Genomic DNA, 53,436 nt, shown 5'->3' with positions numbered 1-53,436 from the left:
CCCCTTCCTCCTCGAGAGATAGCGTGAAAGGTTTACCTTCCCCTTTCTCCTCGAGAGAACTTGGATCTCAACAGTTCGTGAGTTCAGGTTGTGACGAAAAGAGCTCAAGCGTGAGGAACAACATCATCTCACATCTGTCTCATTAAAGAGGTAAATGATAAAAGCATGATGATCCATATACATTCAAATCACAATGGTCTCATACGCTTCCGCAGATCAGATGCAATTGCTCCTACAATTTTGAGCTCACTAAAGATAACTTTATCTCTAGTACCTGGAGAAATACTTTTCCCCATAAATATTTCCGGTTCCATAATTCCGGTGAATAAGATTGGTTCCCATAAAAAAACAAAAAAGACAAAGGACGAGTTAAGAGTAGCGCTGCACATTTGATCACTTTAAGGAACAGGTCGAATAATTGGTAACAAAACCCTAACTGTAATTAAATGGAGACGCACGGCGGAGGAACCCTCCGTTCCCGCAGCTCTCAGTCCCCTTCACCTTCCCACTCCGCTTCCGCCTCCGCCACCTCTTCCATCCACAAGCGCAAGCTCGCGTCTGATGACCACGCGCCTCCCTTTCCCCCTTCTTCCTTCTCCGCCGACACGCGCGACGGCGCCCTCACCTCCAATGACGACCTCGAGAGCATCTCCGCCCGCGGCGCCGACTCCGACTCCGATGACGACTCCGAGGACGCCGTCGTGGACGACGACGAGGACGACTACGACAACGACAACGATTCCTCCATGCGTACCTTCACCGCTGCAAGGCTCAGCAACCCTCCCTCCGCTGCACGCAACACCAAGCTCAAGACCGATAATTCCAACGTTAAGATCGAGAATTCCGATGGCGCCAAAGACGCTGCACCCGCCGGGACTGGTGCTGCCGGCGCCGCCGCCACCGGCGGGTCCGTCCCCGGCATCGTGGTTAAGGAGGACGCAACTAAGATATTTACTGATAATTTACAAACTAGTGGTGCTTACAGCGCTAGGGAAGAGAGTCTCAGGAAAGAGGTACCAACCCCTTTAGCCTCATTCATGAATTTCATAAAGAAAAAATATGAATAATTATTTGTAAATTATGTTCGAAAATTGTTTTAAAACTCACAATGTAACATAATAGTTTTCACATTTGGCTTTTCCCTTTTTCTTGTCTCTTGGTTTAAATTTTAATAAATAAATAATTACGAACTATTTTGAGGTGATTGGTGTTCATGGTTCATGGTTGTGACGACGATGTGGTCATCTGAAAATTTTTCAGGAGGAAGCAGGAAGGCTCAAATTCGTATGCTATTCGAATGATGGCATTGATGAACATATGATTTGGTATATATTCCTCTCTTGTCTTTGACATTTACGTGGCCCTGCCTGCATTACTCATCTCCTTGTTAGCATTTCCGCAAATAAAGTATTTATACTTCATTTAGGCTTTATACTTCATTTAGGGAGGGGGATATGATTAGTCTGATTAGAAATGATTAGTCTGATTAGATATGATTAGTCTGTAATTATTCTGATTGTATTAGGTCTGGGCCTTTCCTATAAGCCCATTAGAGTCTCTATATATTGTAACTCTCTGAATTAGATCAATATACAACATATTATTTTATATTCAAGTTGGTACCAGAGCTCTTTCGTTCTGGGGACCCTCGCTTCCGCTTAGAAACCTTGTTTTCGCCTTAAAACCTAAGCCCACTGCTTAGGAGTCATCCTTTCTTTGCCGTGCATCCTTCCGGCAAGACATCAAGGACCGTAAGTCCCTTCCGAGCAATTTCCGAACGCGTCAGCACCTCCAACGGTCATCGGAACCACCATCCGCCACCGTCAGCCACTGTTCAGGCCGTCAGAGCACTTTTCCGGCGAGTTTTTAGCTCGGTCAGCACGCGATCAGAACCCCCTTCCTCCGGCGATCTACTCTGCAAAAGGCCCATCACCGGCGGCCAAGTCACGCGCCCTCACATGCGGCTGAGCTTCTCTGCGCGTGGTCCTCACGCGCCGCCTCTCACCGGCGCGTGAGCACTGTTCCGGTGGCTTTTTCCGGCCACTCCAAGACAGAACAGCTCGCCTTCCTCCCCTCTTCTCCGATCTGGTCTTCATTCGTTGTGGGTCTCGTCCGTTCAGAAGATATCAGTGATTCTTTGCTTTCCGGTCATTGTTTCAAGTGCTGTGCATTCTTATTTTTTGATATCAGTGATAACCCACTATTCATCGTCATTGTTCATAGTGCTGGAATTTTCTATTTGAGTCTGTTTTATTTTTATTTGGTAAACTGTGTTTATTTCGTCCTTTTATTTGTTTCTGGTCATCTTTATTTAAGTTTTTGATGCCTGCACATCCAAAAATAGTACTGGAGTCATCTCCAGTACTACCCCATCCATTACAACAATGAAACTGACCGGATCTGCTACTTATAAGACCTGGTCTACCTCAGTTAAGATCTGGTTTACTAGTCAGGGGCACGGTCCACATCTCACAACTAAGTCTGCCGATATTTCAAAAGACCAGACATCTGAATGGGACAAGATTGATGCTCAACTGCTAAGTATCCTTTGGCAGTCCATTGATCGGACGATTATAGACATTTTCATCTCCTTTGAGACCTGCTATGACGTATGGGAGGAAGCTAAAAACCTCTACACCAATGACATTCAACAGCTTTATTCAATTGTGTCTCAGATAATGGAATTGCGCAAATCTCCAGAGTCTCGAATGGAAACTTATATTGGTAAGATACGTTCTTTGATGCAAGAATTCTTGGCTATGTTACCTCATGCTGCAGATGCCTCTGCGTACAAGAAGCAGGTGAAGAGCTTCTTTATGGTCATAACTCTCTCCGGTCTTTCTGAGGAGTTAGAAAGTGTTCGTGAGAATATTCTAACCAGTGCTGAGACTCCTAGCCTGTCACACACTTTCCAACGCCTTCTGAATCTTAAGGACAAACCAACAGCTCCCACACATGTGCCAGCTACCGATTCCACTGCATTCTTTTCTCGCTCCAATGATTCTTGGAACAGTGGACGTGGTCGCGGTCGTGGCCGCGGACAGGTTGGCCGCGGACAGAGGCCTCGTTGCAATTATTGCCAGAATCTTAGACATTTTGAAGAACGTTGCTACAGGAAGTACCCTCACTTGAAACCACTGACTGCCAACTTTGCTCAGACTGATGTTACACCACCTCCTACTGGATCAGTTACTCTTTCCAGTGCCGAATATGAGGCACTTCTCAAGAAGGTTTCCTCTTAGCATCCTACTCAAGGCACTGGTAATCATGTTGCTTGCCTTTCTCAATCATCTCTTGGACCCTGGATAATAGACTCAGGTGCTACTCATCACCTTTGTGGTAATAAGGATCTTTTCACTTTACTTTCTTATTCTAATAATTTACCCTCTATTACTCTTGCTGATGGTACTAAGGCTCCTGCTCGTAGAATTGGGGAAGCCAACCCAACTCCCTTTTTAGCTTTGACCTCTGTTTATTATATACCCGGCATCCCTTTTAATTTAATCTCTGTTAGCCAGTTGATTCAGTCTCTTTCATGTATTGTTACCTTCTCTAAACAATCCTTCTCTATGCAGGATCCGGGTACGGGGAAGACGATTGGAGCGGGCATTGAGTCACGAGGTCTTTACTATCTGATTGCACCACCTTCTCCAGTAGCATGTTCTCTCACAGAGTCTCCTGAGCTAATTCACAGTCGTCTGGGTCATCCAAGCCTCTCCAAGCTTCAGCATATGGTTCCTTTTTTGTCTAGTCTTAAGTCTTTAAATTGTCAGTCTTGTCAGCAAGGAAAGCACACTCGCTCCTCCTTTGCTAATAGAGTCAATAAACGAGCTGATGCTCCCTTTTCTATTGTTCATTCTGACATTTGGGGTCCGAGTCGAACAATGTCTGTTTTGGGTTTTCAGTATTTTGTCACCTTTATTGATGATTTCTCTCGTTGTACTTGGGTTTATTTAATGAAAAATCGTTCTGAATTATTTTCAATTTATCAAAATTTTTGTGCTGAAATAACTACTCAATTTGGTGCTTCTATTCAAATCTTGCGCAGTGATAATGCAAGAGAATATGTGTCTTTTGAATTTTCTAATTTTTTGGAGAAACGTGGAACGATACACCAAACCACTTGCCCACACACTCCACAACAAAATGGAGAGGCCGAACGTAAAAATAGACATCTGGTTGAAACTGCACGTACCCTACTAATTCACATAAATGTTCCACTCCGTTTTTGGGCAGATGCTATAATCACCTCTTGCTTTCTCATCAATCGCATGCCCTCTTCCGTACTTAATAATGAAGTTCCACATAGTGTTTTATTTCCAGGAGCATCTTCCTATCCTCTACCTCCACATGTATTTGGATGTATGTGCTTTGTTCATGATCTTACTCCAGGTAAAGATAAGTTAACATCCAAAGCTTTCAAGTGTGTTTTTGTTGGATACACTCGTTTTCAAAAGGGGTATCGTTGCTACTCTTCTGATCTCAAGCGTTATATTGTTTCAGCTGATGTCACTTTCCTTGATCAACAACCTTTTCATTCTATCCCGTCTCAGATAACACAAGTTGATCATGTTCTTCTTGTTCCTTGTCTTGATTTGTCTTTACCAGTTGCAGGTGACTCTCGGAGGAGCTACCCCTTGCCTCCATCCCTGAGGACCGTCTTTTTCTCACCTATCAGCGTCGTCAGCCTGCGCCTCCAGCAGATTTGACTCTTACTGACTCACCGCCTGCTCCAGTCGACTCTTCTCCTCCGGATCCTTCATCAGAGATTATTGCCCTTCGCAAAGGTATTCGATCCACTCGCAACCCTCATCCACTTTATAGTTTTTTGAGTTATGATAGACTTTCTTCACCACATTTTACTTTTGTTTCTAGTATTTCGTCTGTTTCTATTCCTAAAACCACAGGTGAAGCACTATCTCATCCGGGTTGGCGCCAGGCGATGATTGATGAAATGCAAGCACTTCACTCCAATGGCACCTGGGATCTTGTTCCTACTCCTCTCGGAAAGTCAGTAGTCGGCTGTCGATGGGTATTCACTGTCAAAGTTGGTCCTGATGGCACTGTTGATCGCCTCAAAGCTCGTTTGGTGGCCAAAGGTTACACTCAGATATTTGGTCTTGACTATGGGGATACTTTTTCTCCTGTTGCCAAGATGGCATCCGTCCGCCTATTTCTTGCCCTTGCTGCTGTTCGTCACTAGCCACTCCTTCAACTTGACATCAAAAATGTCTTTCTTCATGGTGATTTGCAAGAAGAAGTTTACATGGAGCAACCACCTGGTTTTGTTGCTCAGGGAGAGTCTGGACAAGTGTGTCGTCTTCAAAAATCCTTATATGGTCTCAAGCAGTCTCCTCGAGCATGGTTCAGTCGCTTCAGTTCTGCCGTTCAGGCGTTTGGCTTAATCCGCAGTAAAGTTGATCATTCTGTATTTTATAGGATTACATCTCCTGACAAGTGCATCTATTTGTTAGTCTATGTTGATGACATCATTCTCACTGGAAGTGATCAAGACGAAATTCGTCAGTTAAAACAGCATTTATTTAGTGCATTTCAAACAAAGGACCTTGGGAAGCTACTTCTTGGGAATTGAGGTGGCGCAATCTAGACAGAGCATTTCTATTTGTCAAAGGAAGTATGCCTTGGATATCCTCGAAGAAACTGGTATGTTGGGGAGTAAACCAGTTGATACACCCATGTATCCTAATGTCAAGTTATTGCCCGGACAGGGGGAGCCGTTATCTGATCCTGGAAGTTATCGGAGGCTAATTGGGAAGCTCAATTATCTTACTGTGACTAGGCCAGATATTTCTTTCGCTGTTAGTACGGCTAGTCAGTTCCTTGATTCCCCTTGTGATTCACATTGGGATGCTGCTGTGAGGATCCTCCGATACATCAGAGGAGCACCAGGAAAAGGTTTGTTGTATTCAGATCAGGGAAATACAGAAATTTGTGGTTATTCAGATGCTGATTGGGCAGGATCACCCTCGGACAGGCGCTCTACTTCCGGCTATTGTGTCTTTTTTGGAGGAAACTTAATTTCGTGGAAGAGCAAGAAACAACCTGTAGTTGCTCGGTCTAGTGCAGAAGCTGAGTATCGTGCAATGGCAAATACTACCTGTGAGTTAATCTGGTTAAAGCAGTTGATTCAGGAACTTCATCTTTGTGAACAGAAACAACCCATGACACTCATATGTGATAATCAAGTTGCGCTACATATATCCTCTAATCCTGTCTTTCATGAGAGGACCAAATATATAGAGATTGATTGTCACTTCATTCGATAAAAAGATTCAATGAGGAGAAATCAAGACTGCTTTCGTCAACTCCTCTGATCAACTCGCGGATGTCTTCACTAAAGCTCTTAGAGGTCCTCGGGTTCAATCCATTTGTAACAAGCTTGGTGCTCACAATATATACGCACCAGCTTGAGGGGGAGTGTTAGATATGATTAGATATGATTAGTTTGATTAGATATGATTAGTCTGATTAGATATAATTAGATATGATTAGTCTGTAATTATTCTGATTATATTCTGATTGTATTAGGTTTGGGTCTTTCCTATAAGCCCATTAGAGTCTCTATATATTGTAACTCTCTGAATTAGATCAATATACAACATATTATTTTATATTCAAGTGGATCCAAAAATTTAACTAGTGAGGGGGCTAATTATTAAAGTTAGAGTAAAAATATATTTTTGTATTTTAAAGATGTAATTGATATTAAATTTGTCCACCTTTTATAGGAGATATCAAATTGGTTCCCAAATGGCAACTAATATAATTATTCTAGTCCATTGAAAGATAAATTTAGTGGAACTTGAAGGACCACTTTGATGGTCTTCATCTATGAAGCACCGATACTCCTTAATTTTTTTTTCAACGTATCGGAAACGTATTGTATCCTATCGACATCCCATAGCGAGAATGTATCGAAAACACCGTGTCGGAATCGGTGCTTCATAGGTCTGCATTGACATTGAGGGGCCATTTGGGTGCTAATAAATAGAGGACCGATGTGATGCCAATATATATTTTGAATATCAAAGTAATTGTTTAAAAGTTATGATATTAAAATAAAAGTTTGGTAGTTTAAAAAATAAATTTAATCTATCAACGTTGAGCATAATGCACTTAATCTGTGTGTGTCTCTTTCAACAAAAAAATGTGTTATTTATTTGTTTGTTGAGCTAGTAGACCAAATAATCTAATGACATACATTCGGATTACCCTAATGACTACTTAAAATTTTCAAAATATAGTAGGAGGCCAATTACAAATTGGTGCAAGAGTATATACATTTAACATGAAAAACTATTAGGTCAAGGCACCTGCTCGCCCCCCCTTTGCATCCGTCCCTGCATGTAAGTTATGCATTACCCACAGGAACTGGCTGGATGAAATTCAGTTGGCAATTTTTTTGTGTTCAAAAAATCAGTATTTTTTTTTTTGTAAATAAAAACTCAGTATTTTTATAATTAGCAAAATGATCGTCAGTGATAACGAGTTCCATTGTTGACTTTGTTGTTCCTCAGGTTGATAGGATTGAAGAATATATTTGGTAAGCAACTTCCAAATATGCCCAAGGAGTACATTGTCCGACTTCTTATGGATAGGTAATGCCAACAATATTTTAAGTACCCAGCGTAATTTCTTACTCATATGATGCTGAAATAAATCTGTGTATGTTTTGGATCTGGTGAGAATTAATTCTCCATCCAAAAGCAAAAATAACTCCAAGGTTATGTAGGAGAATTATTTTGGATTGCCCAACAGAATCCCAAACAAGCATGTCTTACAATTTTTGTTCATTAACGTTTCTAGTTTGGAATGTAAAGTTTTTACATTTGGATATAGTAACAACTGGAAAACTTATTTGATAATGATTCCCCGACCCCTCCCCCCTTTTTTCTTTCTCCATTGCAACTAAGATCCTGAAATTTAGATGTAGAAATATGAGCAGACACGTTTCAAGTTAACTATGAAGTGTGGGGTGGGGTGGGGGGGCCCCTTGCTTTTATGGTTTACCAAATCATTTTACTGCCATATATGACCTGTTCTTTCCTCCTTTGTGACCAAACAAATATGAAACAGGGAATAAGAACGAAGGGCATTAAATTATCATCTCTTGTTCTTTTATTTAAGATTAAACTTTGATATTATATTAGGAGGTATCTGTTGTTTGATATATTGAGATTTTTTTTATACAAATTCTAGTCTGCCAGCATGGTCAGTTCATAGTGATTTGTGAACTAGTTAATTCATTAAATAAGAGTTTGAAACTGTAATATAGATTTCTATATTCTAAACAAGCTCTTTTAAGTAAGTTTTTCCCTGTTATCCTTGAGTTTTATCTTACTGTCTTTATAATTTTAAATTCTCTTGATGTTAAATTTGCAGGAGTCATAAGTCTGTAATGGTCATAAGGCGTAATCATGTTGTTGGAGGCATTACATATCGCCCATATGCAAGGTAATAATTTGTCTCCATATCTACTTTTTCTTCAGATCCTAGCAGTCTCTGATTATGTTTTGTCTCTGAAATTTTCTATTTTTGCTTCATTACTTTGATATTTTTCCTGTATTAATATCTGAAAACTTAAGGTTTACATAGTTATTACTTGTTATCAAAGATTAGCTTATAAAATGGTGAACTGTTGTCTCTCTGTTTTTATTATTGTTATATTGTCCTATGCAAATTTGCACTTTGGTTGCAGTGATGAAAATGCTCCTCAAGGTCCATTTAAGTGAATAATCTGGGATTAAGTTGGACGTATATTTTTGTAGAAAAGACCTAAGTTTTAAATAGATATTGTATTTCCTTGTTTTGCCCCATTATTTTTGTTTCTTGCCCACTTAGTGATATCATTTCCCTCCCTCCCTCAAAAGGAAAAAAAAAAAAACTAAACTTGCAAGGTTAATCTATGGTTTTATATACTAATACTGCTGTGCTCTATGATTTATAGCCAGAAGTTTGGTGAGATAGCCTTTTGTGCAATTACAGCTGATGAGCAAGTAAAAGGTTATGGTACCAGATTGATGAATCACTTAAAACAGCATGCACGTGATAAAGATGGGTTGACACATTTTCTCACATATGCTGACAATAATGCTGTTGGCTATTTTATCAAACAGGTCTGCTTATCGATATTTAAGATCCTTATTATCTGGGCATTTATTTCTTCTTTCGTTTGATAAACCTGAGGCCAGTAGTGAGAAAGATATGTTGCTTTCTGAAAACAAGTTTTTGGAGTTTTCTTTTTTACCAAAACATATTCAAATTCTCGAACTTGTTACAAAAACAATACATTTTTTGAACAATTTCCCTGAATAACATGGATTGCCCAAGTTCCATGGCAGGAAAAAACCATATTTCTAACATGTGTAGATGCAATATGAATTGTGCCACCCTTGCATTGGCTCATCCTTCTTGGATTGTGCCAGTAGAGAAGGTGCAGCCATGTGATTTAACATCAAGAATATCTTTATCTGAAATTAGTTAGGGTTGGTGGCCAATGTAAAGAACCAATTGAACCCAAAAGCTTAAGCTATTGGGTGAGGCTACATTAATAGTTTTATATATCTCAACAAACCCAAATGATAAGTAAGAAAAGATTGAAAAAAAAGAATAAAAATAAAAAATAGAAAAAAATTAAAAATTAAAAATACAATAAAAATAAATAAAAGAGAAAAGTACATAAGAGAAAATGCCTAATTTGGGTTAAAAAACTCATTTTCTGTCTGTCAAGGAAGGTTTTCTCTGTGGTCCTTGTTGGCTTGGTTGGTTAAAGATGAAAGAAGAACATCTGAATTTTACCAACTAGCATTACATAGTATGTTACAAATTACATAGTATGAAGGCCAACCTATCATTTGTTGGTAGGCACACTCCCAAATCTAGATAATAGTTGTTAAGTCATCTGCTGAGAACCTATTTTTGCTGATAGGAGGAAGCTGTCAATTTTAGTTTTCCTGCGGAAAAACTTTTACAAAGATTTGTCTATTTCCTGTTTAAGTTTGTCAGGAATCTGATTGGCATAGAATAGTCCCAATATACAGTAGCAGTGATATAGGAATCTTTTCTGTGTGTGTTTTTGTTGTTGTTTTGGGGGGGGGGGGGGGGGGGTTGCTGTAAAAATGCCATTCTGTTGAATGGACTGGATACTGTTTTAGATATTGCAATGATGTTTGAGTGTGTTCTACAGGGATTTACAAAAGAGATTCACTTGGAGAAAGATCGATGGCAAGGGTACGGATATACTCAATCTCCTTGTCTTAAATCTATTAGCAGCACTTCTCACTAGGTCCTTCATTTTAAGATTCTTTTTTAGATGTAGTGTCTATTAAGAAAGATGAAAAATTTTATAATTTGATTTTGTTTAATTTATATTTGATTGTTAGGAGTGTAGAGCTGCAAAATACCAATTACAGGGATTTTTATTTAGATTCTGATTTTTTATCCCATAGAATAATAATTTCATCATTCACTATTTATTTACGTAGTTGTATTTTTGTTATTTTGTTTATTGTCTATGAGAATTCATTACAATTAATTGTCATTTCAGTTATATAAAGGATTATGATGGGGGGATTCTCATGGAATGCAAGATTGATCCAAAGCTCCCTTACACTGAATTGTCACCTATGATCCGTCGTCAAAGGCAGGTAAGATGATTTCTACTTGTTAGTATTTTAGTTTTACTTTACATTATTTGAGATTATCTTAGATTATGATAAGATACACTAATGAACTTTCTTATTAAAGTTTCAATATATTTCTTTCAGTTAAAATAATAACCTGTTTCACTTAAATTGGGTTTTTCTTTTAAAAAAAAGACCTTATTTTTTCCCATTTGTTATAAGCTTGTCCTCTCATCCACATATGCATACTCACTGCAAAAGGTGTGCAAGGGGGTTGTCAAAAACTTTGCATCTGGAACCATGATAAAATGGGGCCTGGCAAGGTGTCCACTCATTCACTCCCACAAGACAGATGAAATCATTGTCATTAGTATCGCACAATATGATTCGATACAGAACAAAAACGATACGGATAAAATGTGAATCGGAGCAGATCATGAATCGCTCCTTGAATTGCGGAATTGCATGATTACGTTTTGTATTGCAAATCATATCAATATTTGCGGTTCAAAATGCAGTCTGATTTTGGAAAGGGAAATGAACAAGAAATGCGAGATTCAAATTATGGAGAATCTGGAAACTCAATTACTTATTAAAGGATTTCCAAAAATCCCAATGCCCAAACCAAATACAAATTAAAAATATCCCAATTTGATAGTGATAATGAAGAGGATGATGAATTAGTTATACTAATGCTAGATGCTGATAGTGATAACATTAGTCTTGATGATTGATGAGTAAACAACTGGTTTTAAATTTGGTTACTTATGTATTTTTCTATTTGATTTTTTTTGAAATTTGGATTTATATGATATTATATATTTTTAAGTGATTTTTCATTATGTGTCTGAATCTTGTGATTCGATATGATTCACGATACGTGATTCAACAATTTAGTCACTCTAGAACTAGGAGTTCATTTGTCACCCTTGAAACTTTGAAAGGCAATAATGTAACCTGGAGTGCAATCATGATTTTGTAGTAAACAGATTTCTGTGAAGAAGCCATGAAGGAAGAAGAAGAAAGCAGAAAGCGAGAAAGATCAGAAAATATCTCTATATAAAATGAATAGATGTTACACTGATGTAAAGCCACATACTCTTTATGTAGAGTAGGGTAGGGGTGTCAATATAGGTTTTGACACGTGGGTCGACCCGTGACACGACACGAAAATTCGTGTTCGGGTTGACCCTCAAAAACATTCGTGTCGTGTTCGTGTTGGGAAAATGACACGTAAAAAATTCGTGTCGTGTTAGTGTTGATGTATTCGTGTCGTGTCAAATTCGTGTCGTGTCGAATTCGTGTCGTGTCGACCCGTTTTGACACCCCTAGAGTAGGGCAGTGGCGGACTCAGGAAAATTTTTTTATGTCCGCACATTTAGTGGTCGGGTTCGGGGGCAGCACCCTCGGAATTTTTTTTTTTGTAAAGAAAGTTTAAATCCATGCTTAAACCCGCTCATAATCTATTTGCTTCCATAACAAGCTGCAGGCAATAGTTTGACCAATTATTCCCCCGTAAATCTTACCATACATCATCATTCTATTTTATAGTGGTGAATAAAAAAATCAACATTACTAGTGCATAAGGCAAGCAAAATCGCAGTGAAGGCCTCGTCTCTAGATATTAACTTATTTGAGAATGTCAGACCTGCAACCAATCCTCTCTTTTTATAAAAATGAAAAAGGAAACAAAGGATGAAGAGAGCATGAGAATGGGAACGTGACAATGGAGGAAGAATAAGTTTTCTCTCTAATCAATTTGCGCTGCTACGTTGTTTTAATCATCTCCGTACGTTGCTAACTAATATAAGAATAAATATCTTTTTTTGTCTCTAACAAAAAATTCGATCTCCACTTTAGTCCATTATAAAATAAAATTAGTCACTTGGTCCCTATGAAATTCAAACCTTTTGAGAGACTAATGTAGGTTTTTTTGAATTTGTGAAGGACCACGATTTTAACTAAATTGATTCACTTTAAATTTTTTAGGGACCTCGAGACTAATTTTTTTTGTAAGGGATTAAAATGGGGATCATGTTTTTTGCTAGAAACTTAAAAGGGTATTTACTCCTAATATATATATTGAATCAAGAGACAAATAAGAACCTGCAACAAAAAAAAAAAAACTGAAATAAATTTTTTTATGACCGGCCGCCACTGGAGTAGGGGAAGTATGACTCAGCAATTAAACTAAACCTAACTACACAACAGAATTTGGTTAATATCTAACCATAGGTCTGAACTAACTAGGGGTAGATAACCTACTACAGTCAAGAACATATTATTACACTAAGTCACCGTAAAAATACAGCAGCAACAATAAACTAGTAATGGTAAAAACTAAACAGTAAGTGAATCTCTAATACGTAGAATTGGAATTTCATTATTTAGTTTAGTTTATAATTGCTAAATTCCAATTTCTTTTGGAAATGCTCTTTGTAATTCTCTGTTAGTCAATAGAGAGGGTATTTCTCCCCCAAAAACAAGTGGCAGGCAGAACTTCACATCTCATATCTAAATTTCGGAGAGAAAATCAGGGGAAAACCATCATTATCGACATGTTAGGCTGGACTTTTTGTGAAAATTAAGACATGATAACTAGGTTTTACCTTGTCCCGACTAGGCTAATGCTAAAGCTCAACACAGCCCATCAATAAAAATAAAAAAGGGAACAGATTTTTGGATTGTATTTTCAATCATTTATATATATTTGCATGCATTATTTTATTTCTGTCTGATGTGTTGCTTCTGACCGCCTTATTTATTTTTAATTTTCATAATTTTTAACATGTTTTTCTCAATTCATGATGTGTTTAATTATTGTTGGCTATAATGGTAGGCAATTGATGAAAAGATCAGAGAGCTGTCAAACTGTCACATTGTTTATACTGGAATTGATTTTCAGAAGGTATAAGGCATTCTTCATTTTGTATGTTTCGATCATTCATGTATAGCATTTGAAGTTTTTCCTATGTTAAGTGATTTTTGTTGAATTAGGATTGTATTATCTGCTCAATGCAGATTGCATTTGGCATATTTGCACTGCACTTATACCATGTGCAATGCATGTATGCCAACTTTCTTGACAATGTGTAGGGCTTGGGCGTAGGGGAGAGGATCATCTATTATTTTAGCCAAAGTTGCATTTTTCTTCTTTTTCATATATCAGTAAGATTAGAGAGCGTATGGAATATTAACTTTTCTCCATCCTGATCAACACAATATGCAGAAAGAAGCTGGTATTCCCAAAAAAATTATTGAGGACATCCCTGGTTTGAGTAAGTACTTAATTTCCGATCTCAGTTTAACGACTTACCAATATTTTTTAGTTTTTACATAGCATGCCTTGTGTCAATTATTTTTATGTTTTGTAGGCTTGTTAACTTTTCCTTGTATGATGAGATGTCCACCTCCCATTCAAGACCTTGTGCATGGCATCTAACTTTTTCGCTGCTTAATGCTGAGGGCATCTCACTATTTAACTTTTTATTGGTCTCATATGCTGGTCATAGTTCAAGTGTTGTTAATTGTTATAGTAATTGTTTTTGCATTTCTAGATCTGTTCTCCTGTGATTTATGATATAAGAAACTAATGCTATGTTTAGAAGTTCTTGAGCAAAGGGAAGGGAGGGAGGGAGAGTTACTTTTTCTTGTTTTGATCTTAAGTAAAGGAGGGGAACTCTCTTTGTTTTGGGGAGTTGAAATTAGAGGAAGGTTATTTCCTGTTATTTAATTTAAAATAAACCATGCCTCCATGCTAGCCCACAAATCCCACAAATTCGAGGGGTAGTAAGGATGGGGAGAACGCATCCCCTTCCGTTCCATCTTCCTCCTTAAAAGTCTTCCAAACAAGGATTAGGTCACTGTTCCTCTCCCTGCTCCCTCCTTCCCTCCCATCCAAACATAGCATAATAGATTTGTTTATCAACTGGGATGGTGTCCAAAAGTTGACCCATAATGTCCTTACGAGTGAGAGATGATTTATTTTTTGCATATTTTGTCTTGTAATTTTCTGAATTTCCTGGTTAATGTTTATGATGAATGGTTGAATGCAATAACAGGAGAGGCTGGATGGACTCCTGATCAGTGGGGTCATTCACGATTCAGAGCTTTAAGTGGTTCCACCGACAGTTTGACTGCGTTTATGCGTTCCCTTCTAAAGGCAAGTTGCTTCTATGTTCTTCACTGATTTCAGTCATTTAACTTTCAGTATCATAATTGAAAACGCTGCAAATTCACAAGAGCATTAATAAGTAGATCCTTATCCATAGCAAATTAATTCTTAAAACCGGATTTATCTTTTAAGCAGTCAATGCACGATCATGCTGATGCTTGGCCATTCAAGGAACCAGTTGATGCACGGGATGTTCCTGATTATTATGACATCATCAAAGATCCAATGGGTAAGAAGTATCCGTACATTTCATGTTAAATTTACCTGTTTCTATAATCACGGTAACAGCTTTAGTTATCTATTGCTTTTTGTAATGGCAAAATTATTTCTGCAGTTGCTGCATAAATAATTGTCTGCCACAGACATAAATCTTTTTTTTTTTATCAGAATACAATGTTGGGTCGTGGTAAATTTTATTTTAAAAAAACAAAAAAAAACTAGCTGGTCCCTTTTTTTGTCTCTGAGACAGAGAACCCTTTTTTGACACTGCATCAGGAAAAAAAGGACCCTTTATTAATTCGCATTCTTTCTTATGATTTCCTCCCCTGGTATTTATTTTTGACGTCTCATTTTTTAGCTGCTTGTATCTTTTGCTCTTGCTTCTTATATAGTATGGTCAAATCCTAGTTTCACACACACACATTCATTTTTGTTACTGAGAGCATAAGTTCACTTACCTAGAAGGTTAATACTTAACACCCATGAAAATTAATGTGAGCGCAGATTTGAAGACAATGACTAAGAGGGTGGAGTCAGAGCAATATTACGTCACATTTGAGATGTTTCTTGCGGATGTCAGAAGAATGTTTGCGAATGCACGCACTTATAATTCTCCAGAAACCATTTATTACAAATGTTCTACAAGGCATGCTGCCTCAACCTCCCATTTACTCTTTTCCTTTCCTTGCCCTTTATATCATCTGTGATGTTTCTTACATCCATGGATTTTTATGCAGGCTTGAAACTCACTTTCAAAGTAAGGTGGCATCGGGCCTCCAGCTCCAGTCTGGTTCCAAAATTCAGTAGGAACACTTCAATAGACGTGGTAGTGCTTGACGAGCTAGGGGCCTTTGATGATGTCATAATAATCAGGAACATCCCGTGCATCAACTGGTTCCTTGAATGGCCAAGCATCAGCATGATCGTGCATTGACTGCTACGTGAATATATTAAATGGTGTATATTCTCTTATCTTAATAGTTATATAATAAATATATTAAATGGTGTATTTTATTCAACTAGTGATGGTGGCTTAGTGATATGAGAAGGCGTTCCTCACTCCAATGAGGAGGGTGCAAAAAATATTTTGTAACTAATTTTAAAAAATCGGGTCACCGGGTCGACTACTTAAGCGGGTCCAATGCTGTAACCGGATCGGTTGATGGGCCGATTTTCGGGCCGGTCTGGTTCTTATAACACTGGTCACAATTAGGGGTGCTAAACGAGCTAGGGGCCTTTGGCTCGGCTCGTGAAGGCCTGAGCTTACATGTCTAAAATTGATTGTTGAACTCAGGCTTGGATTTGCATAAAAACTCGTTTAATAAAAAGGCATCAGGCTCCAATTCAAAAGCTCGGCCTTAGAGCCTCTCAAGCTTGCCTAATATATTATTTTTTTATTTTTTATTTATTTTTTATACTATTTGTGATAACCCTCTCTCTCTTCTCAATTCATTTCATTTTATTTTATTAATTAAACAGACTTTTTAAATGATTTTGTTTTATATTATGCTATTTGGATATACATTAAATTTATGAATATTTATGAAATTACTAGTGCTGTTGATTGTATATTTTGTTTGGATAAATTTTTTTTGTATTATTTTTTTTAAACAGGCTAAACAAGGCTTTTATTTTTTGTAAATGAGCCAGGCCACGTGCTGATATTATATTCGTAACAGGTAACAGGCTAAGGCCAGTCTGACACATTTGAACACAGGCTCGGCCCATTAAGACCAAAGCTCGGCTCGTTAACACCCCTAGTCACAATGATGATAATAAAAATCGAATGACAGTGAAAATAATGAATATATTTATGGGATTAATGTTTATAATGTTATAGGAAATAATTTTATCTCATATATACATATTAATGTATAGGGACCATGTAGTTCAATGTTAAAAAAAGAGAGAAACTTCTACCAAAAAAAAAAAAGAGAGAAAAAGAGAAAATATGAATTTTATATATTTTTATATGTGCGTAGGAGGTAAATTTATTTTCTATAATATGATAAATAATAAATCCTATATTTAAATACATAAAGATTAGTGTCTAATGTCATTCTTATTTATTTATTATCAATTCTCTTCAATGAACTCTTTTTTATTCTCTTAAAATGTTCTTTATAATATATTTAAGTTAAATAAGTAATCTATGACCTTTCTAATATCTATCTAAATTTTCGATTTACAATTTACTCTCTTTTGGCTACTACGTGCCTTATCTCTCGTGTATGGGAAACTGTTTTTTCAACTTACAATACAAATGATGGAAAATCAAGTTACGGGTAAAAACATGGATATGAATGAAATTCAATCTCCATAAACTGAAATTAACTTTGAAGCTGAGTTGAGTTCATGTACTCATAGTATAGTTTGACGTATGATTTCAACTATACGTTTGAATTAATTGTGAATTAAAAAAAAAAGGGAAAAAGAATGGTGGAAAGGTGAATTGTGGAATGAAATTACTATTAGATAAATAAGAGGGAGAATGAGAGCTTATTCCTAAGCTCATTTACTCCTTGGGTTGGGATAACTCACATGTTTCGTTAAAATTTATATTTTTAAATTAGTTTTACTGTGAGTTGAATTATTTTTTATTTTTTAAAATAGAATTGATTTTAGGTGAGATTTATAATTTTTTTAAAAGAGTATATATTTATAGTTACATTTCATAATTGATTTTACTTTATCATCTAAACAAAATCATTTTTTTAAACACACTTTTAAAATATCATTCTGAAAAACAAATTAATTTTTTTAACATATTTTTTAGGGAAAAGTTTATCAATGCCCTTGTGATTTGCTTCAGAATCATCTATGTTCCTGTGATTTTTTTTTATCACATATGCCCTTGTGCTTTGTAAAAAAATAAAAAATTACAGGGGCATATGTGATAAAAAATATACCCTTTTGCAAATCACATCGGCATATGTGATAAGAAAAAAATCACAGAAAAATATGTGATTCTGGAATAAACCACGGGGTATTGGTGAACTTTATTGCGATCATAGGATACCAAAAAAAATTTTATTTCAACATTATTTTTTATAAATGAAATCAATTGAACATAATTTTTTACTCTTTATTTAAAAGGGACAAAATCTTTGATGATTATGATTTATTGAGTCATACATATTAATTAATTTACTAATATTTAATAAATTATAATTATTAGATTGGTGTCAAAAAATCTCGTTTCTATTTAAAATTAATTATTATAATTATAAAAAAATTAGACAATTATAAATATGACAAAAACAATTGATATACGTAAATATCTAATAAAGGGTATTTTAAAAAAAATTAAATAAATAAATATTTAAAAGGAAGCAGCAATAAACAAACAATATTTCCAAAATTGATCTAAATCTTATGAAAAAAATATATGTCATTTCATAAACACACAAAAACACGTTTCACTAAAAAAAATTAGGACAAAAATAAATAAATATAAAGATATGATTCTTTATGTATATAAAATAACACAATTTGTGTAATTTAAAACCACACTTTCCCCAAATCTTATTGGATATAAATAATTTGTTACCATCTATCTGTGTATTCAATCGAAGAACGATCAAGTTGGTTGCTTTGGTTTTGTGCTGTCAATCTCAAACCTAAACAACATAACATTCATTCAGTAAGCTTCATTCTACATTCGTTTTCAGTTATTTGATGTTTGAATTTTGAAGTGTAGATTCTGTGTCTGTGATGAACTAATCAGTAGCTGGATAAATGGGTTGCCGCAATTTTTAATTTTTATTGGATATATGAAAGGGCTGTTTGTTTACCATAGCGTTGTTCATCTCTTTCCTCATAGTTACGCTTTTGAATGTGTTGTCATCTTATAGGATTTTCTTTCAGATTTAGTATATATCTCGAGTGAAAAATTAAACCCAGATTACAAAATCATTTTTCTTTTTAGAAAAAAAAAAAAAAAAAAAAGTTGATCGTTTCCCCCAGTTTTGAGTTTTGTTTTGGATTTCTTTTATTGTCATTTAGATTTGTTCTTGTTTGACGCTGTCTACCATGTAAGAGTTTAATTTCTGTTTTATTTTTTCTTTTCTTTTTTCATGATGTTAATGCATTTTGCTCATAAATCATTTTTTTTTTTTTTAGATTATTAAATATAAATGTTTTGTTTGGTTGTTAGGAGAGACCACATTATGTTTTACAATTTGTTCCAAGTAATTGCTTGTTTCATTGAAATTGGGGTCTCTAACACTATCCTTATACTTGATAAGGTTCTGGATGATTAATTAGTCTTTTTTAGTTGATAAAGCTCATGGTGAGCCCTTTTTAACATATTACTTATTAGTCGGAACTCCATGATGAGAAACAAGGCAAGAGCCAGTGAGAAAATTGAGAGAATATGAGAAGGGGAAACCTGAGATTTACTAAATGGATAAATGGAAATCTTAGTTTTACTAAATTTGAGAGCATGGCAAGGAGGCCTATGGAACCCCAATTTGCTTGGGACGATTGCCATGAAAATGCTAGAAGAGGCCTAAAGATTGAAGGAAGACCTCTCGGAGCAATGCACCTTGGCCGTTGCCAATCTCATTCATTTTTAGGTTTTTTGCTGGCATGCTCTGATTACAACATGTATCTTCAATTAGTTATTGACTGATACGGATTTGTACTGTTCATCTCAAGCTGGGGATGTTACTCCAGCTTGTGGGGGGCTATTACCGTAATTGGAGTATGGTTAGATATTGGTTAACTTAGTTAGAAATTAGTTAGATTAGTTTGCTGAGTCAATAGGTGATTATTAGGTAGTTACTTTCTCTTGCTCTATATATGCTACATGATTGGCTTCTTGTACCCACTTTACTCGTTCAGTAAATTTCAGATCCTCTATTTTCACTTTCTCCCGATTCTCTCTGCGGCTCTTGCCATGTTTCTCAACACTCCACTGATAAACAATTCAAAGTATCACCTTTTGGTTGAGTTCAACACATGTCTACTAAGGCCTTAAATTGATTATATATATAATTTGAAGGAATGGATCTGATTTCAGGTTTTGTCCTTGTGCTGCTAGCCCTTAAAAAAAATTAAGTTGTTCAGTTTTATGTAGTTGCATCTCTTGTTAAGTCAAGGCTTCACTGGCCATTTCTGAACTATTTCTTTCGAGTTACCTGCTTGTGGAATGTTCATATTTTGCACTCAAGATATTATGTATATTCTAATACCGATGACTATTTAACATATTATCTTTCCTTCTCTTTTTCTTTTTCCCTTTGTCTTGTTTAGTACCATCGTTCGAATTAAATGGCCAACAGAGTTCAAATTCCCACAAACAATGCAGCACTCATTGCTATGATCGCTGATGAGGTAAGAATGGCATTTATGTGACTTCAGAGTTAAAATGTTTAAATGGTTTCTGTGAATATCTATTTTTGGTTCTCTCTGCCCAACTGTTTAAGGTGTAAGACAGCCATCTAGCTTAGCTTAGGTGATGGGTTGGGGGTTGGTTAACAATCCTGGGTTCAACTGTTCAATTTCTATTTTCTATTGTACCAAGGAAAAAGGAAATATTCAGGAAAGAGAAAAACATTCAATGTTTAATTTTTGTGATTGGTCTTGTTGAGATGCGCCTGTTGATAAACCAAATTTTATGTGAGAAACACTTGAAACCATCATGAACTTTAAATTAGACAGCCTTTTGATTTCTAGATGTATGTGTGTTAAGTGTTAACCATAGTTAATACTGTCCTAGCTAATTTGCTTCAAGTCTGCAATGATATATACAAGTGATATGATTATTTATGGTTTTATTTGAAATAGAAAATAATGTCTTATACATTCCTCACTACGTCCTATTTTCCCCGATCCAGTGTATGTTCTGATTTTTGATATTTTTAGACATACTGAACCCTAATAACTACCTGATGGAGTTTAACACAGGACACTGTAGTTGGATTTTTGCTGGCTGGAGTGGGTAATGTTGACTTGCGAAGGAAGACAAATTACCTCATTGTGGACTCAAGTATGCCACTGTTCTTCCATTCATTTTTATAAACTTCGTTTATGCATAACTAATTTCAAGTTGTGATTCCCTGCTTTCTTAAGTGTTGAATAGATTTCCATTTATGTGTCTTATTAAGTATTGGGTTTCCAAACCTTGGCATTTTTGTTCCAAATACGTGTCTTCTTGAAAATTTTGCTGTCTCTGCTTATTACTTAAAAGTCCATTGAGAGTAATGTTGGTACTTTAGTGTGCTTGTTTTATTATTATTATTATTATTTTTTCCTCTTGGGTTGTCATTTTTAGAAACAACTGTCAAACAAATTGAAGATGCATTCAAAGAGTTCACAGCAAGGGAAGATATTGCAATAGTGTTGATAAGCCAATATGTAAGTTACTTTTGTATCCCTAGACTGATTCATACTTAGTAGAAAAGTAGAAATGTCTCAGGCTGTTGTGTGCGTAAGTATGTCATTCTAACCAAAACTAATGCTCATTGCTGAAGCAAAATGATCAGCATATTGCTAAAAGTTCTTAAGTAATAATGTATAGCTCATGTTTGCATACTTATACTCATCATATTTATTGAGGAAACTGCCAAAATCATTCTCACTGTGCTGAAATCATTATATTGTTAATGTTGTGTTTATACAATTTAACCTTGTGATTGTCTTATTACAAGAAATCTCCACCTGCACCCATCCATGAACTTCAAATCTGACATTTGAGTTAAAAATGTAATGCTCTTGTTTCATTATTCAGGTTGCAAATATGATAAGGTTTTTAGTTGATAGCTACAACAAGCCTGTTCCTGCAATATTGGAGATTCCTTCCAAAGACCATCCTTATGATCCTGCGCATGATTCAGTTCTTTCTCGAGTGAAGTACCTCTTCTCTTCTGAATCTGTGGCTTCTGGGAGACGCTAAGCTTTTATGTTTTTGGTTTGAAGCTTTTTCAAAGAGTGCTTGCTTTGTCCTTGATTGTTGTAGATCGAGACTTTACTCCGTAACCTTGTGAATTCTATAGTAACTCAAATACTGGCTTTGTTTTGTGGTGATTATTTAAATAAATGATGATATATGATACAACTAGATGATAAATTATTTTAATTCTTTTACGTCTTGGTCATTTCTGAACGGAATATTACTAGTTCGCGTTATGTGATTCTGTTTTAGCCCTATTATTTCGGATTTACTATGTTTACTTCTATGAAGTCATGAAATAGTTATTAGTTTATTTAGAGTTTTTTTTTTTTTTTTTTTTTTTGGCGTAATGTTTTGATTAGAAGGCTTTTTCACTACAAAAAAAAAAAAAAAAAAAAAACTAGGATTAAAAGAGACTATTTTAAGACTCGAAGAAAGTATTATCTTCAGTGAAGATTGAAGATTTTAATGAGGTTATAGACCGCCCATCAATGAAGAACATTAGATTCAAATTCTCATTTAGTTGTTGCAAGTAAAAGATTGATCATGTAAACCAATTATTTCAGCATTTTGTGTAGAAGTTAAATAAACTCAAAGATGTGCTTGTCCCAATAATTGGAGATCATCTCATGTGCACTGGAAGCAGGTGCTCCTTCCATTAGGAGAGGGGCACTTGGATAATTTTTTCTTACTCTCCTTTGGATCCACATATACAAAAATATCTCGTTTTGATTAACCCGGACCATTGAATCAAATGGTGGGCCAAGATCATATTAAATATTTCTCAATAATTGAGTAATACCAGCCATCTTGGAAAATAATGGAGAAAAGTTTCACACTATCAATATTGTTGATACAAGAAAGTCTTCTTGTGGAGCTTATTTTATATGGACCGGGACTTTGAAGTCCCTGTCCTAAAATGAAAAAAAAAGGGACGGAGAGAAAATTTGAGAAGAAAAAAAGGATTTAAGTGGAAGAAATTGTTTTTGTTTTGGGAAAAGATGCACCGGGTCTAATTAAAAAAATCCCTTCTTGTGAAGAAATTCGTTTTAGACTTTTAGTACTTGGTGATGACTTCTGAGTTTGTGACAATGCTACATATTATACCCATGTCCTTTCAGTAAAAGTGGCTAACAGCACAATTTTTTATAGAGACGCTCTTGCACAAATTTATTTAAAGATGCTGATGAAGATGATTCAATGAGAGCGGTCACTAACCAATCTTAAAAGAACAGGCAGCGTTTATATGTATTAGGGAGGCTCTTATACAAGAGGTGAAATGTTTAAGGGGGAACCAGATGACACAGCTCAGCAGAGAAAGGAGGTGAATCTCTAATGGGACATTATTCAGTATTCACTTCCAGTAACGAAGAGATCCAATCATCATTGAAAAGGAACAAAAACTTGATAATAATATACCACGGACATAATAATAATAATAGTTTAACAAACATATCCTTATTCAGTCCATTATCTGTGAAGATGGTAACTACTAGAACTCTCAAAGCTTATTTTCAAGGAAGTGCTGATTTTAGAGAGCGAGTGAAATTTTCCAGTTCTTTCAATCCCTCTTGAGGAGATTTGGCCTCACCAAGCAACTTCACCATAGCACTGCCAACAATCACACCATCAGCTCCCCATTCCACTACCTGTAACAAAGTATATGATTGACTATTAACCACATTGAGGCAGAAGGATACTAAAATATGTACAGAGAACTAACCTGCTTCACATGCTCAGGTTTTGATATTCCAAAACCAACTGCCACAGGCTTAGTTGTTGCCTGAATTAAAAAAAGAAAAGAAAAAAGAAAAAGCACTCAACAACGAGCATAAATATTAAGATTCACCAAGTTCTATGGTAGAGTATCGTATAAATTTTAATTGATCAGTTGCCAGCTCTTGCAACCAAAGAGAATGGGAGGGGTTTAAAAAGGAGGGAAAGAGAGTTGAACTTTTCAGAAGTGATAGACTTCTCAACATACAACTGGAGTGGAGACCAAGATTAAATAAACAAACCTCTTTAATTTCCTGCAGAAGAGTTTGAACCTTTACACTAACTGATGCTCGGGCTCCAGTGACCCCCACTGAGCTCACCTATAATTTAAATCAACAAATGGATCATGACATTTGCTGGCAGACGTTGACCTGAGAAAGTTATGCAATATATTTTCTATTTTCACTATTCTTGTATCCTATTTCCAAGAATTTGGGACTAAGGGGACTTGTTGTCACTGTCAACTTCCTAACACTTTGACACATGAATTAAATAATTCGTTTGAAGATCAATCCCTTTTCCAAGCTCTATTCTCAAAACACATGAAAATTAAATGTTTGAAGCCAAAACATCCTAAAATATTAGTAATTTTAGTAATTCATATTTTGATTTCAAGAAAACACGTAAAATTATGAAACTGCACAAATAGAGCAGAGACAAATATTGTCAGAGGAAACTGTATCAACTCCTAGAATAAATGATAGTTATCTCTTAGAGTGCAAAAAGAATGTTAAAGAGAAAATGAATAAAATAAAGATAAATAACTAAAAGAAACTGGCATTTTGGGTTCAATGCTGGTATCTTTAGAGATGAGGCTATAATAAGTCCAGAGTTCTTGTAGCATGTTTAATGCTTGAGAATGAAAAAAAATGCTTTCTGATTACAGGAAGGTAGCCAATTGGTGAATAGCTCATCTTCTCATACACACAATACACTAATAAACTGTTTGAAAAAATGGAACACAAACAACAGATATTGAATTTTATTTATGATTTTAGAAATAGTGAGAAAGAAATTATATGGAAAATCACAAGCATACTCTAAAAGCAAGAGCTTAGCAGGTTCAAAGTAAATGAAATTACATGAGAACTAAGAAGAGGAACCAAAAAAGAAAAAGTTATAATGATTAAGAAAGCTCTTACAAGATACACAAATCCTTCCGCAGAATCAACAATGGCTTTCATTCGATTTGTTGGAGTGGTGGGTGTTGTGAGGAGTACCTTAATGACATCAAAGAAGCAAATATACCAAATCAACTAGATATATACACGTAGACATAGATTAATTTATCCAAACAACATTAAAAAGAAAACATAGTAGAAAACGTTAAATGATATATACCACCAAGAAATTTATATATAGTATTACAGAAAGTATAATGCAATAGAATACAGCAATGTTACTCGTAGCAAAACTTTATTGCTCCACAATCACTACCATGAATCCTTTGTTGTGCTTAACTTGTGGATTTCATATTTATAAATTCATATTACTAACAAACAAATGAAGTTTACCACTAATTCTCTACCATTATGAGCAATATTACAAGGTATCCACTTGAAATCCAGAAATAAAGAGAGTATATCAAAGGTAAGCAAACCAGTTCAATTCCATTCTTCTTAGCTTCTGTCCTTAAAGTTTCCGTCTCCTCCAGAGGAACATCTGGGACTACAAGCCCTGCATACATGGGAAAGAAAAGAATATTAACCTGATTACCAAACTGAAGGAAAAAGGCAAACAATTCCAACAAGATTTTATTTCATAAGCAATTCCAATGTGGATGTAGCTGACATAGAAACCTTAACAAGGACTTGGCAGGAGAGTGCAGAGATGTTTTCTTTTATAATGATAAGAGATTTATATTAGCAAAAGCCAAAAAAATAGTTTTAAATATAGCACATGGCATTAGTATTTGGAACAGCTTCCTTATCTTGTCTACACATTTTATGACATTGTCTATCATAAAACCTGTTTAGAAAATAGACCCATTAGCAGTATTGCACAATGTACTACTATCCTATGGGGCAAACCATAACTTGTGTTGAGTCTTACCATGTATGCCGCTGTCTCTTATGGTGGACATAAATCTCTCAGTACCTCGCTTTAGTATTGGATTGTAATAAGAAAACAGTGCAATTGGACAAGATAATTGCGGAACAACCTGCCAAATCAACCATTGAGAAGGATAATCAGTCCATGAATCTAAGAGAAGATACACTTGACAAAGCAAATAAGAGAAGGTTTCTGAACTCCCCCTCCTTAGAATAATTGTTTTAACTAGGTAAAATGGACAGAAAAGATATCCTTCCAAAGGTTCAAATTGATCAAATACATCAAGGTTTTTCATGTGTTTAAATAAGATGAATGGAATGAAATGAACAGATGCAATAGAGACAATAAGAGTATCATAAAATATGTTTGCACTGCGCACCTCATTATGAACAATAGCATCAGATATTAACTGTCTATCTATTATCTTACGCAACAAAAACAACACAATTTATGTAAGTTTACAAGACATAAGTGCATCACTGATAACAAAAATAGTGTTGATTCAAGTTATTTTTTCCCTAACAAAAACTAATAGCACGATGTAACAGGGATTGAGGGCTTAAAGATCGTACGGTCTAACAGCATATCCTTCCCCTTACGGAACAATAGTAGAGGATAGACATCACTTATTCAAAATTCATAAAAAATTAGCAACTTTAGACATTTGCACAGCTAACTTGTCAATCAAAGAAGACAAGAGGAAAGAATAATAAATGATTTTTGAATGAAAAATAATTATTGCAGCAGGGCTTACTGTCATTAGCTTTTGAAAGTAATAATTAAAAATGGCAAGGAGTTGCACAATTACCTCCTTCAACATAGAAATAATCGCATTAAAATTAGTCCCCCTTGCTAAAGATCGGGTAGCAGCAGCCTGAACAGAAAGACCTATCAGTTTGAGAATCACGCAGCACTAAATATCACTACAAAAGAAGAAAGCATCAAACCTGGATAACAGGACCATCTGCCAAAGGATCAGAGTATGGAACACCTAGCTCAATTATGTCAGACCCACATGAATCAAGCAATTTCAGTGCTTCTGCTGTGGTTGAAAGGTCAGGATCACCAGCTGTGATGTATGGGATGAAAGCCACCTTGACACAAACATATTTCTTAGAAAATAATCATTTGGCAATCAAGAGTAATGCTCTGACTCAATACCTCTTTGCAATAAAGTTGATATGGTGCAAAAATAACCAACCAACATATAAAGATAATTACTAAACCATTATAACTAGGAAGAGAAAGATTATTGATTTGACAAAGCATAGAAAACGGAATCAGCAAATTAGATTAATTATAATTTAATGAAAAAACAAGTAGGTAATATAATACAGAACTATTCAATTTGAAATGTGACACAGAATAGAAAACATGGCAAGCCAACAAAGGCCACAATTGACTAAGGGTTTGGTCCATATCCCATAAGAGCATGGGTTCATACCCCGCTGGCCGATGAGAGGACTTTGTTGGTGGGTGATATATAATTTCTCTCGGAAATCCTCAAAAAGGTTGGAACCCAGTGGAATACCGGTGTCTAACCCCATTTAAACTTTTTGTATTAAAAAAAAAAAAACATGGCATGCGTGGAACCCAGACAGCAAGAACAAGAAGCACTCACTTTTCCTTGTTTTTTAAGTCTGATGAATGTTTCAGAGAGCCCAACTGCTTCCATGGTTCTGATAGCAGCAACTGGAGTGTGTCTTTTTACTGAGATTATAGCTTTCTTGGAGGAAAAACAAATCTGGAAACTGGCCTCAGGTTTCTTCAATTGCAAGAAGCAAGTTGATTTCAGGACAATGGCCATAAAAACGAGTTCTCTTGCACTGAGCAAATTCACATGGGAATAGGCATTAGGGTAGTATAGTAAAGAAGAGCTCAACACCATAATAGTGTATCCAACCCATCAACATCCACAAATAATTAAGGCAGTAAACTAAGCCCATTGTTTTGGCTGGAAAAAATTATAGAACATTCTAGAAACCCATTGAACAATCACAGAGCATTTTTACAGAAACCATAGTCCAATAGATAAGTGCTAATGAAATGAACCAAATAAATACCCAAAATTGCATTTTCACAGTTCATGCTATGAAGAATGTGTAACTAACCAATATTGAATGAAGGAGAAGATGAATGTACCGATACAACGCAAGATGGTGAGAAAGCGAGTTCTTCTGAAAAGGGAGAGGGATGAGTGTGATTGAAAGAGATATCCCAATTCAGCGAAGTACAAGCAGTTTCCTCGTGCCTAGAAATTGAAATCAATCAAAGTGCACTTGTCGGCGCTAACCGAAAATGTAAGGATTGAACCCTTGTTTTCTTCTCTTTTCTGTTCTTCTCAATCTTTGTTTTTGTGTGTGAGTGTTTTTTTTTTAAGTGCGGTGAAGTTATGTTATTTTAGGAAAGATACAGATACAAAAAATAAAAATTATAATAGAGAAAAAATGGATGGTTTTTTTAATTTAAAATTTAAATAAAAAAATTTATTATGTGTCGATCTCTCTCTTAGAACGACAACTTTATGTCATTTGAAATGACAAACACTTTACTCTTTTTTTATATATTTCATGCGATAAGTTTTTGGGAAAAATGTTTGTAGTTTTAAATGACATAATTTATATCATTTCACTCTCATGAGATGGGATCCGCATTTTTATATTTTTTTGTCCACTCTCTCCTCCTTTATCTATCTATTTCTCTCACCTAAAATAACACAACTTTACATTCTTTAAAATGATACACATTTTTCTCTAAGTTATTCTATCTATCATTTTTTTTATCTACATTTGGCTATCATTCCCTAACATCTTTATATCAGAATATCAAGAGAAGAGAGAAAGATAAAGATTAGTTAAAATTTTGATCTAGGCAAAAGAACAGTTAGGTAAAGATAGGCAAAAAAAAAAAAAAAGATAGGTAGAATAATTTATCCCATATTTTATTACAAATGAAAAAAAATAATAAAAAAATAATTAATAAAAATTAAAGAGATAAGATATTTTTTTTCACCTACCTTATTTATTGCTCTCTTAAAAGGGAGAGCATATATAGTAGTCTTGTCACACCTACTCCTTCCATTGAGCAGCTGTCAAACAAAATTTCTCTCTCATCTGTACAAGCAAGTCAAAAAATACTCAATTTTTATTGGTTTGGAGCGTTAAATCATAGATGAGTCATGACTATATTAAATATTTTCCATAATCTAATAATATTAAAGAATAATATGCAAGTGTTATATCCCAAATTAAATACGGGCTTTGTTTTTTTCTTTTTAAATGAGAGAAATTTTTTTTCTACATATATATTTAAAGTGGGTCCCACCGTTAAGAAATTAAAAAATTTCTTATATTGATTTTAAAATAATTTAGTCTAAATAAAATTTTCCATATAAAAAAGAAGGGTAACATAAGAAGTATTATCTTCTACACTCATTTTCTTCAAATAGATCTTACAAGAATTTTTTCTCTCACCTCCAACTTTTTCTCTCTTCTATTTATATTTGAGTAGAGGAGATAATATTTCTCTTATGCAACATAAGAAAAGTATTACCAATGTACCAAAAAAAAAAAAAAAAGTATTACCAAAAAAAAGAAGTAGGTAATTCCTTTTTTTTTATCAGACAAAATATTAATATTCCATTTCTTAATTGTAGCAAAAAACAAGAAATGATTGACTAAGAAAAATAAAAAGGAAAATAAAACCAAGAAAAAGTTATTTGATAAAAATAAAATAAAAGAAAATATATTATGGATTTCTATGTGAGGAAGTGGGAAAAGAAATAAAAGAAGATAATTTGGCAGCCTAAAACTGAAACTGCATGTGATTCACTTTTATTTTCTTAAGAGGATAATTTCACATAAGTAGGAGCATGTCTTATATTCCATCAAAGGATTGTGATCCATAACAGTACTTAGTAATGGCATTGAATTAGCCAAACCTACATTCTGTAGTATTCACATATTTTGTACTTCTAGGTTCGTACGGAATTGCAGGACACAATGGCTCAGCTAGATGCTATTCGTCATGAAATTCGAAGCATATCAATCATAAATCATGGCCCTTTGACCCGAAGAGGGTTGATAATCTTGACCACACATCTATCTAGAATGGTATTGTTTACACATTTATTTTGGGTCATCTTTCAGTATTCTAAATTTTTACTCATTCGGTGCCTGAGGTGGGTACAATCATGTTATCTTCACTTTCGTACTTAGACAACAGGGTACAAGAAAATGATGGAGGGAATAGCTGGGTACCCACTGTTACCAAGGCTTATTGATCACATGCACAACTTGAGACAATTATATGCTGCTTTAGGAGCTGAATAGGCTCACATGCCTATCATTATACACACGATTTGGCTTCATCTGCCTTACATTCATGCAATACACACTGTCAGGCAACTGCTTATCCGAGATTAGGACAGTGACCACAAATACATGGACTAACCGGTTACAAGGTTGTTTTATAGTGATCTCAGGGTTTTAATTTTGAATATACAACTAACTGCATTAAAAAATTGGTAAGGAGAGTTTTGCCATTCTTTCAATCGTGTTAGCTCGACCGATTAATCAAATCATTGTTAAACCGATGTAAAAATCTAAAAAATAAAATAAAAATCAAATAAAATTGTAGGTAATTAAGTAGTACAGAAGTAGAGAAGATTAAGGATTAACCGCAGCTTACAGTCTTACTACCAAATAATGGGGGTAGTCATGATTTATACTGTTTAGTTGGCTTTCATTATCTAATATTTGTGTTGCATATATGCTTGTATCACCTAACCTTTTAGTTGGCTTTTCATATTTCGGTTTGTGCATAATATATTGTGCGGGTGTAATGGCTTCCAATTTGTACGACATGCATACATATAGACATTGATGCTGCCTAGGCATTGTTACTGGGATGTATCGAGAACAACTGAGTCAAACACGAAGCTCCTATTTATTTAGGCTCAACTTTTGGGGCGTTTGGTAGAATAAATATTTTTTTTTACTAAGGAAATACAATTACTAGGGAAATAATAAGAAAATAAGTTTGGTAGGAAAGTGAAAAAAAAGTTGTTTGGTAGGGTTAAATAATACTGAGAAAGTTGATTTAAATTTACAAAATCTATGTTCGGTTGAAGTAAAAATTGATGAAATAATGAGTATAAATTACAAAAAAGGACATTTTTATTATTTTTGATGTTGCAAAACCTATGCAAAAGAGGACCAATCAGGTATAAGACCAATAAGCTTTTCTTCCTTTCCCATCTAAACCAGAAATACCACCCTCCTTCTGGTTTTTTGAAACAGTATTTTACATCAAATTTTGCAAACGATTCATCATGCATGGGTAAATGATTTCGCTGGTTAAATTTACAAAACTATTGTACCAAACATGGTAAGATGAAAATACCACTTGAAGTTACCTAGGTATCTAAATAGAAAACCTATACCAAATACCTCCTTGGTTCCAGCCAAAATTTGCAGATTACATAAAGGGTGTGTTTGGTTGAGGTTTTCTTTTGGGATAGATGGAGAAGTGTGGATAGGTATCCCAAAATGCTATGTTTGGTACAAGTTTATGAAAAAAAAGTCTAGGAAAGAAGTTTGCATAGGAAACCATATTTCAGTTGATTTTGTGCTCAAATTCACTGTTTAAGAATACCTCTTGAGATGTGGTATTTATGGAAAACTAGGAAAGTAAAAAACTGAGAATGAAAATTGTGACCAAAGTGACCCTCCATTTTGTATTAGAAAACTAATTGTGAAGTTGTAGATTTATGTAAATAGGAACATTTTCGTAATTGTCACTTATTTCTTCATCTATATTTTACCTCAAACCAAGCATAGACTTTATAAATCTTACCTAATTTGCCCGGTTAAATTTTTTCTAACCAAATAACTTTTTTTTTATATTTTTCTACCAAACTCACTTTCCAACTATTTTTCTATCAATTGCATTTTCTTAATATTCAAAAAATTTCTCCAGCAAGTAACGCCATAGAGTATGCCTTTGGGATATCACCCCTGTTAATAAACATGCTAGACTATCAAAGTTGTTATCTTATAAAATACACATGCACTGCGTTGGGAAAATAAATTGAATAAACAATTATTTGCTACCTGGTAAATATGTGATTAGGCTTGTTTAAAGTAAGTATGTTGAAAAATATTATTGTGAACTCTACATTATCGTCATGTAACTGTAGGAGTGGAAAACATATATATATATATATATATATATATATATATATATATATTAAAAAAAATGCATCTAAGTTCAATTGGGTCTGACTCTAGATCCAGTGGTCCACCTATAGTTAATTCATTTAAACTTTTATCCGTACCAAAAGTAATTGTAACTCAGTTGGGTAAGTGGACTGTAACTTAAAAGTTATGTTATTGTGACTGATGAAGTCATGAATTCGATTTTTACAAGAAGTATTTTGAAACTAGTAATAAAAATTGTTACGCTTTAAGCCACGAACAAATTAATCTCATCCCATAGAGTGGGGACACTCAACACTAAAAAAAAAAAAATAGCGTGAGGTAGCTATTTCTAAATCAAATTGAGTTTGTAAAAAAATAACTTACTTTTAAGGATTTTAGAAAACAATTTTACTACTGGTTAGCTATTTTTAATGAAAGGATAGAATTGTGCCGCATCAAAAGTTTGTTAGTGGGTTAATACCAATTGTACTTGTACAGAAAGATTGATTGGTAGAGTATAGTGATAGTTTTGGGTGTAGTGAGGTGGTAATTCGAGTTAACAAGTCGCACAAATTTTTTTATGTCCCCTTTTAATGTATACAAATACGAATATCATTAACAAAGACACGAAAATAACAAATTATCGCTAATGGGTCATGATTTAACTAATGAGTTATTGATTATACTATATAAAATAAGAAATATAAACGTATAATATGATAATAAAATTACATAAAATATTATGGAAATCAACAAACATTAAAATATAGGCGGATGGAAATGCTTGCCTTATATTAGCAATATTCAAAATAAAATAAAGTTAATACAAAAAATTGATTTTAAATTTAACGGGATAGTAAGTAATAGGTTAATATATAATTTTGGTCACTTATTTTTTAATTTGATTCTTATACGAAAAAAGTTAAATTAAATTTTTATCTGTCCGATCATTTTCAATATAGTCTCTACTGTGTGTTGATATTATAATTTTGTGATATTAACATGGAATTATCGTAGGAATTAAATTGAAAATGATTATCTCGTATGGGGACCAAAACATAATATTTTTGGTTTGTATTCATGATACTCATTTTCAATTGGGTCTTACACTTCACTTGTTATAATAAACGTTATTTTGATATCATCACATGACAAGAACTAGACTGAAAATAATTACACGCATGAGGACTAAATTGAAAATATTTTTGGTATAAGAATCAAATAAAAAATAACAGCTATTCAGAGGTTCCACACTGAGTGAAAAGATGGGTGGGCCTGTAAATGAGGAAAGATAAAGGCCCTTTGAGAAAAAGAGAAGCTTTTTTGAAGCAGGATAAAAGCCACTTCTTTCATTGCCTTGTTTCTTCGATTCCAAGGGGTGTGTGTTGGAAACTGATTACTGAGTAGAAAATAAGCAGAGCTTAACAACAAAACCAAACCCTGAAAACTTGCAAAATTCTCTTTTGCTGCATCTACGTTCTGCTTATGCGTATCAACTGAGTCCTTAACTCGTTTATCCCAACTCAAACTCGACTCGCCCGAGCTCAAGCATCAGCTCATGGCGAATAACCCTTCCGAGGCTCCCGGCGATGACTTCCTCGAACAGATCCTTGGCCTCCCGACGTTCGCTTCCGGCGACTCTACCTTGGCCGGTACGGCTTCTCCGCCTCCGATGATGCTGCAGCTCAACTCCGCCGATGCTAACCCCCACCTCGCCGCCGGCGCTGCCTTTCACTCGCCGGTGTACCAGTTGGGGTTGAGCTTGAAGCCCGAGGATGCCTCCGGTAGTGGGAAACGCTTCCGCGACGACGTCATCGATGGTAGAGCTCAGAATGTAAGACCAGTTGTTCTTTTTTTTGTTGTTGTTGTTGTTTTTGTGTGATCATGGCTAAAATACTTTCACAAATGAAAAAAGAAAGAAAAAATTACCCTCTTATGGGATGTGATCTTCAATTGTAAGTGAGCTCGGTGCTTCTATTGTTTCAGTATAATATGAGTTTTTATTTTTTTATTATTTATTTATTTATTTCTTGGAGAGTGCTTTGATTATTCTGGTGTATTTAATTTTATACCATTCTGGGGTACCATGAGTGTGGTTTTAGTGAAGGATGAAATGAACTGGTGATCCTATTTGATTGAACTGATTCTCTTGTTTTGTTTAATAGCTGACGTGACAGGGAAGGGAAGGAGAAAAGGGAATGTTTAGAAGCCTGTAAGAGGCAGAGTTTTGAGCTTTGTGCTTATCCATTTTTGTGTAGTAAACAAGAACTAAAATACAGAAAAATGTGACTGCTGTTTAACAAATGGGACTCACTTTGACATAGAATTCCACTCAAATGAAGGTGGGAAGGGAGATATTATTGTGTGAAACAAAAATGAGAGCTTATATTAGCCAGGATCAAATTACCATCATTACATAGCCTGTATAAAGCAAACAAAACATTTTAAAATTTAATGAAAATAATACCCAAGTAGTGGAATGGTAATTTCTTTGCAAATAAAAGAATCTCATAAACGAGATTCTTCAAGTTACATTTTGACAGATTTGTGTGGTGTATGCTTGTTGATGATAGCCAGCTTGCCATTGACATAAACAACAGGTCTCGCTGAAATTCTGTTCTTGGTGTGAATGGAACACCATTTAGGGCTTAGCAGTTGACTTGGAGTAAAACCTTTGGAAATTGACACAAGACTAAGAATACAAGTTGAAGATGAATGAATTATGCACAAGGGTTAGATCTGGACAGAGCAAGATTGGAGGTCAACCTTAAGTGATTTAAATTCTGTTGATGTACCTAAAAAATAAAATAAAATTCAAGCCTGTTGGAAATGTTATACGTTTCATGGATTGGTTTGAACATATTAAGGTTATGATTTAGTGGAAGTTAGGTTATTTATACCTTTGGATCAGGTCTTATCGTCACTTTTCTGGGATCTTTGAACCTCTTAAATCATGTAGTATATATTTACTTGACTTTTAGTAATCCTTGTATGAATGGTTTCTCCTTTTTGTCTTTTCTCCTTTATCCTTACTGATTTTTTTATTTTTTATTTTTTGTCTTTGAGAGGGAAGAGGGGGAGTTGATCAAGTAGCATTTTTTCTCTCCTGCTGCTGATAATCTATAACCTTTTTGCAGGTTTTTCATGGGCAACCCATGCCTACCTCTATTCCTGCTGCTCCACATCCTCCAGCAATGCGTCCTAGGGTGCGGGCTAGAAGAGGACAGGCTACAGATCCACACAGCATAGCTGAACGGGTGAGCTTCAGGATATTTGCATGATTTCATACTATCTGCTGGTTATGATGTTCAGCATTTAAATTGGGGGTTAAGTTTGTACCTCATTTTTCTCTTGTCTTCTTGTTACCCTTTGATTGCAGTTACGCAGAGAAAGAATAGCAGAAAGAATCAGGGCTTTGCAAGAACTGGTTCCAAGTGTCAACAAGGTATGATTTCTCTGGCATATCATTTTATAACAAAATGTGGTTTTGCATTTGTCTTTAGCAAGAGTGAAATAGTCTTCGGAAAAGTAAGGGATTTATGTAAGGTTTAGTATGAATAGTTAGAAAAGATAGAGTATCAGACAAACATTTACAGAAGATGTACCTATGATTGTCCCCTTCACTTTCCAGCTTGCTGACATGATAATGATACATAGTTTATGATCAATTTGAGTTTAAGTACATTCATATCTTTGCAAATATAAATGATATTACTCATCAATTATTCCAAAAAACATAAAATGGTACTGAAAATGGTGTTTTTCAAGGTGTGCCTTTGACTGATCTGTCTTCTGTTTTGGTAGATACTGTTCATTACGCACTTGTTCAGCACATCACCATCTCCACTGACACTGTTGCATTTCATACGTTGTGTCTATCTTTTATAATATATATACAATTAATCAGATTTCATTTCTTGTGTAACTGTATTATGAACGTTTAAGTTTTAAAAAATAGGTTGTTCTTTTCATGTAAAAAACACTCCTGGCTCATCAAAGAGCTTTTTTCCTTAAATAAGGCCTAAATATATAATGAGTTTGTTGAAGCTGAACCAACTTTTGTACAATGTGTGGAGTTTGGCTGAATGAATTGTGTTGTTCAAAACGTAAATTTCTTGACACCCTTCCCCCTTTCTCTGCATTTTTGTCTTTCTTCTTTTATGGAGGTTAGATAGAACATACAATAAAAGGAAGTAGGCATTATTATAGAGTATGGAAGATTTTCAATTTATGCTTAGTGTTCTTGTTTTTTCCAGTCAATATATGTTTATAAAGCCATAGATTTTATGTTTGGGGATTTATTTATATAAAGTAATTTATGTAGATAACTTTTTAATACCATCTTGACAACTAATTTTGTGCAAATTTATGCTTTGAGTTTAGAACATGGCATCTGCATATAGACTGGTTGAATTCTTGAATCCATTTTCGATTTGAGTTTGTCCATTTATATATAAAATCTTTTGATCCATTTTCAATTCATTGTTTCTTAAGAGTATAATTAATCAAGGAAAACTTGCTTCTCATAAAGGGGGTAAAAAAGTGGAATAACATCTGCATAAATTCTGATTTGGTGCATGAAATTTTAAGAGTGCTTGAAGTATGAAATAAGTCTACTGGATTTCTAAGCAGGGTATGTTTTGTATGATATGTGTGATAGCAGTGTTGCTCTGCTTTATATGACTGCTAGTGTTTGTAAAAAGGATAAATAATGCTGAATTATTCCCTTCTTTCTTATATTGTGGTGCATTTCTACTATGTTCAGACAGATAGAGCTGCCATGTTAGATGAAATTGTGGATTATGTGAAGTTCCTAAGGCTTCAAGTGAAGGTAAAATGCTACTGTGCTCCTCACGTATCTTGCTTTTATTTTCATTCATCTTCCTAGTTAGGTCTCAGTATGCGTAATTAATGACAGTTTCAAATTGACTTCTATAATTTTGTGGGTTTTTCCAGTTAAATCTGTTAACCTATGCATTTTTATCCCCACCCCAACTGAGATCAATTAGTTATGATTCAACTCATGATCATGAACCACACAATAGGGTGGGTGCCACTTTGGATGAGAATCCATTGGCCTACATATATTATTCCTGAAGACTAGGGAATATCTAAATACAATGAAATGATAGCATTTTCAGGCTTCTTAATGCACTATAGTTACTTTTAACTTCGTGATAATTTTTAAGGGTCTGGTGGATTACAGATTGCTGTTTGATCCATGATATTAATACAAAAGCAAAAGACTGTTCTCGGTTCAAATTTGAATTTGTAGCCGTGCAAACGACTTCCAATGATTGCTAATTCACCTGCCTTTCAGGTTTTAAGCATGAGTAGATTGGGCGGAGCTGGTGCAGTGGCACCACTGGTAACTGACATCCCATTATCATCAGTCGAGGTAATTATTGTGAAGAATGGGTAGTTGGAAATTTTTTATTTTTATCTTTTAAAGCAATTTAACAAATTTAGCGATGATCAGGAAGAAGGCGGTGAAGGTGCGAGAAACCGACCAGCTTGGGACAAGTGGTCAAATGATGGCACAGAAAGACAGGTAGCTAAGCTTATGGAAGAAAATGTTGGGGCTGCCATGCAATTTCTTCAAACAAAGGCACTCTGCATCATGCCCATCTCACTGGCATCAGCAATATACCAGTCACAACCACCGGACACCTCTAGTATAGTCAAGCCTGAAACTAATCCTCCTTCTTAGACCTCAGGCACATAGTGCACAATCTATTGGTCCCATCAAGGGCTCACATAGTACTGCTGGGACCCACGAGTTATTTATCTGTTCCAAACCGCCATAATTAAGTAATTGGCGAGCATATCAAGTTGCAATCAAAGTCAGATTCCATAATTCTTTCTTTTTTGCCTTTCTTTCAGCTTTTGTCAATACAGGGGTCGATGTCCATGCCTTAGAAAACACAAGCAGACCCCTATCTTGTCTTGACAAGTTTCAAGCAAAGAGGACGAAATTGTCAAAAGTTAACTTGATATATGCTCTTCTCTTTTTGTATCAATGGGTGGTGCTAGTGGAACATGATGAAAGCGCTTTTGTAGTGGGGCTTAGTTTTTGTAGTGGGCTGTGGGACCTTTCAAAAGGTTAGAGTGGTGTGTATATTTTTATTAGTGATGTAACCCTAGAGGATTTTAAATGCAGAGGTGGAATGGATCTTATTTGCTTGAAGAAAGCTGGGTGTTGCCAAGTCCAGCAGAAAATGATGGTGCTTTTTGTTTGTTTAGGGTGTGCGTGAGTTGTTTACTCAAAAAGTAATTAGACGACTTTTTCTGATTCTCCTGAATCATTACTGGATTTTGATCCATTCGATATAGATGGAAGGAAAAGAGTGGGGGCTCCCTTCGCACAATCCATATCAATCAATTAGCTTTAACCTTATTTAACTCAAGCGATTGTTAGGTCTTTTTCTCAACTCATCTTTGTACGATACCGGAATGGTTCACTACTCACAACTTTCGAAGAGGGAGTCTCGCTTTAAGTAAACTCTTTTCCTTGTGGGGTTGATGTAACGAAATGTTTTATTTCCGTTTCACTTTGGCAAAACAAATACTTACAAACCCTTTTCTTGCAGGAAAGATTGCATACCTATTTTTTAAGAACACTGCGTGATGTAGTTAATTATTTACCTCTCACCTCTCCCATCTAGTGATGTAGTAAAATCAAAGTTTAGGTGTACATAAAATGATGTAAGATTAATATAATTAGACGGTGAAAATTATATAAGTGTAAGGGGGATGGATATTCATAGTTATTCTTTCAAGAAAACTGTCTTTTTGCTTGTCTTATAGTCTCTATAAATTTCCAAGAAGTAGCTCCTTGACTTGGGTAACAAAATCTGCCAAGCATATACATAGAATGCTTAGTAGTCCTAATAAGGTATGACGTTGGTCTTTGCCGAATTCTTTGTAGAGACATCATTTGCATAACTATTTCAACAAAAATTGTACAGCCGAAATTTGGATTAATTTGGTTCCTGCTAGATCTTCACTGTGTACGGATCCCTTAAAGCTATTTCTAATTTTCTACTAAATTAGTGAAATAATATTCAAGACAAAGACAACAGGCAAAGCACTTATTAGGAAAATCCATCGCTCGTATCACAATAACTAAGTGATCATGTCCCATTCCGGTTCCATGTGGAGGTTCTTGATTGTGTTCCCTTAAAATTAGGAGTAACATACTAACTGTATGTCTGCCTTTGCATTGGAAACAACCAATAGGATTGGTCGAAAAACTCCAAAAAGTGCCCCAGCCAACAAATAATAAATTTCAGGAACAAAAGAATCAAATAATCATTAAAACCTAATAAGTTTGTACCTAAACTTTCATGTACCAACTGAACTATCAAATGATGGTAGGATGGATTAATGTTATATTTGGGAAAAATATCAGTTTTTTTAAATAATTTAAAAGCAGAAATATAGTGATAATATTTATTTTAATCGGGGCACAATTATCACAAAGCTAGGAATTAGTGGGTATTATTCATGTCCAAGAGACTTGTAATCTCATTCATTCATGCTCTGTGGCCTCATATAAACTTAGCCACACAACATTGCACGTGTCAACCCATAATTATCATATTTTCAACTTGGCACTAATTTCAACGTTAACATATTCGATCTCGAATTCGTAGTGTCAATAATAATCTGGCAAAAGCAAGGGCTCATCAATTACAATTCAAATGTTTCCCTAAAAACAAAAGGGTTTTTCAAAAGGGTCCAAGGGCTCTCTGAGAAAGCCCATATCTCAATATAGGGGACTATCCTTTGAGAAGAGTTATTGTTTTGTATTAATCAGATACGTTAGTTTATACTCGGAACCAACTTTCATAACTCAATCCATAGGAAAAACAAGGTAAACTGTTAATTAATATTGTAAATAAAGGAAGGGTGCATATAATTTAGCTGTAGAGGCTGTTTGGTATGAGGTTTTTGAATGAAATGATGGAGAAGTGGGGTGGAGGAAATAAAATTATCATTTTGGGTTTTATTAGTGTTATGTAATATGATGTAAGTGTTGTTTCCAACTCTCACATCAAAAGGGAGAGAGAAAGTGGAATGATGAAAGAGAAAGAAAAATATGTGGACCCCATCTCTTTAATGTGTGTGTAGGAAAGTGAAGTTATATTATGTTAAATGATAAACATAAAATTCTATCATGTTTGGTATAAGAAAAAGTAAAATAATCTAAGAATATTTTTTCCCCATGAATCCCTTTTTCTATTATACATTGCTAAAAAACTTTCCTCTCCCACATATGGTATTCTTTTTTTCCTAGTAAGGGGGCGTTTGGTTGAGGAAATTTTTTTTGAACACTAGAGAAATAGAATTGATAGAGAAATAGTAAGAAAGTTAGATAAAGTGAGATAGATAGAAAAATGTTAAAAAAAGTTGTTTGATGGGGAAAAACTTTACTGGAAAAATTAGGTAAATTTTAGGAAATGTATGTTTGGTTGGAAGTGAGATATAGATGGAAAAACAATCTTAAATTACTAAAATAACCCTATGTTTCTAAGAGAGAGAAACACAAGTTGAGAGAGTTCTATCTCTCATGTCTTGTTGTTCTACTTCAGAATCTCGTTTATTAAAGACGGAAAGCTTTTCAAAAAACCGATTTGTGCTGGTTTTTCAAAAAACCACATATGAAAAAGCTTTTCAAACAATACCAAAAGCTGGCTTTTTCATTTAAATTGAAAAACCTATGCATTTTGGATGACTGGCTTTTTGCCTGAATCTACTGAACCAAACACTTCTATTCTGAAATCCTTCTCTCACTTGTTTAGGAAAATTTTGGAAAGACCCCAGCCAAACACCACCTAAGAGGCAAAAGCATTTTAACACTTATAAGACTAAAATGCCCTTAACAATATTCAAAAAGATGGGTATTTTGGTTATTTTAGTTCAGATTCTTATCAATATTTTATCATCAACCAAACATAACGTTAGTAAAATTAACTCAACTTTTTCGGTAAAATTTTGATCTACCAAATATTTTTTCATAACTTACCCGAGAAAAAAAATTTCTTATTATATTTTTGAAAAAAAAATTTCTCGGTAAAAAAAATATTTCTTGTACCAAACACTCCCCGTAGCTATTTCCTTTTCGAATCAAATGTTTGGTAAAAGTATTTGCTTGCCTGTTGATTATTGCAATTGTATTTGGAATCACTTCTCCCATACACCTATGTCTATGTGGCATCAGCGATCACATTGGTGAGAATAGATTTCTATCCAAATAATAAAAATAAAAATATTCCTGATTGATGTCCTAGGCTCATAGCGTTCCAGTATCATAAATTTTTATTTTTATCTTTGACGTTTTTGTTAGGATGACTGTGTCATATTATAACAGTACGGTGGCTGCAGATGAATTCTTGTCTTTCTAAATGCTTTTGCCAAATATTACCTTACTTCAAATTTGATTCCACGGTGAAGCAGATGGATCAATTGGTATGGGGTTAATGGTCTCGACTCTCGAGTACAAATTCTGGTTACACAGCTTTATTAAAAATTTGATATAAACTTTTTTTATGTCCTTGTGATTATGCTTAACTCGACCGAATTAATTAATAATCGATAACTGTGAAGAAATATAAAAAAAGGAACATTATGTGGTTTTACTTGCTTGATTAACATGTTCTACTTCTACTTTACTTTATCAACTTCATTAACCATTTTTTGGAACTGGATGAAAATATATTTGCCTACGTAAGGTAGAATATTATAATAATCAATTAAGATTATTATCAATCAATTTTATCATTAAATCGATTATGTTGATTCAATGATTATATTTATTTTTATTTTTGTATAGTTATAATTCTCCATATTAAATGTGAAAGCATTAAATATAAAAAATTATAATCATACAAAAGTAAAAATAAATATAAAATAGTAAATATGAAAAATCATTATCAAAATAGTAGTGGCTTCTGAAGTTAATATACCGTTAACTAATACATGGGGACAAATAATTTTGTTATTTTACTTGAAAAATATTTTTTCATATGTTGTATAAGAATTCAATTCTCATGTTGTGACTCTTCGATTTGAGTGTAATTTTTTATTTATTTTTTAATAAATATGAGACCCATCAGTAGTTGAGTCACTACATGAGATCAAACCCCTATTTTACTTTATGAGAAAAATGTATGTCATTTTAAAGGATGTAAAATTGTGTTATTTTAATAGAGAGAAAGAGATAGATAAAAAAGGAGAGAGACTTGACAAAAAAAATAAAAATATGAGTCTCACCTCTTTGTGAGAGTGAAAGAATATAAATTGTGTTATTTAAAAGGATAAATATTTTTTGTTAGTATATATGCGGATTTGTGGATTTGTTGTTGTTAAAGGAGAAGAAAAAGAATAAAGAAATCTAGACATATACACAACTTGTAAATAAACAGATCTGGCTAGGGCAAAATGAGATATTATATCTTCTATATAATTAAAATAACATTAGTTCTTTTATTTTCTTTCTCTTATATTTCTGTTTTCCATTCCAGTAGGATTTACAAGAAGATCACTGTAATTAAGGAAGCAGGCCTCAAAGCCCCCTATTGAAATAAATAAAGGAAAAAAGAAAGTGTGTATATATCCGTCTGTCCTTTATATAAGCTATATATATACTTCTCATAGAAACCAAGTTCTTGCTTGCACAGCACAAAGGGAAACTGTCTTGGAAGATCTCACTATGTGTGTTTTACTTCATTCTTTCGCTTTTGTTTTTGATAAATTATGTCGACCGGTCATAAACAACCCAACCCCTTTGCTTCTGATCCTTTCATTATTCTCAGCCTCTTGCATGAGGACATGAACATGCTGCAATTAATATAAGCAACAAACAGCTCTATAAGATGGAGAATATATATACAACAATAAATATTTATCACAGAGATATGATAATAAAAAAAAAATTATAATAAAGGAAATAAAACAAGAAGATGAGAGGAAGAACTTACTCCCATGGAACATCTCCAACCAGCATCCAGTCACCATCCTTGTCTTCATAAGTAGGAGCATATTCGGATCCATTGTACCCTTCTCTTTCTGAATATTCACCTGGATCATAATTAACCATAAATCATTCATTATTAATTCACAAGCCCAAGTTTCCATTTTATTTTTTTCTTATTTGTAATAACTTCTTTTATCCAAATCTTTGAAAACTAATTCTAAAAGCTAGAAATAAAAAAAAAATAAAAAAAATTGATTGTTGTTTGTTCTTGGTTCTTACCAAAAGTGCACTTGAACAAACTTTCCAAGGCCATGAGGAGTTCTGAATAGCTCTTGTAAACCATGAGATCTATCTTCCTCAAGTAAGGTGCACCAGCCATGCTCACTTTCACGTACATTCCAGCTCCATCACTCTGTTCCACCTTCTTCTTCTGTTGTACACTGTTCTTCCTATAAGATCGAATTGGTGGCCATCCCACTACTTGTACCCTGCAATCCATTAATTTTCATTCATTATTAACCCAAACATTCAACAGAAACATTTTAACCAACATTCAAATCCAACTCATTATTCATATTGATATTTTTCTATCCTGTTAAGAAAAAAAAAACAATTAAAATATATAAATCACTTACTTTGCAGGTTGGACACAATCTTGGTCATGATCACTTATGGTTAAAGTGGAGTCAGAAGCATTAGAATTAACATTGCTCTTGCACATGGACTCTTCCACAGTACTGGCTTCCGGTGAAGATCTCTTGTTGCTTCTAACAACAGAGCCACTGCATGAACTATCGCTGCCTGGTAATCCTAACCTTAACTCTGTGGCCTTGAGATTCAGCTCAGTTTCGTAGCTACCCATTGGATTCTCCATTTCTCGATGAGTTGCTTGTAATATACACAATATATATGTTGTTCTTAATAATATCTATAGGTTCACCTTCAATTCCAAATCCAAATTTTGTTCAATTCTGATTTACGATTCTTTAGGAAGGAGAGAGAGATATATATAAAGCGAGAAAGAGATTGATTGAAGAAGATGTGGTGTGAGCTCATCAATTTAATAGCAATGTTAATGAGGTACATAGCAATAAATGTAGCCACACTCATTTCTCTTGGTGCATGAATTCCGCAAACCGAGGAGGATAAAATCGACCGTCGCCTGTGACGCGCGCTTGCTCACCCCACCAATCACACGTTGACAGGGCAGCATTTTGGATGTGGGACCTACTCCACACGGTTGATGCATCGGCGATTGGGACAACGACAGATATGACTGTCTGTCACATGAAGGACACGATGGAGCAGGTTGTCGAAGGGAGAAGGGACAACGGAGCAACAACCACGGCCAATGATAGTGAAGAACATGGACCACAAACGGACGGCTCAGATTGGGGTTGTGGGATTTTAGGAGTGAATCCAGGAGCGTTCGATCACGAGGATCCGTATGGGAACAAGCGCATGTGAGAGGGGTGAGGGCCCCACTTGGATGTCGTTGATTGGATGGGCATGATAATGTGGATGTTGGCCGGTGGGTACATGACATGCGGGATTTGCACATGGCATGCCCATCTCTTCTTTCCACATCCTATTTTTTTTTTATATTATATTATTCATTTAAACAATATATATAAGAAAAAAATATCTATCATTTTAAAGGACACACTTAGTAAAGTTTGGTAGGAGAGTTTTTTTTGGATGCCTAGGAAAGTTGAGATGGATTTTCTAGTTGACCATATTTGATAGGAGGTTTAAAAAATTTGTCAATCATTCGGATTTACATAGCAATCTCAATTTGTGCGTAAAATTGAAAAAATTTATCATTTTAGAATACCACCTATACCCCATCAAACCAAAATGTAGGAAAAAAAATAGATACAAATATCCCTTCTCAAAAAATGTGCCAAAAGAAAGTTGGAATGCATTTAGTCAATGGTTAGTTTGGTAATTTCATCCCATTTTTCAATCAATATTTTACCTTCAACCAAACATATACTCGAAAAATTTAATCTAATTTTTTTGATAATATTTCGGCTTACCAAACAAATTTTTTTTAACATTCCTATCAAACTTACTTTTCCCCCATATTTCTAATATTTGTATTTCCCTGATAAAAAAAAATTCATCTACCAAATGCCCCCTTAGGTCATTTTAGAAGAGAGGTAGACATAAAGAGGTGTGAATCTCACTGAAAAATAAAAATAAAAAATAACATAAAAGTGTGAGACTCACCTCTTTATGTCTACCTCTCTCCTAAAATGACATAAGTGTGTGTCCTTTTAAAGGACACACACTTTTCCCTATATATAAAGGGGTATTAATCTGAGGAGCACATTTTCATGTCGAGGGAGCATCTATTCTTTTTGGGTTTTATAAGATTTATGTTGTAGGAAAAATGATTGTGTTATGTTATAGAGATTTGTTTTGCATGCCGAAGTTTTTTTTTTTTTTTTGCTGCGGGCCCCACAAAATGTTGTGTGTGTAGAAAAATTTTTGTGGTCATGTTAAATGATAGATGATAAACCCATTCTTTTTTTCCGAAACGAAAAAAGAGAGAATATGAAACAAAATAACCATAATAAAAACAATTGTAATATAATTTTTTGCTTTTTATATTTGTTAAAGGGAAATCATTGTCTCATTTTACATGAGATAACTATCTCATATTTCTCTCACATAAAAAGTTATGACATCATTTTTTTCTTTTTTTAATGGATGGTGGGCTCCACCATATTATGTATCTATTGTAGGAGATACTTATCTCCTACAACATGAAAAAAATAAAATCCTTTGTTAAAAGATATACTGAGTATTTGGTACATTTGATGTATCAAAAATATCTTCTAACATAAGATGACACGCTGGTATCAGGCAAGTGGTTGATTAGATATACGAAATTATTACGCTAAAATCTTCAATGATGTTTCAAAAATATTTAAGGAACAGAGAAGAAAAAATCATCGATCCACCCTGATCCCCTCAAAATAGTTAGGTCGAGTTGGCTGTCTTTAAAAAATGGGTTAAAAATATAATCCACTTTATTTTATAATGAGTTGGGCAGTTGGCGGATCATTTTATTTAAATAATAAAAAAATTTAAAAATAGACCTTATTTAATGAGTTTTATAATATTATTTAATTTCAACCTATACTCACGTTCATTTTTTTCAATCTCGAGCCTAAATATATGTCAATACTCGATCTATACGGAGATCAAATATCTATCAATGTATATTAGTATATCTTATTTTTTTCTCTGCAAGAACAAAAGGAGAAGACACTCATTTTTGTCTCCGTCCTATGGATAATCTTTTTCATAAATCAAGTGTTTTATTCTCCATCTTCTTAGATGATTACTGAGATAAAAATCTTAAATACCATAAAAGCTTGGCATGACAAATGAAACATACTTTCTACCTTACATTAAAAAAAAAAATAATTAAACTGCAAGTTGACACACTTTAACCTACCTTCATAAGGAGGGGATTATGTTGGATTAATAGGTTGAAAAGTACAATATAACTCGCCAAAATAGGCGGGTTAAACAAGGTAACCTAACGGGTTAGACACTTTTTTTCACCCATATGAGTAAACATTAAGTCTTTAAGTTGTTGTTTTGTGACTCGAGATAATTTGTACCTTTTATTACAATCTTTATAAATACATAATACTTATACCTTCACTCCTTTCAAAGGTTACTCAACCTTAATACAATCTAGATAATCGAGGGGCTTAGACATATATATAGAGATTAAATTATTTTTCAATAATATCATAAACCAAAATTTATTCATAGGAAGCTGAAACATTAATATCCAAGCCGGATGAAGTCTCCAATAATATCTATCGCAATTTCCTAGACCACTACCATCACGTGAAGCCTTGGAGGCAATAAATGAGCTCCCCATGACATCAGAGCTTTCATAAAGTATTTTCTATAAAACAACATTGAGATGTATCTGTTCCTGTGGACTAATCTGATATAATTTGATTATGACATCAAAACTGCATTCATTCTTTAATCTTGCAAAACTAGAGGATAAGGCTTGTTTATCATCCTCAACCAACTTTATTTGAAATTTTTATTATTTAAAGGGAAATAGGTAAGTCGTATAAGCTTTCTTTCCACCATCATCATAGGCATAAGGTATGGTCTCATTCAAGAATAACTACAAATACTTTGTCATCAAGTATCTCATATAATATCTAGATACCTCAATGGAGGAGTGAGTCATTTATAGGGGATCGGATTCCCTAGTGTGGAAAGGGCGAACCTAAATATTTTTTTCCATGTCAGCCCCATTGTGATGTGAGGCAGCACGTCCTAACCTGTGTGTGAGGCATTTGTGCATGAGAGAGGGGGATAAATTGTGAAAGTGTGCAAGCACTGAATCTCCATATTGGGTCTAGTAGGCCGGTCCAAAATAGAATCCTCAAGCTTGGTAGTTTGCGAAATCAGATTGTCAAGATAAGTAACAGCTATGCTTGACCGTCTTATTATAGTGGATGATTTTTATGATATGTTTTTGATCGGCTGTTTCGCCAACTAGTGATGTTGGATGACCATCAAGGGACATGCCCAAGTGTTATATATCGAGCAGGTCTTGCATCATGGTTGATTTTAACTTGGTGTTTTGCAGAAAACTTATTCATTTCTTTATCGTCAGAAGTGTCTACCTATAACTTTATTGTGTTGGTGTGTTAGAGTCACCCTTATTGTATGAAATCTTTTCAATTGTCTTCTCAGCAGCTCTTCATCACTCGACATAGCCCCACAGACCCAGGAAACAAGAAACGTAGTAAAGAAGAGAAAAAAGAACGAGAATGATACCTAAAAAGAATAAACTTTATATTGTCTTGAAAGAAGAAATTTGCGAGAAACTTCAAGAACAAGGAGACACACGATGAAGAAACCCAAAAGACTGACGAAGGAGGAAGATAGGTGAAAACTTTGAGAAAAAGGCAATAATTTGTTACAAAACTAAATGAAACGAAACTCAACAAAAATAGAGGAAAAATGTTTTGGAGATTTGAAGTGAGCTGTCAAACTCACTCAAATTAATCAGGTTTGTAAAAATAAGGATTTGTAATAAAGTGGGAAACTTGAATCGTCTCTCGTGGAATTTCCAAGAATCTTAATCGATCAATTAAAAACAAAAAGTAAAAAAAGGAGGTTTTGTGCGATTAAAAATAGAAAGTAAAAACAAGGATTTAAAAACTGAAATTATCAATTAAAAGCAATCAACCCAAGAATTAGGATTCCAATATATCCATCATTGGACAAAGGATTACCAAATTATGGTTAACCCTAAGCAATTCGGAATCCCTGCAATTGCTTAGGAACCCCTCTCTAGACGATCGCCTAGCGTTTTATCAATACGGCGCATCTACTCGCACAATCGCAGAGTATCATCCCGTTTGACTTAAGATCATTGGATTAATCAACCTAAACATTAAATCTAATATTTAGTCACTTGCCTTAGGTGCAATCGCAGAACTCGAATCCGAGTTGAAGCTTAAGGAAGAGAAAAGATTTGGATCAAGATGAAGCGCAGGTCCTCCGGATTCAACTGCGGAATCCTTAATTCTTGGATTGATTAAAGAACGCTTAGCCTAGCATAGCTAAGTAAAAAAACCATAATTGAAATTAAGAAAATAAAGAAGAACAAAAGAGTAGAAGAGAGAAAACGTAAATTGCAATTGAATCTAGAAACTGTAAAAACATAAACTCTCAAAACTAAAACTAAAACTGAATCTAAAAGGTCTCCTAATCATGCCTTTATATAGGCTCTACAAGTCTGACATAGTATAAAAGGAAATAAAAGATAAATAATAGATTTGGGCCTTATAAAGATTGTGTTCCCAATTACAAACTTAAATCTAATTAATTAATTAAAACTATAGCAACTCGTGATGAACTTGGGCTTGATTTTTGACCATCCTATTATCTGAACTGGGTTTTCATGTCTTCATAACATTTGTAGCCCTTTGAATTAGCTGCAAAACACAATAAGAATGTGGGTTAATCGGACACTTGTGGAATGAGAGTTATGGTCAAAATACTGCAGTAACGTAAATCTGGATTTTTATTACGAAATTCAAAATAAACCCAATTAAAAACCCAATATTTAATTTAACCCAAAAATCATTATTTACATACTAAAAAAATCCAAAAATCACTAATCAAGAATAACAAATAAGTATAATAAATATCAATTATCAAGATTCGAAAGATAAAGGATAAGAAATTTCTCCAGGTTAAAAATTTGAAGTGAAAAATGAGAAATCAGTCCCACTTCACTTAACCTCTGAAATGCCTCACCTTTAGGGGCAAAAAGGGAAGCACATCCATTGATTCAAAAGTTGTATGCAAAAAGCAAGGGCAAAGTAGTTCTTTCACCCAGGACAAGACAGTCTTTTCAGTCACATTTAAAGTCTCGACAAAAAGTGGAATAACTTCCAAACTTGCTCATGATAGCAGTCAAATCGCGAGGCATACTCCCAAGTGGTGCCACGTGCCCATGTTCATCCACCAAAACCTACTGAGGAGAGTTGAAAGGACTCCATACAGGAAAGGCGACTCAAACATGCTAACACAAAAGAGTTAGAGGTAGACACGTTAGCCAGTAAAGAAATGAACAAGTGTTCCCCAAAGCACCTAGCCAAAAACAACCATGATGCAAGACCTGGTCAGTATATAACACTTGGGCATTTTCCTTGATAGTTGCCAAACAACACTAATCCGCAAAGCAGTCTGTCTAAAGTGTATCCTAAAAATCACCCATAATAGTAAGGTGGTCAGACAGAGTTTTTACTTATCTTGGCACTCTAATTTGGCAGACTGCGAAGTTTGAGAGCTTTTGGACCGACCTACTAGGCCCAATGTGGAGGCCCAATATCTACACCCTCAAAGTTGGACAAATATTTTCTTTCCACACTTGATCTCCCTCTCCCGTGCACACACACCCGACATGCACACAGGTAAAAGCGCTCTGCCTTTCACCATAATGAACAAAGCAAAAATTATTAGGCTAACTTCTTTCATACCAAGGAATCTTCTCCCCCTATAAATAAATCACTCCTCCATCGAGGAGTCACTTTTTACATATCATTATTTATTATTAATATTCTGCTGGAATTCAACCTCATCATAACCATGCATGCGTGCCCTTCACCTTCTTCTTCCCCTTGATACTCAGCTCTATCGTAGGAGAAACATTGGGTACTCCTGCTATAGGTACATCCATGTCAAAAGAGGGAAGCTTTTAAGACTTAAAAGAAAGCATGAGTTAAAGTGTAAAGAAAAATTTCCTTTTTAGTAAAAAGGAGTATCGAGTTCGATACTCCCATAGTATTCAATTTTTTTCCATCATAGACTGAACATTGATTCTACATTTGAAGTTTAATTTATACTAGTATCTCATCATATCGTTGTTACCTTAAGATACTTCACCCCTTGTTAGATATATATATGTTAGTTAACAAGAGTAAAAATTGGCCAAGTGGGCATACAAAAGGGTTTCCTAACAAATTGTCATTTAGTTAAAAGTTTCGTGTGGACTTAACCAAATTTAGCATTTTATTTTTATTTTGATTCCTGCCCTTATTTTTTTAACTGGAACCAAAAGAAAAAATATATACGTACGTATGGGAAAAGAGATGACAAAAATGATATATATATATGATTCGGAAGTTTATGCATAATAAAGGATTAAAGGTTGAGAATCCGGAAAGGTGATTGAGTAATGTAATATTTGGAAGCACAGAAGTGACAGCTAGCATGGCATCTTACATAGCACACACGTGCAATGTGTTTAATTTTGATGGTGAAATAATGTGGGCCTTGAGCCACACGTGGTTGATAGAATTGGAGCCTTTTAGATGTTAAAAAGGAGGAAAGGAGTGAAGGCCCAAATATAATTTTGTAGGCTAGAAAGAGTTTGTCCCCACTCCCACTTCCTTATTGCTTCCTTGTTCCCCTTGATGGCCTAGTATTCCATGTGATTGATTGTTTCGGCCAGACATTGGCCATGAAATGCTATTAAAGTATTAATGCCCTTTCTTTGAATATATCATGAACAAAGCAGCAACATCAACAGAGACAATTAAGCAAGGATGTAGTACAAGTCCAGCTTTGAAAGCAGCTGAACTGTTAAAGCTAATAGGTTCCCTTTCCATCCACAAATTTAGAATTCAACCAATTTAGTAGACACCAAAAAAGAAAAAAGGACGAAGTAAAAGGAAACGGAAAAGTAAAAAATAAAAAATAAAAAAAGTCATCAACGCTATGATTCAAATAAGGTAATAGGAGATTACTTAATTTCGGGATTGAAACTATCTATATATTAAGGGAAAACATGAATTATATTTATATATATATATATATATATATATATATATATATATATATATATATATATATATGAGGTATGATTCTTTGACATCAGTGTCAAATTTGAAATTTGAAGTCGTTAGATAAAAAAAGATCAATGATGTCACATGCTTACAAATCAGAGTCGTGGGTGTTTTTTTTTATAAACGGCTCTCAGATGAGGTGTCAAAGCATCCTCCCTTTATTTATATATATATATATATATTAGGGTTATATTCATCTCATTTTGCATAAGAAAAATAAATTTTTTACACACACAAAAGAGAAGTGGGTCTCACTTGTAATTTTGTTTCTATAACATGAGATAACCATTTTTCTACAACATAAGAAAATTGTTTCACCTTTGGGAGGGGTTTAAAGCCTAAATCCTGAACTCGCCCCGAATCGGGCTAGTCGCGAAGCGATGAACAGATTGGAATATTTCCAAAAAAAAAGGAAAAAAAGAAAAAGAAAATTGTTTCACTATATATTAAGGGAAAATATTTTGTCCTTTTAAATGACATAAATTGTGTCCTTTTAGCTCTTATAACTATATAATTTAAGGAGTACACAATTACAATATTAAAATTGTACCTTTTTCACTTTCCACATCAGTCCACTGTTTATGAGAAAAGAAAAAAAAGTATAACTTAACTATATACTTTATCGAGTAGATAGTTGTAACTTGTAAGCAGGTAAAATGATATAGCTTACCTCTTTTAAAATAACAAACCATTTGGTTCATTGCTTCACAACTAATCCGATTCGAGGCGAGTCCAGGATTAAGGCTTTAAACCCCTCCCAAAGGTGGTACTGGGGAGATTCGAACACATGCTCTCACCCCCACCTGCTTAGCTCCCATGCGCCAACTGAGCTACCACCATTTGGTTAATGACATATATAATAGACATGTGTATCATACAATTATAAAAACCATTGTGCATCTATAAATATTGGGATAGATTATTCTACCTATCATTTTTCTGTCTACCTTTGTCTACCACTCTCCAACACCATTAGATTAGAATCTCAACTACATTTATCATTTCTCTCTCCTATTGAGATTCTAATCTAATGATGTTGGAGAATGATAGGCAAAAAAATGGTAGATAGAATAACCTATCCCATAAATATTAGTAAAGTTTGCTTGAAACAATTAATGATACAAAATATTAAATACTAACTATTATTTGTCAAATATAAGGAAGTAATTGATGATATTATGTACTATTAATTGTATAGTTAAGATTACGTCAAAATTTATTAACAAAATTATACAATAAAAAATAAAAGTAAACAATTATAAATTTTTGGAATTAAAAAAGTAATTTAGCATGTCAGTAAATCAAAATAATTTTTTTATTTTACTTTATTAACAAAATTATTTATAATAACTGATATTTAAATACATTAAAATATCGCGATAAACAAACTTAACAAAATCATGTTATATAACTAATAAATTTTCCTTATGAATATTTATATTACACTTGATAAAATTAAAATTTTAATGTGGAATCTCTTTGGTATTGTTTAATTTTCTATAAAATTAAAACAAACTAATTCAAATACATACTAAATATTTATTCATTAAATTAAAAATTTATAATTATAGATATGAAATTTTAAATAACCCATGCAAACACACAAGACATATAAGTATTGAATAATTAAGTTGAGTGTTTTTGATTGATAAGGATTAAATAATTTTTATATAAAAATTTAACTTGATTAGTAATTTAATGCTTATTTCCTTATTCTGAAATGTCTTGCCTGTACCTAGTAATGTATATACGAGTATATATATGACTTCCCAAAACCAAACTAAAATTTGAGTTACACAAGAGAGGTAGCAGCTCTCTCATGTTAGACACTCAATGTTATAGACTAACATGTGAGGCCCATTTGCTATTTGGCCCAACAAGGGGCAACCCAAATATAAATCTGATATAATTAAAGGAGGATATTCATCAAAGATATCAATCCTAATACGACATTATTAAGCATGGGTTTGGATTGATAGGAAAGGCATAGAAGGTCCAGAATCCAATACTTACATATAAACTCTATAAATAGAAGGTAAAACCTACAGGTATGGACACACACTCTCTACTATTATGTTGTCACTG

The 53,436-nt window shown here is 34.3% G+C and overlaps 5 protein-coding genes across 7 annotated transcripts; 3 read left to right on the top strand and 2 right to left on the bottom strand.

Moving 5' to 3' along the window:
* The first annotated feature begins 357 nt into the window (after positions 1-357).
* Positions 358-16,472, top strand: LOC133311959 (histone acetyltransferase GCN5-like). Its single transcript, XM_061513091.1, has 13 exons — positions 358-1,013; positions 1,261-1,325; positions 7,539-7,619; positions 8,404-8,475; positions 8,969-9,137; positions 10,208-10,251; positions 10,568-10,667; positions 13,483-13,551; positions 13,873-13,921; positions 14,705-14,805; positions 14,953-15,046; positions 15,541-15,682; positions 15,774-16,472. The coding sequence occupies exons 1-13, from the start codon at positions 447-449 to the stop codon at positions 15,841-15,843; spliced, it is 1,623 nt and encodes a 540-aa protein (XP_061369075.1). The 5' UTR covers positions 358-446; the 3' UTR covers positions 15,844-16,472.
* Positions 16,473-18,540: 2,068 nt separating this feature from the next.
* On the top strand, positions 18,541-22,099 carry LOC133311972 (V-type proton ATPase subunit F). The gene is made up of 5 exons (XM_061513111.1): positions 18,541-18,679; positions 20,293-20,373; positions 20,947-21,028; positions 21,314-21,396; positions 21,770-22,099. The coding sequence occupies exons 2-5, from the start codon at positions 20,311-20,313 to the stop codon at positions 21,932-21,934; spliced, it is 393 nt and encodes a 130-aa protein (XP_061369095.1). The 5' UTR covers positions 18,541-18,679; positions 20,293-20,310; the 3' UTR covers positions 21,935-22,099.
* Positions 22,100-23,186: 1,087 nt separating this feature from the next.
* Positions 23,187-28,109, bottom strand: LOC133311963 (tryptophan synthase alpha chain). Of its 2 annotated transcripts, none has more exons than XM_061513099.1 (10): positions 27,871-28,109; positions 27,381-27,585; positions 26,707-26,853; positions 26,568-26,633; positions 25,760-25,868; positions 25,308-25,384; positions 24,850-24,927; positions 23,950-24,027; positions 23,655-23,714; positions 23,187-23,580 (listed from the first exon to the last, which is right to left on the bottom strand). In XM_061513099.1, exons 2-10 carry the CDS (start codon positions 27,564-27,566, stop codon positions 23,446-23,448), a joined length of 936 nt encoding a protein of 311 aa, XP_061369083.1. In that variant the 5' UTR covers positions 27,567-27,585; positions 27,871-28,109; the 3' UTR covers positions 23,187-23,445. The 2 variants fall into 2 exon arrangements, with proteins under 2 accessions (XP_061369083.1, XP_061369082.1); XM_061513098.1 differs by having other exon boundaries at positions 23,188-23,580; positions 27,902-28,109.
* Positions 28,110-33,314: 5,205 nt separating this feature from the next.
* Positions 33,315-38,266, top strand: LOC133311956 (transcription factor UNE12-like). 2 transcript variants are annotated; one of them, XM_061513088.1, is made up of 6 exons: positions 33,315-33,793; positions 35,097-35,216; positions 35,339-35,404; positions 36,725-36,790; positions 37,280-37,357; positions 37,439-38,266. In XM_061513088.1, exons 1-6 carry the CDS (start codon positions 33,518-33,520, stop codon positions 37,667-37,669), a joined length of 837 nt encoding a protein of 278 aa, XP_061369072.1. In that variant the 5' UTR covers positions 33,315-33,517; the 3' UTR covers positions 37,670-38,266. The 2 variants fall into 2 exon arrangements, with proteins under 2 accessions (XP_061369072.1, XP_061369073.1); XM_061513089.1 differs by having other exon boundaries at positions 33,315-33,802.
* A 4,244-nt stretch (positions 38,267-42,510) lies between these two features.
* Positions 42,511-43,811, bottom strand: LOC133311954 (auxin-induced protein 22E-like). The gene is made up of 4 exons (XM_061513085.1): positions 43,573-43,811; positions 43,217-43,425; positions 42,942-43,041; positions 42,511-42,801 (listed from the first exon to the last, which is right to left on the bottom strand). Exons 1-4 carry the CDS (start codon positions 43,809-43,811, stop codon positions 42,729-42,731), a joined length of 621 nt encoding a protein of 206 aa, XP_061369069.1. The 3' UTR covers positions 42,511-42,728.
* Positions 43,812-53,436: the final 9,625 nt, after the last annotated feature.

Source organism: Gastrolobium bilobum, unplaced genomic scaffold, assembly GCF_033153095.1.
Source record: "Gastrolobium bilobum isolate Gb01-03AN ecotype WA unplaced genomic scaffold, APGP_CSIRO_Gbil_v1 utg3226, whole genome shotgun sequence".
Classification (NCBI taxonomy): domain Eukaryota; kingdom Viridiplantae; phylum Streptophyta; class Magnoliopsida; order Fabales; family Fabaceae; genus Gastrolobium; species Gastrolobium bilobum.
This window is presented reverse-complemented; position numbering and strand designations above follow the sequence as displayed.

Bases quoted from the DNA above. Each gene is read 5' to 3' on its own strand.
- LOC133311959 (XM_061513091.1), top strand. From the start codon at position 447: ATGGAGACGCACGGCGGAGGAACCCTCCGTTCCCGCAGCTCTCAGTCC. The intron at 10,668-13,482 runs GTAAGATGATTT...CTATAATGGTAG, and splicing joins TGATCCGTCGTCAAAGGCAG to GCAATTGATGAAAAGATCAG. The intron at 14,806-14,952 runs GCAAGTTGCTTC...TCTTTTAAGCAG, and splicing joins TTATGCGTTCCCTTCTAAAG to TCAATGCACGATCATGCTGA.
- LOC133311972 (XM_061513111.1), top strand. From the start codon at position 20,311: ATGGCCAACAGAGTTCAAATTCCCACAAACAATGCAGCACTCATTGCT. The intron at 20,374-20,946 runs GTAAGAATGGCA...AGTTTAACACAG, and splicing joins TTGCTATGATCGCTGATGAG to GACACTGTAGTTGGATTTTT. The intron at 21,029-21,313 runs GTATGCCACTGT...TGTCATTTTTAG, and splicing joins TTACCTCATTGTGGACTCAA to AAACAACTGTCAAACAAATT.
- LOC133311963 (XM_061513099.1), bottom strand. From the start codon at position 27,566: ATGGCCATTGTCCTGAAATCAACTTGCTTCTTGCAATTGAAGAAACCT. The intron at 26,634-26,706 runs GTTTGATGCTTT...CTTTCTGTTCAG, and splicing joins CAGATGGTCCTGTTATCCAG to GCTGCTGCTACCCGATCTTT. The intron at 25,869-26,567 runs GTAATTGTGCAA...TTGATTTGGCAG, and splicing joins TTATTTCTATGTTGAAGGAG to GTTGTTCCGCAATTATCTTG.
- LOC133311956 (XM_061513089.1), top strand. From the start codon at position 33,518: ATGGCGAATAACCCTTCCGAGGCTCCCGGCGATGACTTCCTCGAACAG. The intron at 35,217-35,338 runs GTGAGCTTCAGG...CTTTGATTGCAG, and splicing joins CACACAGCATAGCTGAACGG to TTACGCAGAGAAAGAATAGC. The intron at 36,791-37,279 runs GTAAAATGCTAC...CCTGCCTTTCAG, and splicing joins TCCTAAGGCTTCAAGTGAAG to GTTTTAAGCATGAGTAGATT.
- LOC133311954 (XM_061513085.1), bottom strand. From the start codon at position 43,811: ATGGAGAATCCAATGGGTAGCTACGAAACTGAGCTGAATCTCAAGGCC. The intron at 43,042-43,216 runs GTAAGAACCAAG...ATTATGATCCAG, and splicing joins TTTGTTCAAGTGCACTTTTG to GTGAATATTCAGAAAGAGAA. The intron at 42,802-42,941 runs GTAAGTTCTTCC...TATTAATTGCAG, and splicing joins GTTGGAGATGTTCCATGGGA to CATGTTCATGTCCTCATGCA.